At 32.1% G+C, this 71,867-nt stretch overlaps 4 protein-coding genes and 3 long non-coding RNA genes across 15 annotated transcripts; 4 read left to right on the top strand and 3 right to left on the bottom strand.

The window, feature by feature from the left end:
• The first annotated feature begins 3,050 nt into the window (after nt 1–3,050).
• Nucleotides 3,051–7,021, top strand: LOC115952438. Its single transcript, XR_004083408.1, has 4 exons — nt 3,051–3,163; nt 3,481–3,562; nt 3,668–3,749; nt 6,821–7,021. It is a non-coding gene; the product is annotated as an uncharacterized LOC115952438 (long non-coding RNA).
• Nucleotides 7,022–8,873: 1,852 nt separating this feature from the next.
• Nucleotides 8,874–14,967, bottom strand: LOC115952877 (vacuolar cation/proton exchanger 3-like). Its single transcript, XM_031070207.1, has 12 exons — nt 14,634–14,967; nt 13,136–13,203; nt 12,963–12,991; nt 11,511–11,707; nt 11,009–11,221; nt 10,483–10,611; nt 10,225–10,341; nt 10,076–10,129; nt 9,855–9,971; nt 9,415–9,505; nt 9,243–9,316; nt 8,874–9,146 (listed from the first exon to the last, which is right to left on the bottom strand). Exons 1-11 carry the CDS (start codon nt 14,904–14,906, stop codon nt 9,246–9,248), a joined length of 1,359 nt encoding a protein of 452 aa, XP_030926067.1. The 5' UTR covers nt 14,907–14,967; the 3' UTR covers nt 8,874–9,146; nt 9,243–9,245.
• A 9,837-nt stretch (nt 14,968–24,804) lies between these two features.
• LOC115952878 (vacuolar cation/proton exchanger 3-like) lies at nt 24,805–31,768 on the bottom strand. The gene is made up of 12 exons (XM_031070208.1): nt 31,330–31,768; nt 29,829–29,896; nt 29,655–29,683; nt 28,080–28,276; nt 27,529–27,741; nt 26,571–26,699; nt 26,320–26,436; nt 26,171–26,224; nt 25,950–26,066; nt 25,517–25,607; nt 25,357–25,415; nt 24,805–25,261 (listed from the first exon to the last, which is right to left on the bottom strand). Exons 1-11 carry the CDS (start codon nt 31,600–31,602, stop codon nt 25,360–25,362), a joined length of 1,344 nt encoding a protein of 447 aa, XP_030926068.1. The 5' UTR covers nt 31,603–31,768; the 3' UTR covers nt 24,805–25,261; nt 25,357–25,359.
• A 3,365-nt stretch (nt 31,769–35,133) lies between these two features.
• Nucleotides 35,134–37,662, top strand: LOC115954167. The gene is made up of 2 exons (XR_004083832.1): nt 35,134–35,180; nt 37,393–37,662. It is a non-coding gene; the product is annotated as an uncharacterized LOC115954167 (long non-coding RNA).
• Nucleotides 37,663–44,135: 6,473 nt separating this feature from the next.
• On the top strand, nt 44,136–48,581 carry LOC115952671 (rop guanine nucleotide exchange factor 1-like). Of its 3 annotated transcripts, XM_031069862.1 has the most exons (4): nt 44,136–44,364; nt 44,451–44,684; nt 44,824–45,047; nt 48,395–48,581. In XM_031069862.1, exons 2-4 carry the CDS (start codon nt 44,678–44,680, stop codon nt 48,416–48,418), a joined length of 255 nt encoding a protein of 84 aa, XP_030925722.1. In that variant the 5' UTR covers nt 44,136–44,364; nt 44,451–44,677; the 3' UTR covers nt 48,419–48,581. The 3 variants fall into 3 exon arrangements, 2 of the variants coding, with proteins under 2 accessions (XP_030925722.1, XP_030925721.1); XR_004083510.1 differs by lacking the exon at nt 48,395–48,581 and having other exon boundaries at nt 44,451–44,494; nt 44,622–45,262; XM_031069861.1 differs by lacking the exon at nt 48,395–48,581 and having other exon boundaries at nt 44,451–44,494; nt 44,824–45,262.
• Nucleotides 48,582–50,568: 1,987 nt separating this feature from the next.
• Nucleotides 50,569–54,841, top strand: LOC115952599. 5 transcript variants are annotated; one of them, XR_004083477.1, is made up of 7 exons: nt 50,569–51,108; nt 51,723–52,189; nt 52,304–52,398; nt 52,518–52,707; nt 53,034–53,120; nt 53,303–53,838; nt 54,060–54,841. It is a non-coding gene; the product is annotated as an uncharacterized LOC115952599 (long non-coding RNA). The 5 variants fall into 5 exon arrangements; XR_004083478.1 differs by lacking the exon at nt 50,569–51,108 and having other exon boundaries at nt 51,168–51,796; nt 52,088–52,189; XR_004083476.1 differs by lacking the exon at nt 50,569–51,108 and having other exon boundaries at nt 51,168–52,189.
• Nucleotides 54,842–57,987: 3,146 nt separating this feature from the next.
• On the bottom strand, nt 57,988–62,022 carry LOC115954300 (EEF1A lysine methyltransferase 3). 3 transcript variants are annotated; one of them, XM_031072218.1, is made up of 7 exons: nt 61,852–62,021; nt 61,690–61,751; nt 61,076–61,209; nt 59,956–60,101; nt 59,624–59,695; nt 58,706–58,810; nt 57,988–58,613 (listed from the first exon to the last, which is right to left on the bottom strand). In XM_031072218.1, exons 1-7 carry the CDS (start codon nt 61,910–61,912, stop codon nt 58,438–58,440), a joined length of 756 nt encoding a protein of 251 aa, XP_030928078.1. In that variant the 5' UTR covers nt 61,913–62,021; the 3' UTR covers nt 57,988–58,437. The 3 variants fall into 3 exon arrangements, with proteins under 3 accessions (XP_030928078.1, XP_030928077.1, XP_030928079.1); XM_031072217.1 differs by having other exon boundaries at nt 57,988–58,616; nt 61,852–62,019; XM_031072219.1 differs by lacking the exon at nt 58,706–58,810 and having other exon boundaries at nt 57,988–58,616; nt 61,852–62,022.
• Nucleotides 62,023–71,867: the final 9,845 nt, after the last annotated feature.

Raw genomic sequence — 71,867 nt, 5'->3', positions numbered from 1 at the left:
TGGACATGTGTTGTGTACTTGTATGGCTACGTTCTCTCAATTTGACCATCCAATTGGTCTCAAATTTCACCAACACTAATATGTCACTATACTCTTCAATACCAATGATCAAGGTTTGAATATGTATTTCACCAAGTCTAGTGGTCTCGAGACCATCTATTAAGTTTGATCAGGTTTGACCAACTTTAACTAAACTTTGACCGCGCCTTTCTCTGAATCCAATCGTCTGATTATGACCATAATTTACTAAAATTAACTATTCATTACACTCTTCAAATCTAACGGTTAGATTTCAAATCTAAGCATGGTGCGTAATGGACATGTGTTGTGTACTTGTATGGCTATGTTCTTTCAATTTGACCATTCAATTGGTCTCAAATTTCACTAACACTAATATTCCACTGTACTATTCAATACCAATGATCAAAGTTTGAATATGAATTTCACCAAGTCCAGTGGTCTTGGGACTATCTATTAAGTTTGACCACGTTTGACCAACTTTAAGTAAACTTTGACGGCATCTTTCTTTAAATCCAACCGTTTGATTGTGACCATAATTTAGCAAAATTAATCTTTCATTACACTCTTCAAATCCAACAGTTAGATTTCAAATCTAAGTATGGCGCGTGATGGACATGTGCTGTGTACCTGTATGGCTATGTTTTTTCAATCTGACAATCCAATTGGTCTCAAATTTCACCAATACCAATATGTCACCATACCCTTCAATACCAATGATCAAGGTTTAAATACGTATTTCACCAAGTCTAGTGGTCTCGGGACTATTTTTTAAGTTTGACCAGGTTTGACCAACTTTAACTAAACTTTGGCCGCGCTTTTTCTAAATTCAACCGTTTGATTGTGACCATAATTTACTAAAATTAACCATTCATTACACACTTCAAATTTGACGGTTAGATTTCAAATCTTAGTATAGCGCATGATGGACTTGTGTTGTGTACTTGTATGACTATGTTCTCTCAATTTGATCATCCAATTGGTCTCAAATTTCACCAACACTAATATGTCACTGTACTCTTCAATACTAATGATCAAGGTTTGAATATGAATTTTACAAAGTCCAATGGTCTCGAGACCATTTATTAAGTTTGACCTAATTTGACCAATTTTAACTAAACTTTGATTGCACATTTTTCTAAATCCAACCATTTGATTGTGACTATAATTTACTAGAATTAACCATTCATTATACTCTTCAAATCCAACGGTTAGATTTCAAATCCAAGTATAGTGCGTGATGGACATGTGTTGTGTATCTGTATGGCTATGTTTTCTCAATTTGGCCATCTAATTGGTCTCAAATTTCACTAACACCAATACGTCGCCATACTCTTTAATCCAATGACCAAGATTTGAATATGAATTGGCACTTGATGGTCACATGCCATGTGGCCCCATGAATTCATTAGCTCCATTCTGATAATCCTTCCATTTGATTAAAATTATGTTCCCCAAAGTACTTCCTTTAAAGGTATGTATTCCCCTGGATCACAAATGGGTGTGAAAGGAGGGTTAGTCCAATGTAATTCCTTTGAAGGTATGTTTTCCCTTGGATCACACATGGGTGTGAAAGGAGGGTTAGTTCAACGTAATTCCTTTAAAATAATATTTTCCACAAAAAATTACCAATTTTCAAAAATTCATTTTTAAATGCAAGATTAGTAGGTGCTCCCTTGGATCAAACATGAGATTTTCAATTTATCTTTACATTAACTCTTGCTAATCATGGGTTTTTCAAATGGTTTTCAAACTAAAGCTAATTTGTTTCCTTTAAAATCAAAATCATCAATATCTAAACACATGTATTATTCTTGATGCATGTAAGATATCATGGGACATATGCACCCAAGACTAGGCAAGTATATTCTAAAATGACGAAAATACTCCCAAAACAACTAGAATGACCAAAATACCCTTTGAAACCTCTAAAATGACCCAATCACCCTTAAAATATCTAAAATTACCAAAATATCTGAAATTTCTAAAATGGCCAAGATACTCTTTAACCTCTAAAATGACCAAAAATTTCATTGTAGAGGATTTAGGGTTATTTTGGTCATTTTACCAATTTCAAAGTATTTCTGTCATTTTAGAGGCTCTAGTGTATCTTTTTTCTCATTCTAGAGGATTTGAGGGCATTTTTGTGATTTTGGAGTATATTAATAATCATTTTAGAGGTTTTTGGTCATTTAAGTAGTTTTCATGGTATTTTTGGTCATTTTAGAGGTTTCTGGGTGTTTTGGTTATTTTATAAGTTTTGAGGGTATTATGGTCATTCAAATGGTTTCGGGTGTATTTTAGTCATTTTGAGGTTTCAAGATATTTTTTGTTATTTTAGAGGTTTTATGGTATTTTTACTCATTTCAAAGGTTTTGGGGATATTTTGATCATTTTAGAGATTTTGGAGTTATTTTAGTAAAGTTTTAGGTTATGGATATTTTGGTCATTCTAGTGATTAATGTTAAAAATAAAATAAAAAACTGTCCAACCTATCCAGGTGGATTGGGTTGAACCCCTGCGATGGATTGATTTAGGTTGCATTTTTTTTTTTAACCCAACCATAATGGGTCAGATTGAAAAAATTCCTCAACCCGAACCACATACCTATCTTTAAGTGATAAAAGAAAATTAACATTTTTTTTAGAGAAATGATATGTCCACAATATTTTCACAATTTTTTTTACAACAAATCCTAAATGGTGGGTTGTTATTGTTGGAGCAAAAAAATAATCTTAGTGTTAGGTTCAAATTTGAACCAATAACAACTAATCATCTATGATTTGTTTTAAAAATATTGTAAAAAATATTGTGGACGTAGCACCTTTTTTTTTTTAATAGATTTTTTATATAAAAATTGGTCATTAAAATAAAAGAAAAAAAAAGAAATCCCTTTTCATTTTTTTTGAAAAAGAGTCTCTTTTTCAATATTGGAGGGAGAGTTTCCCGCTCCAATATTGTAATTGTGGTGGTCTACAAATTGAATTGAAATCCCATGATCCCATTTTTTTCTCAGTCTAGTACCTATCACTAACACACTCTATCTCTTGCTGAATGGTTGAACCTATACACTATACAGAGTTCGAACCCATTGCTAGCCCACTGCAAGTTTGCCACTGATCGTCTCTCCTCTACCACTGGCCAGGTATTTTTTTCTCTCAATTGCTCTCTGATTCATATTTTGTTTGTTCTTTCATAAAGTTAAAATGAGAAAGTAAAAACAAAAAACATCTAAAAAAGGCTGGAGCTGTACCTGACACCTTTGATCCCACAATTTTTCGCTTGAGAAGCACATTTTTTGTTTCCTTCTCAAGTTCAAGAACAATAACAACAAGTCATTGCATTAAGCAGTTGCAAACACCATTAGTTCCTGTGTTTTCTTTCCTTTACTTCTTTACTTGCATTATTTACAAAGCTATTTTCTGTGTAACATTTAAAGTTTTGATCCAACCGTCCAAATAGATACAGTATTACCTCCAAGGCTTCAATGCTCCACACTTGTATGGTCAAAAGCAAAGCAAGTCTACTGGTGTAGATTTTCCAGGTAATATTTTCTTCTCATCTTTTTACTGATTTGACTTTTCTTCTTATATATTTATTTGTTATTAAAATATACTATTACTAGTACTATATTTAGATTTTGTATCAGTTGTGTTAGGTTACCTCCAAGGCCCCAATGCTCCGCGTGTATGGTTAAAAGCAAAGCAAGTGTATTGGTGTAGAGTTTCTAGGTACATTTTCTTCTCATATTTTTACTGATTTGACTTTTCTTCTCATATATTTATTTGTTATTAAAATATACTATTACTAGTACTATATTTAGATTTTTGTAAGAGTTGTGTTAGGGTCATCAAATATTGCACAATTTTGTACCATAATTTGCTACGTGACGAGTTGTGACTAGTGAAAAAGTATTTGTGGGTTATGTGGAGACACACCTTCACCAATTATAACTCACCATGTGGCAAATTGTGACACAAAATTGTACCATTTTATGTGATTCTAGCATTTTCCTTTTTGTAGTGCAAATTGGTTGTTTCTTATTAGATTCTTATTGAAATTTGAGTGACTGTTTGTCTAATTTATTTTGAAAATTTAGGTCTATAGGCAAATTAAAAACTATTGACTCATTCTTTTTCTCAAATTTGTCTTCTCTTTATTGTTTAATTTAATAAATACATATTTTTAGCACACATTGAATTATAAAATATTTAACTTATATATTGAATTACATTTACATTACCATTTGAAACTATTATACATAATAGGAATATAATTGATATATATATATATATATATAATTATTTTTTGTTTGCTCCTTCAAAAATAAATTCCTAACTCCGCCATTGGCATTAAGATTCGGCGATGGTGGCCTTACTTGTTTAATTAATTAATTTAATCTTAGTTTAGCTTATTTTTTAAATGATTATTTAATCTTAGTTTGTAAGGATATTGTTGTCAAACCCTCTAAGAAAGTACTTTTGTTTCGTATAGCAGTAGCACTAGACTTTATATGGATGCTTTTTTTATTTTATTTTATTTTTATTTACTGAGAATATGGTCACTGTAGGGGCACAATTTTAGTAGCCCAATCCTTGTCGGTCAAGTCTTGGCCCAAAAAGTCTCACACAATGAGTTTCTTTGTAGAGTATGGGCTAAAGAACTTGGTTTCAGTTAGTTTAAACGGTTTGTTGCATGGGTTAAGGAAATATAGAAACAAGAACGAAAATGGCACCGTGAAGAGAGGTCCCGCACAAATGATAAGGCTAAAAACTTGATTAATGGACACAGATCAATACAGTAAGACCTGTCTACCGTATTCCCTCCTCCTTTTTCTCCGTCCCCTCTCTTGGGGGACTTTTACATATTATATAGGCCCTTTTCAATCATCTGGGCTTTACACTTGTTGATCATCTGTCCCATCAGACACCTCTATCAATTCTTTGTGAGTTGCGGTAGCTAAGGTAGCACTGTTCAGGGGTCTTCTCTTCATTAATGCGGCCAAGAGAGTAGTTGTAATGCATTTAATGTGGTGGTGGCAGCCTTTGCTGAGATATTTCGGGTTTTCTTCCTTTTTACGTATTTGGAAGATAGACTATAGTGCCTTGGATGCACCTTGATCCGGATTTTGCAGTATCCGAGGAGAAATTACTCCTCGGACATGTTCTCTTTGCCCCAGTGAGCCTAAATAAGGATTGCTTGGGCCACGATATCTCCTCGGACGGGCCTAGGGCCCAGCCAGCCTATTATTTTGGGCCGGTCCCCACAGTCACATACCTTTTTTTTTTTGTTAGATTGATTTTTTTGGATCCTGGGACTTTTAATATTACTATTTTCTTTTTGTTACTAGTAAAATGAAAGTTTCTCCTAGATAGGTTATTGTCTTTCTGTTTTAGGGGGAGTAGAAGAAAAAATTAGTTTTTTATTTTTATTTTTATTTTTTAATTGACAAGAAATAACTAAGTTATAAAATAAAAACTATTTTATGTTCTTACAAATATGTTTGTTTTATTTTTAGATGAAAAACACAATTTTTTTTAATTTTTTTTTATTTTATAATATCATTACCTTGCTAGCTAGGCTACATTCTAGAATTTAGATCATCACAGCTACATGTTTTCTTCTTATGTGTTGTTATTACTTATTTGAGTATTGAGTAATAAATGTCACATATGGAGAAAAATATTATTTTCCCTCTTTGTATGAATTCTTAAAAATTTCCAATTGTCTTTCATGTATGTCTTACCATGTACTAAACATGATACTTCGTGCACTTCAGAAAATAAGTATCCACATCATGTCTCATCCAAACTCAAGAAGTTGAAACAGGGCTCATGGGGTAGGGTTGAAAATGGGTGATATTATAATACCGTTTTGAATGATTGACTTATCAAATTATTATTTGAATATTTGATTTGCAGTGATGGTTAGTCCTAACTTTTGGAGTTGGATTGTATTTTCTGGTCCTTAGCTATATAGTTTCTTTATGTAGTTGCAAAGTTGTTTTGTCAGGGTAACCATGGAAACACAAACACCTCATTTCTTTGTCTTCTATCTTCTAAGGAATTTTGTACTCTATAGCTTATTTCTACCTTTGTCTTAAAAAAAATAACACTTAATTAAGTTCTCATTGTGAATGAATTCAACATAGATAATTGAAATTGAATGAAAACATGTCATGTTGATGATAAGCTTGTTTACAATGTAGGTTCGGAAAAGACAATTTATCAACAAAAAAAAAAAAAAAGAAAAAAAAAGAAAAAAGGAAAAGACAATTTTACAATTTTTTTCATAGAAAAACTTATTTATGCTTCGTCTAGATTTTCAATTCTCTTTCTGTGTTCATCAATTCATCTTGATTTAGCTATCCATGAATTTATAACTCCCAAAATATTTGTGTAAGCTTTCCAACTTAATTAGTGAAGTGCAAGTGATGAAAATGTTAATGGCTGTATAATTATGCTTGAGTTATATATATGTATGGAGATAATAAAATAAGTAAAGGTATAGATTTTGTGTTAGTCTTGTTAAAAATGAGTGATGATAGAAGTTTTGTTATTTTGTCCCACTGTTTTCATTTCATGCTACACTAGCTACTTTTTTATAATAATTAATACATAATACACTACTTATTAACTTATAAGCCTCTATAAAGCAAGAAGTTTACTTACTTATATCCACATCTATGGTATTTTAGAAAAATATAAATGTTAAAATTTTACTTGAATGATAAAACTATTTAGTAAGTATTTTTGTCATCTATTTTAGTGACCTTTACATTGGTTTATACTCTTTGTTTCAGGTTAAAATGTCGCATGCCTTGGGTTATAGTTTTATAGATGATGTCGAGGGGAGATATATTTTATTGCAACAAGTTTTAGCTTGGCAACATATCTTCATGAGGAATATGTTATTATTTGATTAGTATTTGAGAGAATAGATTGGAACTTAAATTATGTTATATGATATTGAACTTGGGTATTGTTTTTCCTTATTAGTAGTTATTGATTGAGCAGTTATTATGCTTATATGTGTATTTGTGATTGAAAACTTGTGATGTGTGGGGTTGTGGTTTATTTTTTTCCATCAGGTACCCATGTAAAATTCAAAATGTAAATTTTATAAAAAAATCCAAAAAAATGTAAAAATATTTTATCATATCATTAGTGACGACAAACAATATCATCGCTAATATGCAATTTTTAGTGATGACATGTTTGTGGTCACTAATATATCATTATTTGTGACGACAGCAAGCATCGTCGCTAGTAATGACATGTTAGCGACAACAAAAATGTCATCGTTAGTAATAATCTACTAGTGATGACAAAAAAATTCGTCACTACTAATGAGCTAGTAGTGACGACATTTCGTCTCGGGTTCTCGAGTTATTTATGACGATAATTGTCACTATTAGTGATGACTTTGTTGTCGTTAATAGTATTGTATTTGCGACGACATTAATATCGTCACGAAAAAAAATTTTTGTTACCATTTTCGTTTAACGAAAGTTAGCGACGACATTTTTCGTCACCAATATAATTAACGACGATATTTAAAGCATTAGCGACGACTATATGCTGTCGCTAAAGACCAAATTTCTTGTAGTACATGGTGCAGATTGATAATAATTTAAAATTCTTAAATTCACCTTAATGAGTGATAAATGAGAGAAGACAAGAAATAAATGAAAGAATGGAAGAATTAAGTGACCAGGTAGGAAAAAAGGGGTCTGGATCTATTGCAATATGCAATTGCCACTTTGGTTGTGAGATGTAAAAGTTAAGACGATGAATTTTTGTTGACATTTTACCTTTTTATTATCTTTTTAACTATTTTATCATAATTACTTTTACATCTCATACCAAGCAATAATTACATAGTACAAATGTGCAATAGCCATAGCTATTTTATTGAATCTAAATCCAGAATAAGGTATCTTGCGTATGTTGTTAAATGAGAAGATTTAATTCCAGACCTACTAAATGCAAGAAAGAAAGTAATTGTATGTATATTGGAAACTATTGGAAAGTAATGTCCTTCGCTTTTTTCACACCTTTGTCAACCTGTGCGCCACTATATATATATGATAATTTGTTGCTCCTTTTTATTTCACTTTATTTATTTGTTGAATGATATATTTGTCTAATGTTGTTAAACTTATTTGTGGTCTTGGATTTACTACTAAATATGCCATTTTGGGCATTAATTGAAGAGTATATTTATTTAATCTTATTAAACATATTTGTTTAGCCTTGCTAACAACAAGCTCTCTTGTTTCTTCATCTCCCTTTATTTGTCTTAAAGCCTAATTATTTTCATTAAAGAATACTCAATTTCCAATATTTTTCTACTTCACTCACCCATTATATTGGAGTATGTTATTATTTATGGGGAAACACAAAAATATCAACCAATAGAAAATATATTGACCTAAGTACCAATCTCGACTACCCCAAAGAACTCAAGTCTAATTGTTGACTTATCAAAATACAACATATGTTCCAATAAAAGAAATCCCAACCTCTATATATATATATATATATATATATATATATATGTATATATATATGTGTGTGTGTGTGTGCGCGCGCGCCGTGTGTGCACGAGAGCAAGAAATTGGCTAAGGCGAGGTTCAAAGGAAGTGATACCACTATATGTTTTATTGAATTGAGTTGAAATTGAAATGACACTAAAATATAAGTATTCATTGCCTAGAAACCCAAAACTACTAGTTGGTATAAATATTTGAAACACAAAATTTAATTACAAATCCAAATTAAACAACAACAATAACAATTTCCATTCATCTATTATTATTGCACTACAAGAGAAAAGCAAACCCAAACCCTTGCCATATGCCCCCAGTACTCTTTTGGCATTTATATCAAACAAAACACAAAAACATTCTGAGAGATCTATACGAGACCATGTATGTTTTAGTTGGTCTTCATCAAGCTTCTCAACTTTAGAGGCATGACAACTTCCGTCGACAAGAAAAACCTATATAGTTGGTTTTCCGGCTGGCAAGTCCAATCAAAATTTAAGAACTAACAAATTTGTTGCACCTGTTGAAGTTTCAATGGAGGAATACTTATCTGAGCAATGACCCTTTAAGGCACATAAGCCTGCAGTAAAATTGTTCTATTAAATTTGATACAAAAAAATATGTATAAGGATGTGACATGTAAATAAATTCATGTACTTAAAGAAATTGAGCAGACCTATTAAGTGCTTAAGAATCCTTCTGTAGTCATTTGAAGTCCCGAGTTGACGATGTTTGCTTGGCCTAGAGTTTCTAAAAAGAAACATTTAGATATTAATTAGACTTAACCATAGATGCATAGCGTAGCATAGATAATATATCCTAGAAACAATAATGTTGTAAGTACTTACGAAGTGGTTTTTTGGATACAAAGAAGCATGCTGCAATAACAATGTAGCACAAGAGGAGAACCAATCCCTTCATGTAGTGAGAAGTCCCATCCTATAAAATCAACAGTGAAAAAGTTCAAAGCAATGGAACAAACATGATATTGATAGAGATGGGTCTCTTTGTTTTTGACAGATGATATTGAATTAGAATAATAGTTAAAAAATTAAACTCAACCTTTTCTATTAGTTTAACTTTCTAGAACTAGTGATGGTTCCTCATGCCTAGGGCTAAATAGCGTTAGAATAATAATTAAACAATTAGCTTTGCCCCTTTCTATTAACTTTTTTTAAACACCTTTTTTGTTAACTTATGATTTAGAGACAAACGATGGTTTATCATGTTCAAAACTATTGTCTCCAAATGCACTTAGAGAAAGCTTTTGAGACATGAATATTCTCACCTGAAGTGTGAAGGCTGTAGCAATTATTGATAAAGCAAGAGAGGTGGTCTCAAGGATGTTGAAATCAAGATCCATGTGAATTCCCATAATCCAAGCTACAACCACGCATAATGGGACCTGAGTATTTAGACGATATAAATTTAGCATCACCATTTAACTAAGTTCAAAAAGAAAGCTTTATCAGGACAGCCATTCCAGCAATGTAGGTTTTAAGTTCTCACCACAAACATTGCAATCTGAGTCGCAGACCCTAAGGCAACACCTAAAGATATATCCTGCATTTGTGTGCAAAAAAATCTCACTTAGAATCTTATAATTTCCAAACTTGGTGCCACAACTAAAATGGTAGAAAGGCCATTATATTATTCACCAACTTGTTCTTGAAAGCAAATATGACTGCCCCAGCATGTTCTGCTGCATTTCCAACAATTGGTAGCAAGATTATGCTGAGGAAGCTGACTGACAAGCCCCAAGAATCTGACGCATCCTGAAAGGAATTGAAATCTTTGTGAATACCTTGATAGATAAATCTCTTCAAGTACAATGCATGAAATAGGTACATTCCATTTGATAATTCTCAACCACACATGCACTATGAAAATGGATTTTTTATTTTTATAATTTTTACCTCAATTGTGGCCACCACATATTCAGACAACAGAGCTATGACTATAGTCATCCCGACCAACCAAACAAATCCACTCCAGAATCCTATCACTGGCACTTCTTCCTCATCCTCTGCACCATCTTCTGATTCCTGATGGGTTGCACCATAGATATTTAGCTATGTTAGCATATATTGGTATTAGGGAATGATTGACCAAAAAATTCTTTAGCCCCTCAAAATAAAAAATAACACTAAAACTGATTTTTTTTCTTTTTAAATTTTATAATTAAGGCATATCATTAGCCTGCTAGAGAGAAATCAATTTGTAATACAAGTTGCAAAATGATAAATCATCAGGGCAAGGAGTCTGCTTGCACCTTAAATGTTTTTTTCTTTACTTCTAACAGTTACACTGTTGTTGTTGTTTTTTTTAAATGTTTGTAAGCTAATTTCAAAGTAATAATGTTTTGATTTAAGAGAAATTAAGTTATCAATAATTGAAATAGCTAGATACAAAAACAATGATAAGTGTGTTTTTACTATCTACCTCCTGAGCTTCAAATAATTGGCGATGTGTCCACAATTGGAAGACTAGGTAGGCAGTGTATGCAAGAAGCATGACAATGCTATTGACTCTCGACAACTGGATTGTTGGTACCACAGTGAGTTCAGGCAAGGCCCCAGAATGCCGAAACAAAGTAGGCAGCGAGTGGCACAACAATGCTAGCAGCAACAGGAGTGAGTTCACATCAGCTTGTCTCTGTAATGCCATACGGTCAAGCAAAAATCAATTCACCATCAACTTGACCCATTTGGAGGACATATACATGAGCTATGTCAATAATTTTACACTTTTTACTATATGTCATCATCAATCACCAAAAAAATACCAATATTTATTTATTATATTGTTAAAATGATGCTAATCATATATTTATTTAATTTTTTTGAGGGAAAAATCATATATTTATTGGTAGTGAATTGACAATAATTTTAGAATTTCTCATATATATGTTAGAAAAGGTTTTTTTTTTTTTTTAATAACTCACTCTGTCGTATTTTTGTTCCCTTCTAAGGTTGGCAATGCCACCACAGAAGAGAGATGTCCCTAGAACCAGAAGAAGGTTGGAAAGAATGGAGCCCAAGAGAGAGTACTTGACTAGGGCTATTTTATGTTTGCTTAGAGCAAATATTGCAATAATGAGCTCCGTAGCATTCCCACATGTAGCATTTAGAAGCCCTCCCACTGCAAAATCACATGATAAACTAGTTAATAACTTAAATGTTTGGAATTGTGAACTTCTTAATATTGAATATTGATGTGCAAGTGTCCCTTTAGTATACCTTTATTAATTAATGAGGGAATATGCCATTTGATTCAATGATAGTGTTTTGTTGTAATTGTAAACTTAATTTTTAATTATTTGTTAGATAAAAAAAAAGCATTTTTATAACACATTTAGCTTGTGTCTAGTGTATAGAAGCACTAGATACGACATAGGCACAACACATGTTTTAAAATGGTCATTTATTGGTCCCATATCATGTCTAGTTCACTAAAGTACTAAACAGAAGTCTTACCTTATTAAAATTAGACAAAACTTTGACATAATTATTTAGATGTTGTAATTTAGCAGGTTTTGATTAAATTTTATCATATGTCTATATTAATTTAATTTAATTTTTTTATAAAAACAATTAAATTCAATCATACAATTTAGTAATTAATGCAAATTGCAATCACGAATTTAAATTTAATTGGGGTTAGTATAATTGATAAGGGTCAATGAAATATAGATAATAATCCCATTTTGATTTATACTTGAAATTAGTTGAAAACCTAAAATACCACACCTAATTAGGAATTGTAGCTCTACCCAAGTTTGATCTGTCGAGTATAATTTAATGCAGACACTTTATAGCTAGAATCTTCACTGAAAAGTTTGCTATTACTCATGTACAAAGGACAAGACAGAACCATGATGAAGTGTCCGCGGACTGGATAGTGATATCTCAACCATGCATAGCAGCGAGGTTAAATGAGATTTTCAACGTTTTGCTTCCAGGAGTTACAAAGACTTTTCCAGTAAAATTTAACACATTATATATTTGGACAATAGTGATTAGTGCGTGAAGCCATGAGCATCGAAATGATCGAATCCGGTTTGGTCTTTGGAAAACCATCAAAACCAAGCCAACAGTAATTTAGGTTTTTTGACCCTAATGAAAAAAAAAAAACCCCATCTCTTTCAATGTATTTATGGTTTTCAGACTCTCAGAATGTGCTGCACCAATAGTTAATTTCTGCCTTAAACTTTGTTCTATAAAAGAACCAAATTAAAGCTTGAACACTGCTCGAACATGATTGGGAAAACTGGAAAAGTTTTGGTTACATTTAAACAAATTCATGAGGAACCATAATTATATAACATTTTATTGTAGCCTATTGTCATGTGTGTGTGTGTGTATATATTAAAAAGAAATATATTTCATGCTCATACCTGTAGGACCGGTGTAGTAAGCAATTTGTCTGATTGCAAAATAGAGAAAACGAAAATTAGTATGGATCTCAGATACATACCAAATTGCACGTATATATATATATATATTTATAGATGATGAACAATGAATAATAGATTAATAGACAACTATATACAAGAATATTCTGCCTTACTCTGTCAGGAAGCTGACACGTTCAGCAAGTGGAGTGAGGCCAAGTAAGCTCAATGCGAACACCCATGGCTGTTTGCAATAAAATCAGAAAGGACCCATTGTAAGAATGTAGAAAATGAATAAGAAAGTAATTGTTTCCAGGGCCTGTTGAGCTGTTTTCAGTTTTCTTGCAGAGAATTGATTGCAGGTGTGTATATATATATATATATATATATTTATTACTCAGCCCCATCACCAAAGTATAAAATAGACTAGAATTATTTCATACCAATCATCATCATCATCATTATTATTATAATATAGATGGATTTGAACTTATATAGTGGTTGTTATGTAGTAATTACTCTTTATTATATCATACCAAAACACTAATGGATTTCATTTCTATGTAGGCTAAATTCAAACCTAGATCAATCTCTCTTATCTGAGAATAAGAAATTTTACCCATTAAGCTAAAATTCACATTCCTTACCAATTAGGGAGGGCAACAGAATAGGTTAGGATTAGATTGATTTGATATGTTCATCCTTGCCCTATTACCTCCTATTCGAGAAGGGGAAAACTCACACAAGGCAAGTGAAAATATTCTCATCCTTAATAAGGCAACTTCAGCATTAATGAGATAGAGATATAAGAGAAAAAGAGAAACGGAGTATTTTGTGAAATGGTAATAAAATATTATAAATAGATAAATTATGGATATGATACACACATAAAATTAAATTATATAAATAAATAATTTAAATATATAGAGTATTGACATTCAGTGCAAGGCAAGTAGAACCCGCCCTCCCCTTGTCACCTCTTTTGGGTGAAAGAAACCCACATGTCGTAAGACTAGTCAAGTGGGCCACGGCGAAGCAAGAAATGTTTTTCAAGGTAGGCCAAGCTTATAAATATATCAATCAATCAATCAATTTATGACAAAATTAAATAATGGGTGTTGCTTTTATATGCCTTAACATATACAATACAAAATAAGTAATATAATAGTGACATAAAGTAAATAAATGATTTTTTGTTGTTGTTTGTTTTGGGATAAAAAGTTTAGTATATTTTCTTCTAATAAAAAAAAAAAAAAATCCCTTCTTCTTAAAAAAAAAAAAAACCTACATTCCTAATTCAATGAAAAAGCATTTGTTTGTCGGGGAAAAAAATATAAAAAACAGATTACTTTTATATATACATAATTAAAATTATTATTATTAATAAAATAAAGAGAGAGGGGATGAAATTGAAAGCATCAGGACCTCAGCACCCCCCTCCCTCTGTCGTTAATTGAGTGGGTGGGAAATTTTTGTCATCCCTACAATTATTAATATTGAAAGAACATATATTTTGTTTTGTAGGCATAAAATGATGGTGGGATATATAATCGATAATTGTCAATGAAATATGCCCACTTTGATTGATAAAATATTATAGTTCCTTCAGTTCCTGTAAGTTTTCACTGTTACATAGAAAACCCTAGTAAGTTAAGAATTATAACAAGAACTTACTCTTCCAAAACCATAAATCTCAGCTGCAATGGCTAGTGGGATGGCTGGAAATAGCACAGAAAGCTTAGTTCCCAGAATAACCTCTTGAAGATTTGCCAACAATTGTCTAAGGCAAGTTATGGGAACTTTTGAGACAAGTTTGAGGTCGGACTTTTTGCGAATAGATGAGGATGACATGTAATGGTGGGTACGACCGTGCCTCATCTCCTTGCTCAAGGTTTTGACGTTTCCATTTTCCAAAAGCCATGGTTCTTGGTGAGAGTTTGAAGCCATTTCTGTGACACGACAGAAATATTGCACTATAGCTAACAAAACTTCGATTTTCTAAGTACACTTCTATGTTCTATGTCTATATGTGTTATGAGAGACAGCTACTGTTATAAATAGGTGAGGACTAAGCTTTACATAGAAGGTTTGGGATGCACCTTCCTCGAAGTTTCTTATTGTCTTTAATGGTAAGCTAGCGGATTCTCATACCATATAAGGGAAATGAATGGAATGGATTAGAATTAGACATAAGAATAAAAAAATGAAAATGAATAGAAGTATAGAACGAAATTAAGCATTTATCTCTCATTCATTTAGACGTTTGAAAGGGAAAGAATGGAATAGAATATTGCAAATTTATTTTTTCTTGATTTTACTAACATAACTTTTTTTTTTTTTTTTTTTTTCGTAAAAATAAATTATAAAAAATCTTAAAAATTAACGGAGTTTCCTATATGTAATAGTCTTTTTTAAGTAAGTATGAAATTAGTAGATTGTTTTTGGTTAACAAGTCGGAAATAATCTTATTATTTGGTGCTACATGATGTTTGAGATAGCGTGGCTTCAATATTCAAATGGCAAGGTTATGTTTTATGCTTGTGTCTATGTTAAAAATTCCTAATTAGGTGCCACATAATAATGGCATTTGTATTTGGACATGTGACACCTTTGTTGTGATGGTTACTCCACAAGTATAAGTACTTGTGGAGTGTAGGGGGCAAGAGTTGGGATTCAAGACGGTGATTCTTATTGATAAAATAATGTATATCTATACGGGATAGTTATTTATATATATAATAATAGGTAAAACTGAGTAAAAATCCAATTAGATTTCAAATTGGAATTAAATTTGAGTCTAATTTTATGCCATGTGTCCCATCTAATCTAAATTTTTAAAATTTTGTACCAAGTGAGTTAATTCAATATAAAAATTGGATTTCAATTAGAGTTTAATTTTGTACCATTTGTCCCATCTAATCTAAGTTTTTAAAATTTTTGTGTCAAATGAGTTAATTTAGTGTAAAAAATGAGGAGTCTAATATAAGTAAACCATAAAAATATAATTTTTGAATGATTTTATATTTATGAGCCTTTTTTTTGTATAACTAAAAACAATTCAAGTTTATAAGTCATATATATATATATTAATAGGCAAAGTTAAGAGAAAATCCAATTAAATTCTAAACTAGAATCTAATTTTGCGCCATGTGACTCATCTAATTTTTAAATTTGTGTTTCAAGTGAATTATTAGGTGCAAAAATTAAAGAGTCCAAATTCAATTAGATTCTAAATTGAATTTTAATTGAAGTTCAATTTTGCGCATGTGTTCCATCTAATATTTTAATTTTTGCGGCAAGTAAATTATTGAATACAAAATCAGAAGAGTCTAGATCTAATTAGATTCTAAATTATATATATGTAATTATGATTTGTTTTTAAATGTATCTATGCATATACACGAGATTAAACACTAATTTGATGAATACAATAGTATTAAAGATTAAGTTTTCAAGTTAAGACTAGAGAACCAAAAAAAAAAGAATCAAAAGGAAAGTCAATTTTTCTTTGAGAAGAAAAAGGAAAATCAATTGTATTCAGTATTCTACAATCATTATTATATAAACATATACATTTTTTAGCCTAATATTTAAAAGGATTTGACTTACCTCCAGTACTTTTTTAACTGCACATCTCCAGTTGTTTTGAATATATAATAACAAGTGATAATACGTTTTAATCTTCATATTTTATTTAGTTAGTAAGTGATGTGACAGTCACATTAATGAACACAAAGCCAGAAACTGTAAAAATGCGACTAAAATGGCAAAATACCTATTTCTCACAAACTTTCCAGCAAAATACCCACTGTCTGAAACTATTTAGGAATATGCCCCTGTTTTGAAATTCGATATTCTAAAAATCGAGTTTCAAATGTAAAACTTGATTTTTGGATAATCGAGTTATAGCGAAATGAAACTTAAAAAAAAAAAAAAAAAAATTCCATTTCGCTATAACTCGATTGTCCAAAAATCAAGTTTTACATTAAAACTTGATTTTCTAAAAATCAAGTTTCAAAATAAAGGCATTTTCCTAAATAGTTTAAGATATAAAGCATTTTGCTGGAAAGTTTGTGAGAAAGGAGTAAAATCCCATTTTGGCCATAAAAAGGCAGATACTAGGTTTCACTAAGTGAAGTTAATATTATGAATCTGGTGCCATAACTTGTGGCACAACTTGGGTGAGTTGTGGCCAGTAGCGGCTCTAGAAATTTTTTCTAGAGTAGTAATTAAGAAATTTAAATTATACAATATTTAATAAAAAGATAGTTATATCTTATTATCAATATTACAAGTTATATCTCTTTTCAAATTTTTGTTAAATAGTTTTTTTTTTTTTTGTAAAGGTCCAATATATTGTTAAAAGGACTAAAGTTTGACTACAAACTTATCGTAGCCTAAGACTACAACTTTCACTAAATAAATTAATATGACTACATATTTTGAAAATCTAATCGTTAAATTGTATGTTTTTTTATGTTCTTTTTTTTTGGGTAAAAGACGATGCATTAAAACAGCTAAACAACTACAACAAGAACAGGACACATCTTGTTGAATGACACACCATTATAATCATCCTCAAAAGCATTACAAATGTCCACAGGAGGACTACTAAAGGAAATAAAATCTACATCTTGGATAGCACCCATCCTAGCTAGCAAATCTGCACACCTATTGGCTTGGCGGTAACAATGGTTAAAGCAAATACGATGAAAGCAAGCTGTCAAGCATCTACAATCATCCAATAGAGGGGAAATGGCATTGTTAACATAAGCAGCATTCTTAAAAACCTCCATCACAGCTTGAGCATCCAATTCAACAACCAGAGAATCAATGTTTAAGTTATAGCAGAGCAGCAGGCCCTCTTTAAGACCCCATAGTTCTGCAATGAAACTATTAGTTGAGCCAATATGTCTAGTAAAGCCCCCAACCCAATTGCCGTACTCATCCCTCACCAAACCTTCACATCCAACTCTGTCCGATCCACCAACGCAAGACCCATCAGTATTGAGCTTCTTCCAACTTGCTGGGGGTCTCTCCCATCTAATAGCCCTTAAGGCTTTATGACTTGGGTTTCTAGGAGAATGAACACAGTAGAAGAATTCCAAAGATTGGTTCATAATCTCCTTAGACAAATTTTGGTTTTGTCCTTTCCTATTGAAGACAAAAATGTTTCAACTTTTCCAAATACACCGCATAGCAAAAGAAAAGATAGATTTCCAAGGGAGGTTACCCCGATCAGAGTTGAAGTTTGTTTTCCCATTGAAAGTAATCCATTCTTGGAGATTGCTCGTCCAAAATTCCTGGTTGGATATGCTCACTCCTAGCTGAGTCCACACAACTTTGACCCAAGCACAATCTCTCATGGCATAAATGATCGACTCAGGCTCTCTTTGACATATAGGACATAGATCATCAACCACTACCCCTCTTTTAGTAAGGCACACCTTTACACCTATGCTATTGTGTGTATACAACCACAGGAAGGTCTTAATTCTTGGCAGCGTTTGAAGCTTCCAAATCCAATCATAGTTGAAGGGAGGGGCTGATTCCTCCTTTGTCGCAATAGAGTAGGCACTTCTAAGATAAAAAATTCCCCTTGGATTGCCTGCCCATGCTAGCTTGTCTTGACTTCTACTAGTGAAGGGAATGGGTGTTGCTTGAATTAAGGATTTGACCTGAGAGGGAAAATCAAAAGGTAACCAATCCCAATCCCGACCCCTATTTGAAAGAATATCACCCACCTTTCACTTATCAGCTCCTTGGGTTAAAGGTCCTTAGATCATGTAGCGAAGTGCACCTTTACCCGTCCAATTTTCCCACCAAAAACTGACCTTACTGTCTCTTCCAATTGTCCACATACTGCCCTCATTGAAAGTCACCCTTCCCTTCTTCATTCCTTTCCAAATCTGCGAACACAGGAGTCTATCTGCATTGGTAGAATTTACTTCTGTGGTTACAATATTTCTGCCTTAGAACTTTAGCCCATACGGCTTCTTTCTCTACATGTAGCCTCCAATTGAGTTTAGCTAGCAAGGCAGTGTTTCTACCCTTGGCGGTTTGCAACCCAAGCCCACCTTCCTTCTTCAATTTCGCTACCTTTTGCCACCCAACCCAATGGATTTTTTTGGACGATTCCGATGACCCCCAAAGAAAGTTTCTATTCACTCGGTCTATTCCCTCAAGGATTTTGTTCGGAATATAAGTGCATTGCATAACATACACAGGAATAGCAGCTGAAGAAGCTTGAATTAAGACTGCCTGACCAGCCAAAAAGAGTAAGTTAGCTTTCCACCCAGCTAACTTGGTTTTCACCCTATCGAGGATGAAATTAAAATCTTAAGCTGAAGATCCAGGATGTTTAATAGGAATTCCAAGGTACTTTCCAAAGGAAGGGGTGGAGGCAAAGCCAAGAATATCACAAAAGGATTCCTTAGCATCCCTATCCACATTTGGCGAGAAATAAACTCTTGATTTAGCATCATTGACAGACTGGCCTGATAAACTGCAAAATTCATCAAGTACATCCCTAATAGCCGAACAATTGGTGTGGTCAGCTTTGGCAAACAATACCAAATCATCTGCAAAAAATAAGTGTGAAAATGTCGACCCATTGTTCGAAGCCTTCACGGGCTGCCAGAGCTTAGCATTACACTTCTCCTCAATGAGATGCCCAAGAAACTCCATACAAAGAATGAATAAATAAGGCGAAAGTAGGTTACCTTGCCTAATCCCTCTAGACGGATATATCGGATCAAGTGCTTCACCATTGAACAAAATAGACGTAGAGACCGTGGATATACAACTCATAATAGTATCAATCAAATTAGATGGTAAATTGGCCTTAATTAGCATATCCCTTATGAAACTCCATTCGAGCTTATCGTACGCCTTTTCTAGATCAATCTTTAAGGCCATGTATCCCACCCTTCCTTTCTTCTTACTGATGGTATGAACTACTTCCTGCACTATGATCGCATTATCAATGCCCTTTCTTCCAAGCACAAAGGCCGTTTGAAGAGGAGAGATAAGTTTGTCCAAGTACGGTCTAAGTCTGGCAACAATAATCTTTGTCACAATCTTGTATACTGTGTTGCACAAGCTAATAGGTATATAGTTGCTCAACGTCTCAGGACTTTGAATCTTTGGAATTAAGGCAATAAGAGTTCGGTTCAAATATTCCGGTACAGTCCTCTTTGTAAAAATCTTTTTGATCACATCAATCACCGATTTGCCCACAATCAACCAAAACCTGTGAAAGAATCCAGCATGCAATCCATTTGGACCCGGAGCTTTAAAAGCTTTCAAGGACCATAGGGTAGATTTTATCTCTTCCTAAGAAGCAATCCCACCAATACTTTCTTTCTCTTCATCAGATAACCTAGCCTGCCATTGGGATACAACAGGTGCAGCCCAAGAGCCCGATGTAAAAGAAGAGGTGTAAATACTATTGAAACCACTCCTAAACAACTCCTTAACAGCACTTTCTTCATGTATCCACTCCCCCATATGATTCTTAATGGCTAAGATCTGATTCGTCTTCCTTCGAACAAGTGTAGACACATGATAGAAATTAGTGTTTCGGTTACCTTGAATCATCCAATTAACCTGGGACTTTAAAGCCCAAAGCTCCTCTTCTTGATTAAGCACTCGATCTAACTCCTTAAGAAGCTCATTCTCCAAATTAACCAGGAAAACAGAAGGTTTCATTGATAAGGCCCGCTGAATACCATTGATCCTAGCCAACAGATTCTTTTTCCTTGTAAAAATATTCCCAAAGTGGGAACCATTCCACCTTATTGCTGCTTGAGTAAACCTATTCACTGCATCCCATAAGGTGGGAGAGTCTCTCCAAGCATGATTCACAATAGATGGGAAGGATGGCTCTGACAGCCAATATGTAAAATTTCATGTTAATCGGATGTTATTTACTATTTGATTCATAATAATTTTAGACTACAAAAACTCGAAAATTAAACATTTGATTGATGACATAAGTTATTTATCCTTAATCTTCTTGAAGTTTTGTAAGTATGGAGGATATAAAAAAAAAATGTAATCTAATTATGGAATTGTTAAAATTGATGTCCAATAAAAAAAATATTGAGTGGAGTTGTTGCCTTAATTTACAACCAAATTTGTTACTAAACTTTGTCCAAAGTTTAATTATATTGTGTAAAGACTCAAATTGGATTGGATCCAATATAGGATTGAGTTTTAGCCCAAAAAACCCAAATAATAAATTTGTAGAGCGTGGATGAAAGAACTAGATCTACTCCGGAAGAAAAATGATAAAATTTGCTAATTTAAGGTTATTAAACACAAGTAAGATAAGAAAGTCTGTCCTCGGAGTGGCCTGAGGAGTTTATATTATATTGTCTTGTTGATAAACAAAGTTACAAGAGTTCACAGTCTTATTGCAAAAATTGCTTGATTTTTTCTCCGATCCCTTTTTTAGTCCATCTTTCCATGCTATATACTACAATCTTGGTATTATTCCTACCATACACGTGTAGGTTAGATTCTGAGAACTCCTTCTTGTCCCATCCAACACCTCTCAGAAACATCAACTAGTAGCTGTAAGACTGCTTGACCACTGTTCAGGTATCACCTCTACATTAATGCGGCCAGAGAGTTAGTTGAGAGGCATTTAATGTGGAGGTAGCAACCTTTTGGAGATATTTGTTGTCCTTCCCCTTTATTACCCCTTGTCCAACGTTCAACTCTTAGTTGTAATGTAACTTTGTAGAAAGTTTATAATGATATGACACTCTTACTGACCTCGGACCCTTGTTTCCAAGATGGCTTTTCTCCTCGGACATTCGTTGGACTTATCTCATGTTATCTTTACTTTTCTCTTTATCCCGTTCCCCTTATAATCTTATCTGACCATCCTCAGATCAGCTAATGTCCTCGGATTGGGCCATAGGCCCAGTTAGTACAGTCTTAACAGTACCTTCTGATTAAGTAGCCCTCACATATTGGATCTAAAAAAAATTTAGGGTGGTCACATTTTTTTTTTTAAGGTAAAAAAATCATTTTTTTTAAAATTATATATATAAAATAATGATTTTTTTTTCTAGGCCAGGTGGTCCTATGACCACCTTGACTCTAACATGGAGCCGCCAGTGGTTGTGGCACAAGTTGTGACACAAGAACTACTCTAATATTATTCTCCAAATGAGATGATTGTGACTACCGAATATATACTTCATTTTGTAATTAATGAACCAAGAAAAAATTGTGAATCACACGAACTATTCCATTTTTGTTAGCTAACTCCAAGTTCTGAAGTTGACAGGGTATTTAATTTTGTACACAAAAACATCATGTGGCATCAAAGAGAGTTCACAATCTTTTAGGTCTATTATGCTGTTTTACGTATCGTACCATATTGTTTGTATGTTAATGTCACTTTTCTTATTGTGTGAATCTGTGATGCCTAATTTGAGCATTTAACAGTGATAGAAATTTGAGCAAGTTTTACATTAATTAATTAACATTAAAACATAGTAGAAGGGTATGTCTAAGCTATGTTGTCTGAGCTATGTTCTGAGAGTTGTATAAATATTTTTATTAGAATCCCTTATTTGATCTTGGTTCTTTTTATTTTATTTTTATTTTTAACTTTATTTATGTTTTGGGAGAAGAGAGATATAAAAGAGTTGTAAAAATACATTTTTACCTATTTTTAACGGAGATGGGTTACGGAGCCTTTAATAGAGAAATCTCAGATAGACAAAGTATTAAATTTTAAACCATAGGTGGACAAAGTAAAAACAGACTTAACTATATGTGAGTTTACTATATGCTAATGAGTGCTCTTAGGACATTAGTTAACAATCCATTTTAGAAAAATTTTGACATCACTTTTATGGAAAATGAAAAAAATTGTCAAAATATTAATTTTTTTTTCCTTTTCCCATAAAAATTTTCTTTAACTAGATTGTTAACCAATGTCCTTAGAAGGGCACTTATTAGCATTCGGTCCCTGTCTTGGGTTTCACAAAAAACAGGGGCTGGACCAAATGGACTGAACTGACCCAAGACCAAATGAACTGAACTGGATAAATGAAACTCAAGAGAAAAAGAAACGCCAATGCCGTCACTGATTTGAGAAAAAGAAGTCTTGCAAATGGGTTGGAGTGTTCGCAAGTCCACGAGTCTATGTTAGGTGTGCTATGCAAAAAACTAAAAATGCACTGGGAAGACACTTACCAATTATTATACTTGTTGAACAAAAACTATCGCCCATGACTTCAAATCTATATTTAATGTTGATTTGTAACAAATAATGCCTATTGTCGTGACTCTTGAGTTCTCAAATTTAGCAGCTTCACAAAGTAGTCATTCCTTTTCTGGCAACAAATCAAACAAAATCGACTAAATCAAATTGCCCTAATTAGTACAAGACAGTGCCAACTCAACCTGCTATAAACTTCACTATCCAATACACTTGCTTATGCTGTTACCCACTATTGCAAACAAATTCCTTCTTTTGAATGAATTTATAACACCTTAGGTTGACATGTAAAGCATAAGCTAAATAACCCATTTTTATCTTCTTATTCTTGTTAAATAAATGTGAGTCATGTGCAGACTAATAATAATTTAAAATTCTTAAATTCACCTTAATGAGCGAAAAATGAGAGAAGACAAGCAATAAATGAGAGAATGGAGGAATTAAGTGATGAGGTAGGAAAAAAGGGGTTTGGATCTATTGCAATATACAATTACCACCCTGAGATGTAAAAGTTAAAGATGGAGATTTTTTTTTTTTTTTGACCTTTTACCTTTTTATTACCTTTTTAACTTTTTTACCATATTTACTTTTACATCTTGTTCCTCCCCCCCCAAAAAAAAAAAAAAAAAACCCAATTACATCTCATACCAAGCAATAATTGCATCACACAAATGTACAATAGCGTATTTGATCTAAATTCAGAATAAGGTATCTCACGCATGTTGTTAATGAGAAGATTTAATTCTAGACCTATTAAATGCAAGAAAGAAACTTATCCCAAAAAAAAAAAAAAAATGCAAGAAAGAAGGTAATTGTATGTATATTGGAAACTAATGGAGGGTGAGGGTCAGTTAATGTCCTTTGCTTTTTTCATACCTTTGTCAACGTGTGCACCACTACAATAATTTGTTGTTCCTTTTTATTTCACTTTATTCATTTATTGCATGATATCTTTGTCTAATGTTTTTTTTGGTTAAAAAACATGATATCTTTGTCTGATGTTGTTAAACTTATTTGTGGTCTTGGATTTACTACTAAATATGCCATTTTGGGCGACTATATTTATTTAATCTTATTAAACATATTTGTTTACCCTTGCTAACAATAAGCTCACTTGTTTCTTCATCTCCCCTTGTATGTCTTAAAGCCTAATTATTTTCATTAAAGAATATACAATTCCCAATATTTTTCTACTTCACTCACCCATTATATTGGAGTATTTTATTTTTTACGGGGAAACACAACAATATCAACCGATAGACAAAACATTGACTTGAGTACAAATCTCGACTACCCCAAAGAACTCCGGTCTAATTATTGACTAATTAAAATACAACATGTGTTTCAACAAAAGAAATCCCAACACCTATCACTAGAATCCACTACCAAACTTTATTAATTATTTAAAATTGCCCAATGATAACTGCTTTAGAATTGCCCAATAGTTTATTAACAAATGCTCTTATGGCTCTTGTTAACTTTTCCTTATATATATGTGTGTGTTTGTGTGTGAACACGCGAGTGCGCATGAGAAATTGACTAAGGCGGGTTGAGAGGAAGTGATAACACTATATATTTTATCGAATTGAGTTGAAATTGAAATGACACTAAAATATAAGTACTCATTCCCTGGAAAGCCAAAACTACTAGTTGGTATAAATATTTGAAACACAAAATTTAATTGCAAATCCAAACAACAGCAACAACAATTTCCATTCATCTACTATTATTGCACTACAAGAGAAAAGCAAACCCAAACCCTTGCCATATGCCACCAGTACTCTTTTGGCATTTATATCAAACAAAGCACAAAAACATTCTGAGCGATCTATACGATACCATGTATGTTTTAGCCGGTCTTCATCAAGCTTCAATGGTATCCACATAAAATCCATCTCAACTTTAGAGGCATGACAACTTCCGTTGACAAGAAAAACCCGAACAGTTGGTTTTCCGGCTAGCGAGTCCAATCAAAATTGAACTAACAAATCTGTTGCATCTGTTGAAGTTTCAATGGAGGAATACTTATCTGAGCAGTGACCCCTTAAGGCAAATAAGCCTGCAGTAAAATTGTTCTATTAAATTTGATACAAAAAGTATGTATAAGGATGTGACGTGTAAATAAATTCATGTACTTAAAGAAATTAAGCATACCTGTTAAGCGCTTAAGACTCCTTCTGTAGTCATCTGAAGTCCTGAGTTGACGATGTTTCCTGAGTGAAAGAAATTTAGATATTAATTGGACTTAATCATAAATGGACATAGCGTAGCATAGATAATATATCCTAGAAACAATAATGTTGTAAGTACTTACGAAGTGGTGTTTTGGATACAAAGAAGCATGCTGCAATAACAATGTAGCACAAGAGGAGAACCAGTCCTTTCATGTAGTGAGATGTCCCATCCTATAAAATCAATAGTGAAAAATTTCAAAATAATGGAACAAATAATTAAATTCAACATTTTCTATTACTTTCATGCCTAGTGCTAAAGACGGGTCTTTTTGTCTAAGACGGAGATACTATTTTAGAATAATAGTTAAATAATTAAATTCAACATTTTCTATTACTTTCATACCTAGTGTTAAAAAAAGAATTAAATAATTAACTTTACCGCTTTCTATTAACTTTTTTCTAAACACCTTTTTTGTTAACTTGAGATATAGGGACAAGCAATAGTTTATAATGTTCAAAACTATTGTCTCCAAATGTACTAAGAGGAAGCTTTTGAGACATGAATATTCTCACCTGAAGTGTGAAGGCTGTAACGATTATTGATAATGCAAGAGAGGTGGTCTCAAGGGTGTTGAAATCAAGATCCATGTGAATTCCCATAATCCAAGCTACAACCACGCATAATGGGACCTGAGTATTTATACGATATAAATTTAGCATCACCATTTAGCTAAGTTCACAAAGAAAGCTTTGTCAGGACAGCCATTCCAGCAATATAGGTTTTAAATTCTCACCACAAACAGTGCAATTTGAGTCGCAGACCCTAAGGCAACACCTAATGATATATCCTGCATTTGTGTGCAAAAAAATCTCACTTAGAATCTTATAATTTCCAAACTTAGTGCCACAATTAAAATGGTAGAAAGGCCATTATATTACTCACCAACTTGTTCTTGAAAGCAAATATGACCGCCCCAGCATGTTCTGCTGCATTTCCAACAATTGGTAGCAAGATTATGCTGAGGAAGCCGACTGACAAGCCCCAAGAATCTGATGCATCCTGAAAGGAATTGAAATCCTTGTGAATACCTTGATAGATAAATCTCTTTAAGTACAATGCATGAAATAGTTACATTCCATTTGATAATTCTCAACCACACAAGCCTATGAAAATGGCTTTTTTTTCATTTTTACCTCAATTGTAGCCACCACATATTCAGACAACACAGCTATGAATATAGTCATCCCGACCAACCAAACAAATCCACTCCAGAATCCTATCACAGGCACTTCTTCCTCACCCTCTGCACCATCTTCTGATTCCTGATGGGTTGCACCATAGATATTTAATTAGCTATGTTAGCATATATTGATATCAGGGAATGATTGACCAAAGAATTCTTTAGCCCCTCAAAATAAAAATAACACTAAAATTGATTTTTTATTATTTTAAATATTATTATTAAGGCATATCATTAGCCTGCTTGAGAGAAATCAATTTGTAATACAATTTGCAACATGATAAATCATTAGGGCAAGGAGTCTGCTTGCACCTTAAATGTTTTTATCTTTACTTTTAACAGTTACACTATTTTTTTTTTTTTTAAAGTTTGTAAGCTACCTTCAAAGTAATTATGTTTTGATTTAAGAGAATTTAACTTTATCAATTATTGAAATAGCTAGATACAAAAACAATGATAAGTGTGTTTTTAAAATATTGATAAGGCAACAAAACTTAAACCGCTAATTTATTAATGAATGAATCAAGATTTTATGAATTCAAGTTAGAGTTAGCATTAGAACTGTAGAGAATCTAATACATGTAGTAGAATGAGAACTTTTTTTTTTATAGGTAAATAAACCAAGAATCTTATCTTTTTCTTTAATTATGGAGAAAAGAAATATCACATGACTGGACTTATTTCTTTTTATTAGTATGAGACATTTCATCGCAAGAGTGTTTATTTTTTATTTATTATTTATTTTGGGTTGGGTAAATAGGGGAAAGGGAGACCTGGGGTTTCAATTATATAGATACCACAAAAATGTCGGCACCATTGGATTATTTACTGCTCGAACCCCACCACAAGAGACTATTACAAATGAGATCACTATTGTGAATTTAAAAAATAGAGAAAATTAAATTATGTACCTCCTGAGCTTCAAATAATTGGCGGTGTGTCCACAGTTGGAAGACTATGTAGGCAGTGTATGCAAGAAGCATGACAATGCTACTGGCTCTCGACAACTGGATTGTTGGTACCACAGTGAATTCAGGCAAGGCCCCAGAATGCCGAAACAAAGTAGGCAGCAAGTGGCACAACAATGCTAGCAGCAACAGGAGTGAGTTCACATCAGCTTGTCTCTGTTATGTCATAAGGTCAAGCAAACATCAATTCACCATCAACTTTGACCCATTTGGAGGACATATACATGAGCTATGTCAATAATTTTATACTTTTTTACTATATATCATCTATCACAAAAAAATATAATATTTATTTATTATATTGTACATATGATACTAATCATATATTTATTTGTTGTAAAATTGTCAATAATTTTACACTTTTTATTATATGTCATCAATCACCAAAAAAAAAAAATTTATTATATTTTTAAAATGATACTAATCATATATTTATTGGTAGTAAATTGACAATTACTTTATGTTATAAAAGGTTTTTTTAACTAATAACTCACTCTGTCGTATTTTTGTTCCCTCCTAAGGTTGGCAATGCCACCACAGAAGAGAGATGTCCCTAGAACCAGAAGAAGGTTGGAAAGAATGGAGCCCAAGAGAGAGTACTTGACTAGGGCTATTTTATGATCGCTTAGAGCAAATATTGCAATAATGAGCTCCGTAGCATTCCCACATGTAGCATTTAGAAGCCCTCCCACTGCAAAATCACATAATAAACTACTTAATAACTTAAAATTTTGGAATTGTAAATTTCTTATTCTTACAATTTTTTTTTTTTGATACAACTTCTTATTCTTACTATTGAATATTGATGTGCAAGTGTCCTTTAGTATACCCTTATTAATTAATGAGAGAATATGCCATTTGATTCAATGATTTTTTTTTTTTTTTTTTTTTTTTTTTTTTTTTTTTGTAATTGTAAACTTAATTCTTAATTATTTGTTAGACTAAACAAAATCAATTTTTAACGCATTTAGTTTGTGTCTTGTGTATAGGAGTACTAGATACAACATAGGCACAACACGTTTTAAAATGGTCATGTATTGGTTCCATATCATGTCCAGTTCACAAAAGCAATAAACAGAAGTCTTACCTTATTAAAAATTGACAAACTTAGACATAATTATTTATGTATTGTAATTTAAGTTTTGATTAAATTTTACCATATGTCTATATTGACTAATTAATTAATGTTATACAAACAATATTATTTTTTTCTAAAAACAATTAATTTCAACCATACAATTTAGTAATTAATGCAAATTGCAATCACTAACTTAAATTTAATTGGAGGTAATATAATTGATAAGTGTAAATGAAATATAGATAATAATCCCACTTTGATTTATACTTGAAATTGTTTCTCAAAAAAAAAAAAAAGATTTATACTTGAAATTAGTTGAAAACCTTAGATATATACCACACCTAATTAGGAATTGTAGCTCTCTCTAAGTTTGATCTCTCAAATAGAATTTGATGCTGACACTATATAGCTAGAATCTTCACTGAAAATTTTGCTATTACTTATGTACAAAGGACAAGACGGAACTATAAAGTCTCCTTCGACTCGATAGTGATATCTCAACCATGCATAAAAGCGAGGTTAAATGAGGTTTTCAACGTTTTGCTTCCAGGAGTTGCACAGACTTTTTCAGTAAAATTTAACAAATTATATATTTGAATAGTAGTGATTAGTGCAGACGCGTGAAGCTATGAGCATCGAAATGATCGAATCCGGTTTGGTCTTTGGAAAACCATCAAAACCAAGCCAACAATAATTTAGGTTTTTTGAACCTATTAAAAAAAAAAAAACCATCTCTTTCAATGTATTTATGGTTTTCAGACTCACAGAATGTGCTGCACCAATAGTTAATTTCTGCCTTAAACTTTGTTCTATAAAAGAACCAAATTAAAGCTTGAACACTGCTCGAACATGATTGGGAAAACTGGAAAAGTTTTGGTTACATTTAAACAAATTCATGAGGAACCATATTTATATAACATTTTATTGTAGCCTATTGTCATGAGTGTGTGTATATATATATATTAAAAAGAAATATATTTCATGCTCATACCTGTAGGACCGGTGTAGTAAGCAATTTGTCTGATTGCAAAATAGAGAAAACGAAAATTAGTATTGATCTCAGATACATACCAAATTGCACGTATATATATATATATATATAGATGATGAACAATGAATAATAGATTAATAGACAACTATATACAATTTGAATATTCTGCCTTACTCTGTCAGGAAGCTGACACGTTCAGCAAGTGGAGTGAGGCCAAGTAAGCTCAATGCGAACACCCATGGCTGTTTGCAATAAAATCAGAAAGGACCCATTATAAGAATATAGAAAATGAATAAGAAAGTAATTGTTTCCAGGGCCTGTTGAGCTGTTTTCAGTTTTCTTGCAGAGAATTGATTGCAGATGTGTTAATATATATATTTATATATATATATATATATAATACTCAGCCCCATCACCAAAGTATAAAATAGACTAGAATTATTTCATACCAATCATCATCATCATTATTATTATAATATAGATGGATTTAAACTTATATATATAGTGGTTGTTATGTAGTAATTACTCTTTGTTATATCATACCAAAACACTAATGGATTTCATTTTTGTGTAGGCTGAATTCAAACCTAGATCAATCTCTCTTATTTGAGAATAAGAAATTTTACCCATTAAGCTAAAATTCACATTCCATACCAATTAGGGAGGTCAACGGAATAGGTTAGGGTTAGATTAATTTTAGATATTCATCCTTGCCCTATTACCTCCTCTTCGAGAAGGGGAAAACTCACACAAGGCAAGTGGAAATATTCTCATCATTAATAAGGCAACTTCAACATTAATGAGATAGAGATATAAGAGAAAAAGAGAAATGGAGTGTTTTGTGGAATGGTAATAAAATATTATAAAGAGATAAATTATGAATATGATACTCATAAAATTAAATTATATGTATAAATAATTTAAATATATAGAGTATTGACATTTAGTGCAAGGCAAGTAGAACCCGCCCTCCCCTTGTCACCTCTTTTGGGTGAAAGAAACCTACACGGCGTAAAACTAGTCAAGCGGGCTATGGCGAAGCAAGAAATGTTTTTCATGGTAGGCCAAGCTTATAAATATATCAATCAATCAATTTATGATAAAATTAAATAATGGGTGTTGCTTTTATATGCCTTAACATATATAATACAAAAAAAGAAATATAATAGTGACATAAAGTAAATAAATGATTTTTTGTTGTTGTTTGTTTTGGGATAAAAAGTTTAGTATATTTTCTTCTAATAAAAAAAAAATCCCTTCTTCTAAAAAAAAAAAAAAAAAAAATCCCTACATTCCTAATTCAATGAAAAAGCATTTGTTTGTCGGGGAAAAAAATACAAAACAGATTACTTTTATATATACATAATTAAAATTATTATTATTAATAAAATAAAGAGGGAGGGGATGAAATTGAAAGCATCGGGACCTCAGCTCCCCCCCTCCCTCTGCCATTAATTGAGTGGGGTGGGAAATTTTTATATCCCTACAATTATTAATATTGAAAGAACATATATTTTGTTTGTAGGCATAAAATGATGGTGGGATATATAATCGATAATTGTCAATGAAATTTGCCCACTTTGATTGATAAAATATCATAGTTCCTTCAGTTCCTGTTAGTTTTCACTGTTACATAGAAAACCCTAGTAAGTTAAGAATTAAAACAAGAACTTACTCTTCCAAAACCATAAATCTCAGCTGCAATGGCTAGTGGGATGGCTGGAAATAGCACAGAAAGCTTAGTTCCCAGAATAACCTCTTGAAGATTTGCCAACAATTGTCTAAGGCAAGTTATGGGAACTTTTGAGACAAGTTTGAGGTCGGACTTTTTGCGGAGAGATGAGGATGACATGTTGTGGTGGGTACGGCCATGCCTCATCTCCTTGCTCAAGGTTTTGACGTTTCCATTTTCCAAAAGCCATGGTTCTTGGTGAGAGTTTGAAGCCATTTCTGTGACACGACAGAAATATTGCACTATAGCTAACAAGACTTCGATTTTCTAAGTATACTTCTATGTTCTATGTCTATATGTGTTATGAGAGAAAGCTACTGTTATAAATAGGTGGGGATAAGCTTTACATTGAAGGTTTGGGATGCACCTTCCTCGAAGTTTCTTATTTTCTTTAATGGTAATCTAGCGGATTCTAATACCCCATATATATATATATATAGATGGGTTCAAGTTACACCTTTTCTACACCATTGATTTTTATTGATTTTTATTAGATCCAAAGGTAGAAAAACACTCATGTCAAATCATTATTATTCCTAGAAATTAGTAATAAATTACATTTACTTTCCAGCTTTTATCTTAAATAATAACAATAATAAATGAAAATCTGTCATCATCATATCTCTCTTCCTTAATCTTCATCTCTCTCTCATAAGCACTAATGGCTTCCTACCTCCAACGTCTCTCTCTCTCTCTACAATAATAATAATAATAATAATAATGAATAGCAACTGGTACCTATCCTAAGGCCTTTTTTCGTCCAAGGCCCACAATCTTGAGAGATAGAATACGAATATATGTTAAGCATCCTTTCTTATAGTCTTTTGATGAAACTGATAGCAGGTTTATGGCCTTAATGTTGAGGCTAAGATATGGAGCCTATTTGAAAATCTATTGTTAGTACCTTGAATGAATCTGTTGAGGTTAATGCTTTTGAAGTTAATTTGAAAATACAATTGAAGCATGACAATTGCAGAATGAATAGAAGTATAGAAGTATAGAATGAATAGAAGTATAGAATGATAAGGATAAAAAAAATGGAAATGAATTGAAGTATAGAATGATAATGAATTGAATGGATTAGAATTAGACATAAGGATAAAAAAAATGGAAATGAATAGAAGTAAGAATGAAATTAAGCATTTATCTCTCTTTTGTTTAGATGTTTGAAAGGGAAAGAAATGAATAGAATATTGCAAATTTCTTTTTTCCTGGTTTTACTGAAACAACTTTTTTTTTTTTTTGGGGTAAAAATAAAATATAAAAAATCTTAGAAATTGACGGAGTTTCCCATGTGTAATAGTCTTTTTAAGTAAGTATGAAACTAGTAGATTGTTTTTGGTTAACAAATAAAAAATAATCTTAATATTTGGTGCTACATGATGTTTGAGATAGTGTGGCTTCAATATTAATTCAAATGGCAAGGTTTTGTTATATGCTTGTGTTTATGTTAAAAAGTTCCTAATTATTTTTTTTTGAAGGCTAAAAAGTTCCTAATTAGGTTCCACATAATAATAGCATTTATACCTGGACATATGACAACTGTACTAATTATAACTGTCCATAAGAATATCCTTTTGGACCTTCTATTCATGATTTTTTGAATTATTGTAGTTAACTGGAAAAGGAGAAAATTTATTTAAAGATAGTAATGATCCTTATTGATAAAATTTATTTAGGGCACGTTTGGTATATTGTAATGATTATTTTATGAAAATAGGAATAAGTATTATAAGGAATACATTAAGTTGGAATATAATAAGTATTACTATTTATTAGTTTGGTGACCATTTAGGAATAGAATTTTGAATATACATCCACAATGTAGTAAACTATAAAAAGACGGTGTAATTAAATTATTTTTAAGTCAAATTTCCTAAAATACACTTATTTTAGGGTGTTCAAAATAGTGCTAATAATTAATAATAAGGAAAATTTATTTTCTTTCCTTTTGAAGATGTGGCAATTAATGGCTTTTTAGGAAATTTTTTTAAAAAGTTATTACATAAGGTAAAAGAATAGATATTCAGTACTTTTGATAAGGAATAATTATTCCTCATTTTGAAGAATAGCTATTCATAAGGAATAACTATTCATTGTACTAAAAATATAACCAAACAACTGAATAGTTATGTTATAGGAATATCTATTACATTATAGTGTCTATTACAATCTACCAAACATGCCTTTAATTTTTATTAATACAACAGTAATAATGGTTAAGTTTTCAAGTTTACACTAGAGAAAAAAAAAATTGAAAGGAAAATCAATTGTATTCAGTATTATGCAATCACTATAATATAAACATATATATATTTTCAACCTAATATTTAAAATTCTACCGGTAGTTATATATAAGGTACATATTAGATATATTCCTATTAGAGATAATATCTTCCAAATATACATTTTAATGAAGCTGCCAACTATCTAATTATATGAAAGTGAGTTAATTTTTGTAAAATAGCGTGGTTTTCCAAATTAATACAAAGAAGGGGATTACGGTATGTGATTTGAAAAAAAAAAGAAAAAAGAAAAGCAAAGTCAGCTGTAAAAAAAAACTATAAAATATTATTTTCGGGTGATGCTAAATTTGAGTACGGAGCAGTCAAACTCTTTTCAACAAGACCGTCAGTCAATTCAACAGTCAAAAAGATCAAATAATTGAGTTTGAGTTTTCACTATAACAAATTATTCTTCTCCTTCTTCTTTTTTCTTGAAAATTTTTACAAAATTTTATATGCGAGTCACGTACATAAAATAAAATTCATGTTTATATAATTAAAAAAAAAAAAGTAGTACACAGCTTTACAGAATAATTTCTCGAACATTTATATTTCTGTAAACAAAAAACACCTATAGTCGCATTAATGAACACAAAGCCAAAAACTGTAAAAAGGCTGATACTAGGTTTCACCAAGTGAAGTAATTAATATTATTCTCCAAATGAGAAGATTGTGACAACCAAACATATGCTTCGTTTTGTAATTAATGAACCAAGAAAAAATTGTGAATCACACAAAAACTATTCCATTTTTGTTAGCTAACTCTCCAAGTTCTGAAGTTGACAGGGTATTAAATTTTGTACACAAAAACATCATGTGGTATCAAAGAGTTTTCACAATCTTTTAGATCTAGTATGCTGTTTTACGTATCGTACGCATATATTGTTTGTATTTTAATTTCACTTTTCTTGTTGTGTGAATCTGTGATGCCTAAACTGAGCATTTGACAGTGATAGAAATTTGAGCAAGCTTTGCATTAATTAATTTAATTGACACTAAAACATAGTAGAAGGGTATGTAAGGTACAACTCACCGTACTGGAAGTAGGAAGCTTCGTGGAAACTTCTCAACCCCGTACAACTGTGCAAAGTTAAGACGGTTACGGTGGCAAAAATCTTATGATTCTTACTTATCCAGTTATCCTAAAATGCTCGAAAGCATGACTAATGAAAACATTGATAAGGACAAGAATAATGAAGAATTCCATGCAATGCAATGTTGTTTAAAAGGAACAAGGACACGTGTTATTGTGTAAGAGGAATTAATTAATTAACTATTTTTGCTTAGAAGATTAGCATCATTGTTTTTCCCTAGCAAATGGCTGTGTTCTAAAGCTACTAAGTGCCAAGGTAAGGAAGGTAGAAAGAAGTTTCTCTGCACAGTAAAAGTAGATGAAGCAAAAGCTTTTTTAGTGTATATAAATTGCCACTCCAAATTGCATGCTTTGTTGATATGAATTTCTGCAACACAAAGTTTATTAGTTTCTGAAGGTTGGTGCTTACGACTATGGTAGGTATTGGATGAGTTTTTGGTGTTATATTTTTCTTTAAATTGCCATAAAAGCAACCATATATATATATATATATATATATATATGTATGTGTGTGTATTTCATACACGTAACCCCACCCAATCTTTTTGGAGTCTGTTGGTTTAGTTATGTATAAGACTTTGTTTGTGTATCTGTATTTCCACATTGTTGAATTTGTAAAACAACCCCAAGTATTTCAAAAATTATGTTGTTATAGGCTTATAATTATGTGCTAGCTAGTTTATTACCATGCATGGATATCGGGCTCCTCAATTCTCTTTTAAAGTAATCAAATATGCCTTATATAATGTTAGTATCCTTATCTCTTGTTAAGATCCAGAGCTTTACAATTTAGTGACACTGTTTGGTTATTCCTTATAGTAGAACTTATGTTTAATTCCTCCCATCCTATTGTTTTAAGCCAAAAAAGACAAACCCCTTATTCTGAAATCAGTATTTTCAAAACATTAGAGCATTTACATTAAAGATGTGAAAAATGTTAAATCCTAATTTTAGTTCTCATCTCTTTAAAATATCATTCACATTAAGCATGTTATTCTTAAAATATTTGACATCTTTACTACAGTGAAGTGTCATCTTTGACACTCTACTCTAACAAGTTGCTAGAGTTTTTTATTATTATTTTTTCTTTTTCTCTCTCTCTCACTCTCTCGTGCTGTGCCTCTCTCCACTGCTTTCTCTCTCACTTGATTAAAATAAATAATATTTTAATGAAGTGGTAAAAAAAAAAACTTTGATGTTAGGAGTATTATAAAGTGAATTATGAAAATAAATAAAGTAGTGTTTTGAGATGCTAAATGCTATATTTTTTGACATGTTTGATAAGACTGCTTTAAGTAAGACTATCTACCATGACATCTTATTTCTAAATCAACCACTCCAAAAATTTAGGGATAAGATTATTTACCATAATCTCTCTTAGACTTTGTAAAAGTAAAAATTTTGTATATTGAGTACTGCACTACATTTTTAAATTCCTAGGGTCATAAAACCTTAGTCTAGCTAACTGATTTTTTCTTAAAATTTTTAACCAAAAAAACATGTTCATATTCATTTGATCTGTTGGCCAAATTTTTGATTTTTGATTTTTTTCAGTTTTTACCTATATCATTTCATCATCAGTTACTCTTTGGTTTCGTATTTGAATTGGATTCAGTTCACCTAGTGGCAAATGCTAGTTGATGAAACATGCTCGGTGCAATTTTGTTGGTATTCATCTTGTTAGGTCGATGATATTTCTGTTGGGAAATACTATTTGGTGGGTATAAATCATTTTAATTCTGCCATAGATGAGTCATCAAGGCATGTGGGATGGGGTCAAAAATTTGGGTAGGCAAAAGAAAACATAGCATTTGTTCTCTTCCATTAAAAGAATCTGCCAATTTGTGTGGGTCTATGATATATGAGAGACTGATAGCCACATACTGAGTGCAATAATAGCTGCTTCATATCACATTATTGCTTCAGTCCAAAAAGCCCACTTCGATACATATTAGTCCCATCCCAATCTAGATTAACATCAAGCCTGAGCATCCACGTTCAAAATATTTTAACTCATCTGCATGGGTCATGTGTTAGTGAATAGTGAGCTTCCACGAAGCTTCGTCTTTCATATCATACATATCCGGAAATCTGTACGAATTATTGTCATATATCATTTAACTTCCATAACTGACAAACGGACATGCAAAGTATCTTTTTTGCAAGATTTTGTGGTGTATATTTACTTCAGCATTAGTACATGGGACACGTTAAACACGTGTCCGCTGCCTAATGTGAACACAAGCTCTTTCTTATATAAAATTACATGTTGGGTAATTTTTTAAAATGTTATGCTATTTAATATGATCATAAATCAATACTACTGTTTATTTATAAAATATTTAAGATTTTAAGATTTTTTGCATTTTAACATGAGTTTATGAGTTTATAAATTGAATAATAAATATAGTTAAAACAAGATTTGATTTATGTGTTAAGAAAAATGAAAACTTTTGTGCAACGATGATTTTTAAAATGAATGAAAAGTTATACTTAGCTAGATATGTAACTCAGTCATAATCCTGTATTACAATCAAAATAGGCCAAAATATAAATTACACCATTTAATTTTATTCAAAAAAATCATTTTAGTCCTTTTTAAATTTGAAGTCGGTCTTTTTTCTGTAGTGTAGGAAAGGGTACGTGGCAGCTGCAATTTCGGCGAAATTTCCTTTTAGTATGGTGTTGAACAAAAGTCACAAAAAACGGCGCAGTGATGCCGTAGTTTTTTGTCCGTGGGTGTCGATAATGTTTATTTCTTCTGGAACCTCTAGATATTTTTACCTACAGTTTGTTATGACATGGTTGATACGTACCAATTTATTAAAGCTCATGAAATCATACAGGATGTACTTGGTGGTTCAGGAATTATAATTCATAAAAGTTCAATCGGGTGGATCTTGTCGTGTGTTCGAGAAGTTCATTGTTCCTAATTAGGCAATCTTTTACTTTCTACATATACTTCAAGCCAACTTTTTGGTCAGTCTATCTGTAGTTCTCTACATGCATGTTGCACAAAAAAAAAGGTTCAGTTGCTTTTCGAAAGATATATGAAAAGCAAACTGAAAATGGTAAGGTGGCAAACAAATTAAAGAAGAAACTTAACTGGAAGCAGCGGACAAAAAATGTGATACGATTTGATTCATTGTGCTAGCTAGTTATCGATTTACTTTAGAAGGTCGGAGTTAGCAAAACTAATAAAAGTCATGCCTGAAACGTTAGGGATATGTAGAACTAAGATTTCAAGTTAAGAGATGAGCTAGAGTATAAACAAAACTGGTCGCTAATCCGTGCGATACACGAAAAATTATTGACTTTGAAAAAAAATGAAAAAATATTTAACTTTTATACTTTTCCATAGTTTAGAAGTGTTGTTTAACTTTGAACGTTATTGAGTTGTAAGTGCATAGTTATCAAAATCTACAAAATAATTTACAATTTTTAAATTAATAAAGCAAAACTCCCCATAGTTAAATATACACACACACTCAAAACTAATATAAACTACAAATATATAAACAAAGACCATGATATGAGGAACACACACCAAGTTTCAAATTTGAGTAGAAATAACAATATAGACAAATCAAAATACGGAACAATATCAAAATTATAATACCTAAATCCATTATCTTTTAAGTTGAATCCAAAAAAATAATTAATTGAAATTAATCCAAACAAATAATTAATCAACCAAAAATCATAACTTTTAATAAGAAAACAAAAAGTCACATGTACCTAAATAAAAACCATTTAAGGTGAAGAATTAAAATTAACCTACTGAGATGCAAATACCAAAAAACCCAAGACTTAAAACTTCAAAATTTATAAAATCTCCAAATTCTACTTCAAAACTAAACCAAATTCAACAAATTTATATATAACATACCAAATAAAAATTTATTGTTCCCTAGACTGGAAGATATAGGTTGCAATTTTGATTTTTCTCCAAAAAAATAAAGATGCTTCATCTACCGTGTACAATAAAAAAAAAAAAAAAGTAGAAATTTCAACCCAAAAACCAAACCAATGAAAACAATGTCAATATAAATATGGAGATTAACCCAAATACTCAAAAGAAAATCAATTCTAAACATAACAAAAGAACAAAATAGAAAGAAAATCTCAGGCACATATGAAAGCAAATAAAAAATTCGACATAAAAGATAAAATTCATTAATAACAAAAAAAAAAAAAAATCAACATAAAATTAATTAATCAAAGAAGAAAGTTGAATCAGATTGCTTGCGTTTTTATTTATTTATTTATTACATTAGTCTCTGTTTTTTTTTTAAAAAAAAAAAAATATTCTAAAGTAAAATTAAGTTTAGGGTTTTAAGGTGGTAACTGCTAAGGTTTTGAGAAGGGAAAAGAGACTCCTAATAGGAGTCTTTTTTTTTTTTTTTTTTGTCTTTCTAAAGTGAAGTTAAATTTAGGATTTTGCGGTGGTAATTGTTATGACTTTGAGGAGAGGAAAGAGAGTCCTAACCAGAGTCTCTCTTTTTCTCTCTTTTTCTTAATCTAACATGAGTCTTTTTCTTTTCTCTTGGATTTTTGAATCAGTGGCTCAGACGCAGTGGAACCTTCCAATAGTGAGCTGGTAAGGAAACTTGATTTTGTGAAATAAAATTTTGAGATTATAATGGCTAGTAGGGAATGATTACTTGAAGAATTAGGGAAGTACTGCCTTGTTGAGTTTTGGGTACTCTCTTCCTATTTTAATTTTATATTGTGTGGGAATTGATCCTGCTGGAAGGGGGTTTATCATTTACTTGTGTAGATGGATAGGGATAGAGGACAACACACATTTCTGCGCCTAGGCTAAGAGCTTGCACCGGTGAGGGGGCTAATCTTAGTTTTAGGCTTTTAGCCCATTGTGAGATGAGATTTTATTTTATTTTATTTATATAAATAAATATATATATATATATATATATAAATTACCAACTTTTGAGTTTGAGTTTAAGTTGTACTTATTAGAGAAATAGTGTTTCATTCCTTGTTAAGTTTTGATTAAACAAAAATAATTTTGTTTTAAAAAAATGATAATGATGAGTTTGAGTTTAAGTTGGACTTGTTAAAGAGATAAAATTTCACTTATTGTTAAGTTTGGACTAAACAAAAATAATTATATTTAAATAAAATGATAATTTTATTTAAATATTGTGTTGAAGTAGAAAATTGTGAAAGTTTTAGAAGCTTCGATTTTATATATTTATATATTTATATATATATATATATATATATATAGATGATGGTGATGATGATGATGATAATAAATTTAAATTAATAAACACCCATATTTCAAGTTAAGAGGAACTGAAGTATAAACAAAATAATAATAATAATAACAACTACAAATAAGTATCCATAAGGCATATAATTATGTTTTGTGTTGAAGATTTACATGTGTTTGGACTAGACAAGGTATGGGTTGGATTAATGATTTTAGAGGGGAGGGGTCAAGCTACTTGGAAGAGAATTCTAAATATATACATACACTATTTTTTTTTTTTTTTTTTTTCATAAGGCCAGGGGGGTCCGGGACTCCGGGTCCCATTGGGCCTCTTCCTTGGTTTGTCCCACTAAATACAAAATAAAAATCTAATTAATGTCTTGCTAAAATGACAAACAATAATTATGGAATAAAAACTATAAGGCTTTGTTTGGTTTGGGGGTGAAAAATTGGAGAAATAGAAAATGGGGAGGAGATAGAAAAGTAGGAAAGTATGCACACTACAAGAAAAATGCCTATTAGCGACCAAGAATTTTTGACGGACCCAAAAAGTCCTCTAAAAAAATCTTATTTGTGATAGCAAAACAAAGCTTTTGCAAATACTTGGTAAAATGTAAAATATTTGTGACCAACAAGAAAAGCTATCGCAATTATGTGTTATAACCGTCACAAATACTAATATTTTGGAGGAAAATTTTCCCTCCATATTATTTACAAGGGACAATTAAAAATCTCTCGCAAAAAGTGTATTATTTGTGACGGTTAAAAAAAAGCCGTCACTAATACTAACTTATTTACGAGGGCTAGGATTGACCTTCACAAATAATCATTAAAATGTCAAAAATTTTGGAAGGAAATATTCCCACCAAATTATTTCTGAGGGATAATAAAAATCCCTTGCAAAAATTTTATTTTTTGTGTGAGTTAAAAATAAACTTTTACTAATACTAAATTATTTGCGAGGGCCATGATTGACCTTCGCAAAAAATCATAAAAATATTAATTTTTTTTGAAGATAAAAGTTATTCTAAAATTCAAAGAAAAATAAAAATAAAAAGAAACATATAAACATATAGAACTTTGTATTCTTTAGATGAACCTTTTGTTTACAATCTAAAAAAAAACATTTTATACATATCCTATATAAGAAATGTCTGTCTTTATTTTCTAAACAATTGTACCCATAAAAAAATGATTGCAGTTTCAACTTCAAAATGGTAGCTTAAAATTCAAAAAGTTTAGCCTCTCTCTCTCTCTCTCTCAAAGGTGAATAAAAATTTCTTCCCATTAAAATAATACATAAAAGATGAGTTTATAGATTAAATAATAAATTACATCTGATTGGCATAAAAATTGGCATGCATGTTAAGAATATATAGAACATGTAATCCAATAGTTAGATTTTCAAAATATTAATTCAATAATAAGTAATTGGGTGATGTAACATTTTTTAGAGTTACATTACGTATAACTTGAATCCAACTCTATATTTCTTAATTCGATGTGAATTTTGACAAATCTACCGTTAGATTACATTATCTTCATATATTTTTCATGCTTATAAAATTTCAAGGTGATAAAATATTAATTTCCGTGTCATTAATCAATTGTTTAAATTCAAGTTTTTATAGTCTAAAATAATGCATAAAAGATGAATTTGTAGATCAGATGGTAAATTACATCCGATAGGCATGAAAATTGGCATGCATGTTAAAAACATATAGAACATGTAATTCAATTGTTGGATTTTCAAAATATGAATTTAATAATAAGTTATTGGGTGGTGTAATAGTTTTTAGAATTGAGTTAGGTTTAACTTGAACCCAATCCTATATTTCTTAATTAGATGTGAATTTTGACAAATTTACCGTGAGATTACATTATCTTCATATATTTTTCAGCTTACAAATTTTCAAGGTGATCAAAGATTAATAGCCATGTCATCAATTAATTGTCTAGATTCAAGTTTTAGTAGTTTAAAATAATGCATAAAATATGAGTTTATAGATCAAATGGTAAATTACATCCGATTGGTATGAAAATTAGCATGCATGTTAAGAACATATAGAACATGTAATCTAATGGTTGGATTTTCAAAATATGAATTCAATAATAAGTTATTAGATGGTGTAAACATTTTTTAGAATTACGTCAAGTGTAACTCGAACCCAACCCTATATTTCTTAATTCGATGTCAATTTTGACAAATCTACCATTAGATTACATTATCTTCATATATTTTTCAAGCTTATAAAATTTCAAGGTGATCAAAGATTAATAACCATGTCATCAATCAATTGTTTAAATTCAAGTTTTTGTAGTTTAAAATAATGTATAAAAGATGAGTTTATAGATCAAATGGTAAATTACATCTGATTGGCATAAAAATTGACAAGCATGTTAAGACCATATAGAACATGTAATGCAATGGTTGGATTTTCAAAATATGAATTTAATAATAAGTTATTGAGTGGTTTAACATTTTTTTGAGTTACATCAGATGTAACTTGAACCCAATCTTATATTTCTTAATTCGATGAGATCAAGGTATATTTACCTATTCACTCTACGATAGTTTTGATAGTTTGATGCAAATCAATATATGCATGTAGTTGGTTTCTAGAATGCATTATTTTAGTACTTACAATTATTATTATTTTTTTGTTTTTAGCCAAAGTGCTTACGCTTGTCAACCATGCAAATAAAGCTGACTCAAAATCTTTTGCATTACACTTGTAAATCATGCAGCAAATTCTATCCTTCCAGCCTAATTCCCTTCAATTAGTCTCACATTTATATTTATAATGGAATATTTTTCTTTTACAATTATCAATTTATTAGTATAGTTTGATACTAATCAATACTTCTTGTTGGTTTCTAGAATATGTAACGTCAATATCATCCAAAATATCATTTGTTAATTTATTTTTTTGGCTTATATCCTTGACGATCATGAAAGTATATACTCTACAGCAATGGTGATAGCTTCACACTAATCAATACATCTATTTGGTTTCTAGCTAGAATATATCATAGTCAATGTCATCCAAAAGTTGAATTTATTACTTACTTATTTCTGGCCTGATCTTTGGTGCTTACACTTGACAATCATGCAAAAACGGTGGCAACTGAAACCGATATAAAATTTTCCGCACTCTTGATTCTTTTTTATTTTATAAGATGCCTTTTAATTTATAAGGTTAAAATTTTTAAAATTGAAGGTTGTTTGTTTTATTTTCTGTGGGTCATTATGAAATCTATTGTTTTACTATTTTATAATATGCCCTTTAATTTATAAGATTAAAATTTTAAAAGTCAGAACTTTATGTCTAGAAGTTGTTTTATTTGTTGTCGCTCATTTTCCCATTTGGATAAACACTAAGAATATATAGGATCAATTAAGCCAAAAAAAAAAAAAAGAGAGAGAAAATATATAGGATTGTTCTAATTGCAATATTCCAAGTTTTCCCCCCAAATTTTTTCCCTCTCACTCTTTCCCTCTCACAAAATTTCCCCAAATTTTTTTCCCCTCAGTCTTTCACTTAGGCCTTATTTGGGAGGAGGGAATGGAATGAAATAGAAAGAAATGAAAAGAATAATTTTAGAATATTTTTCCCTTCTCTTGTTTGGGAGTTTTAATGAAAGGAATGTAAAACTCATTCCCTTATTTGGAAGTTTAAGTGGGAGGGAATGGAATGGGTAGGAGGGAACACTCATTCCTCTCTATTCCCTTAAAACCTCAAATTTTCATTCCCCCCAAAATTGAGAGGAATAGGAGGCAATAGAATTAGATTTAATTATTATTTTTTTTTATTAAAACTCCAAAAATACCCCTATATATTCAACCCTTTATTTTAAAATAGGGGTTTAATAGTAATATTGTCATAAAATGATTCCATTCCATTCCCTCCATGTTGCTCCCAAATAAGATTATTTACATTCCATTCATTTTGATTCATTTCCATTCATTTATTTTAAAACATCTAATCAAGGTTACTTAATTCAATTTCATTTCATTCCATTCTTTTCCATTCCTTTCCTTTACTTAAATACATTCCATTCCATTCCATTCATTTCCATTCTCTTATGATCATTCCATTTCATTCCATTCCACTCTTTTATGAACTCCCAAACGGAGCCTTTGGGATTTCATGAGCTCTCTTCTTCTTATTCTCACTCTCTCATGGTAATCTCTCTTTCTCCCCCCACTCATCTTCTCTCTTTTCCCCCTCCATTGGACCCATCTACCACCGCCACCCATTGCACAGCCACCTATCTGCCACCGCCACCCACTGTACAACCACCCTTTGCCGTTGATGCTGGCCATCGTCGCCACTATTGTCGACCTCCAATCTCGCCATTAGGTACAGCTTTTGTTCTCCCTCGTTGCTGCTTCTTTTGCTCTTGTTGTAATTATTTTGTCTATCTTATTTTTGTGGATTTATCATAGGAAGTTCTCACACAAATCCCACAAAAGAAGTGCTCAGAGCTCAGGTACATCCTTTTGCCTTATTCTTCTTTTACTTAACCATTTGTGATGTTTAATTAATTTGCATCAATTTTTTGAGATGGTCTGACTCTGAGATTCTTTGTTTTGTTTTGTTGGGTTTTAAATTTTAAGTTATCGAGAAGGGACTTGCCTTAGTTCCATTTCTTAGTAAATTCAGCTCCATTAAAATGGTTGGTAAGAAAGGATCTGTTCCATTGATTGAGTATAAGCTACTAGAAAAAGCAACTGTTATATAATTTTAGATTTGAATTTTTATGTTAGATATAAAAAGAATTAATAATAATAATGAAAATTTTAAGGGTTGGTTAAGTAGGCACATGTGGATCATGTGGTGGGAGGCCTCCGATTAGGCAGGAAGAAAAGTGGTGGTTGCCTTGTCCCAATGTACCACAGGATGGATTGTCAGAGGATGCCAGGAAGAGCTTGCAGCAGCGCAGGGATTGTGCAAATCAGATATTGAAGGCGGCTTTGGCAATTAATGGTAGTGTGCTGGTTGAGATGGAGATCCCCAGTGCTTACTTGGATACCTTGCCCAAGGTATAGGTTTCTATTTCTATGCCGATTGACTTATGGTGTTAAGCATGACAGTATGACACAGTTGAAGACTAAAGATGCTATCACATGGTCATTAGTTTTCTTGCTATGTTATATTATTGGTTGAAATAGTAGCAAACTAAAGGAGATTTAGGTGCTTGTAGACATGTGGTCTTAGAAGAATGCTTATCCTAGATGGGGATCATTTCATTTTGATAGGCCAAAATCGTATTGATCCCTTGTGATGAATTAACCAATTAATTTAACTAAGTGAATTAATTAAGCTAATTAACATGCAAATGCGTGGTAGTACAAATAAATCACCAAAAAACTAATTATACAGCGGAAAATAAATAACATGGTGATTTGTTTATGAATGGAGAAAGTCTAATGGCAAAAACCCCACTGGGTGATTTTCAGGTCACCACTCTCGAAATTCCACTATTATCACAATAAGCGGTTACAAGTAAAGGAATCCCAAGTATCTTATCAACTTACAGTTGAACCCTTACCCCAATACCCAATTGGACTTGTTCTATAGTGACAGTGCCTCCTTTCAATGCACGGCTCCCAAGTACGTGACTAAATAATTGCGCGGATCTCAGTACGCGACTTCAGTCACCAACTAAAAAGGTTGTTGATCGCAAAATTCTTTAGTTCATCCACACGGTGAAGATCAAGAAGATGCTTGGTCACAAAACCCTACGGTGCACATACACAGCAACTTCTTCAAGAGAAAGAGATGAACTAGGGTAAGAACTTCGTCTCTGGTCACAATTTGCTTGAACAGAGTTTGCTCAATACTTGTGCAACTTGTGAACTCTTTGACAGCCCTTAAAACAATCCTTTTATATGTCTAGGGTTAGGAGAAAAGAAGGCCCAAAAACACATCTACGGATCCCAAGAAAAATAGATCAGAAATTCTGTTTTTGTAAACCTTAATAGATAGAAGCTGTCGAGCATTTGTCGAGCTAGCTATTAACCCACGGGGCTGAAACAACTTCTTGAACCTCGACATATGCTAGCTGTCGAGCTTTAGTAACTTTGCACTTTCAGCTTGTTTTCTTGGACAAACTTGAATGCTTCAACACTTAATCTTGAAACATGGTTTCTTGAAGTATTTAAACACATCCTAAATCTATCCAAATACAAGTAAAGTCCATTTTGTCAAAGGATAAGCCAATTACATAAAATAGTGACACATATTTCTAACAAGTGAATCACATATGTCCTAAAAATCTCCCCCTTTGGCAATCTGTGACAAATAGGGGTGATGTTACGTTCACACCAGGGTGGTCCTAGGACCACCCTAACCTGAAAAAAAAAATTTATATATAATATTTTAAAATTTTTTATTTGCCTACTCTTAAAAAAAAATTAGGAACACCCTCAGAAAAAATTAGGAATACCCTTAGATTTTTTATTGCTAAAAATTTTGAACTAAAATCTGTAAAAAAAATAAATAAATAAAAAATTGTAACAAAGCAAGCTCACCCAAGGAAAAAAAAGCCCAACATCAATCCTAAATAACAGCCCAACATCAATCCTAAATAACAAATGGTAAAGCAAACCCAACCTAAAAAAAAAAAAAAAAAAAAAAAACCCAACCTAAAGAAAAACCCAACAGATTGTAAAGCAAACCCACGAATTCTTTTAAAAAAAAAAAAAAAATACAAACCAAAACCCAATACGCTCAGTCGATTTTATCAAATGGTAAACCAACAACTGATATCAGAAACCTTACCTAAAGAAAAACCCTTATCGGCACAAGCAAAATGAACCAGAAGCATTAAACCTGAAGCACATCGGCGCAAGCGTGACGACGCCTCAAGTCCTTCCACCTTCCTCGCGCGAGCACAGCCACATCGGGCATCAGAGATCGGTCCGATTCAATCAACGCTTGGCCTCGACCCTCGAGTCCTTCTGCCTTCCTTGCCTCACGTGCTGTTGCCACGGCGCCGCTCCTCAGGCCTCCCTTAAGGTATTTCAGTTCTTTACACTCTTTTTCTCTCTTACATCTTTGCCTCATTGGGTTTGTTGTGGTTTGAGACTCTCTCTCTCTCTCTATCTGATTCTCTCTTTCTCTTTGAACTTAAATTCAATAAATTGGCTTTACAGCTTCAGCTTTACTTTATAAATTATAACTTTATTAAAGTTGCCCTTGTTTTAACTTTATTGCGTTGGTGAGTTTGTCTTTTAGTATATTGTAATTTGTGAATTTATATTGTCTCTTGTAGTGACTCTTGTCTATTGGTGAGTTTGTCTTTTAGTGAATTATGATTTGTTAATTTATCTAATTGGCTCTTGTAATGACTCTTGGTACCCACTAGGGGGTTAGTCTAATTGACCAAATACAGAAAAAATTAAATTATGTTACCCACTAGGCAACGGGTTGAGCTGCATATGGGATGTATATTACTGCACAGTGAGGTGTTTGCTACTAGTTAGTAAAGAAAAATAATGAAGTAACTAAATTATAATAATTAATAATTTAATTAACCAATACATTATAAAAGAAAAACAAATTAAATTATGTTAGGTTAAACAATAATTAATAATTTTATTAATATTTCAAATAAACTTATAGTTAATTGTTTATTCTTTTGCCAGAATTATGAACAAATATTTGATAAGAAAATCATGTACCCAATAATTTTATAGATTGTGTAATTTATACTTTTTAAGGAACACCTTAAGAAAAATTCCTGGAACGACCACTGTCTTAGTGCTCTTTCTGTCAATGAGGCAAAAATTTGCAAAGTATATAGGTGTTTACGGCAACAATCTTGTAATTGTTTGTCATTGTTTCCTAGAGTATTTCTTAATTCTAACATCACATTCTAAACTGGAATCAGTCAGTTTCTAATGGAATATATTTACTGGAATAGTGATGACGTAGCTGAGCTGCGAACAAATGTCTTGCCAAATATATATTCTGAAGCTTGTTTAAATCTGTGTCTTGAGATGGACATTAAGGCTATTGATCTTTGGACCGCAATTCAGAAAAAGGATGGGTGGGCAACTGACTGCTTCACATAAGTTTGCTTACATGTGCTGTAGCCTGTCGGATTTTTTTTTTTTTTTTTTTCAGTGTAGATAAAATATTAAGCCTCAATATATAACATTAATAGAAGTAGTAAAAAAAGACTTGTTTCTTAAGCAAATGATAGAGAGTATGATTGTGGATAAAATAGAATGGCTAAAAGGAATAAATATTATTGACCTTGACTTATTTGTTGAGGATATATAGCTGAGCCCAAAATTTTAAGACTAAAACTTAGTTGTTATTTTTGTATATAAAACAATGCAATCTTCAATTATTCTTTGACCCCTTTGGGATTTCTATCCAGGGATGGAATTCATTTATCTTCTGAGGGGAGCAAGATAGTGGTGAAGGAGATATTGAAGGTTTTTAGAGAGGCCGATTGGGAACCAAGTCTACACTGGAAGTCATTGCCAACTGAATTTGAACAGGTTTTTGAACCCAAATATTTGATGAGAAGACCTTATCCAACATCTTCAACGCCTGCTTCCTTAGACAAATGAAACAGGAATAGGTCCTAAATATATTGAATTGATTTTTTTTTTTTCCATAGCAAATATATGTTTGCACTTTGTAGTTCGAAACTTTAAGATTGGTATTGCTAAAATTAAAGATTAAATTGGTTGCAATCGTGTTCTTTCTTTTCTAATGTGTCGTATGTCTTTTTTTTTACATAGGAAAATGTTGGAGAAAATGGGCAAATGCTCCTTTCAAAAAAAAAATCTAGCATTTTGCCCTATTTCCCAAACTAATTAGAGAAATGCCCTTCTTTTGAAACTCAATTTTCTCAAAATCGAGTTATAAAAAAAAAAAAAAATTATGGCGCCCTATAGTGGCATTTTAAGGAGTTTATAGTGACGTTTTAAAGAGCCTATAGTGGCATTTTGTAATCCGATCTCCATGAAGTCGAGTTACATGCAATTTTTTTTTTCTTTTTTTTACCTATAACTCAACTTCATGGAGATCGGATTACAAAACACCACTATAAGTCCTTAAAACGTCATTATAGGCTCTTCATGGAGATCGGATTACAAAACACCACTATAAGTTCTTAAAACGTCACTATAGACTCCTTAAAAACGTCACTATAGAACTTAACTCGATTTTGAGAAAATCTAGTTTCAAAAGAGGGGTATTTCCCTAATTAATTTGGAAAAGAGAGCAAAATGCTAGATTGTTTTTTTGAAAGGAGCAAAAGCCAATTCTTTCTGGAAAATGTTATTTGCATAGTATACACCCTCTATTTAAAATTTTGATTTTGAATTAAAAGTTTCTATCTACTTTTATCTAAAAATAATAAAAAGAAACCAAGAAACCACCCCGCACATGCAAAATTATAGAAGATCACATTTAAAATTAAACAATTCCAACATATTGAGTATGATTATATGTGTAAAAGCATCTACCATACCTGAAATATTAAAATTAGTAGATATAATAATTGGCTGCAATTATAATGTAAGAGTAGTATGCACAAAAAATATGCAAAAAGAATTATCCCAAATGAAGTACAAGTACCTACTTGATACGACTACAAGTTTGGCTGGTTCAAAGCTGCATTCATGTGAGTTGTGCTCAAAGCTCTTTAATTATTCTAGTGAGGTTAACAAATACTTTTTTTGTTAAAAACACAAAAAAATACCCTCAGATAATTTTTTTTTTTTTCAGCTTACCAAACATGTTTCCAATTCTAAAAAATCAATAACAATAATACTGTTTGTTGTTTCAATTTTTAAAAAACGAAACTATACTATTAATCCCTAAAGTTTACTTACTAAGTGCTATTAGTCTCTTAAGTTAGAAGTGAGCACTATGGACCTTTTAATTAAGTTTAAAAAAATGAGCACAATTGGCCCTTTTGTTAATAACCATTAGTCTAATGCCTACATAGCCAACAGAACTATGACATGTCAAATTTTTAAGTGACGTGGCAACAAATTTGATATTAAAAATCAAATCACAAAATTTGACTCATTAAAAAAATCCATCTACCCATTACTAACCCATTTTAAGTGACCTATTAATAGACATATATTCCCAATTTGAAACCTCATTATTTGAAGAGAGAGATAAGAGAGAAATCCCATCAACCTTTCACCTTTTCAACAAAACCATCCCGCCTTTAGCCCACATATTTTCCAAATCGAAAGGGCCCTGTTGCACATTGCACAACACTGCATTCCAATAAAATAGAGTGATTATCTGACAATATCTTAATTAGACACCTTTGAGCAATCACAGAAAGATGCTCCTTTAAGAGTGGAGTAAGCAAAAATTTGTTAATATGAGAATGAGAATGGATATTGGACCACATAAAATCTCCACCCTCCAAAAGCAAATCCACTAGCCCTCGAGAGAAAATGAAATTAAAGAACTCTTGCACTACTAAGGTGGTCAAATTTTCCCCAATTCATTCACTAGGAAAGCGAACCACCTTGAACTCAAACCCCCCACCCCCAAAACACACACACACACACACACACACAAACACACACGAAGGTGCTTCTCACCAACTGAACACCCAATCCAGTTCTTCCCAAATTAATATCCTATCAGAATCACGATTGGGCCCATAATCCACATATGATATACCCTAGAAAACGCCCATTCAAAACCTGAAGACACAATTACCAAATGACAAGACAAAGATTAATTCTCTGCAACCCTTTGTCTCTACATTACCTTTATTAGACTTTCTTGGACTAGGAAAAAGACTCTCATCCTCATGGGTGTCATTTGGACCTTTAGCTGCTGATGTAGTGGCCTGTGATTTAGTTTGACAAGTTGAGCCTAGTTAAATTGGTCCAACGTTGTCTGCCCTAGCATTAAGTGAATCTGTATTTTCAAACTCAATCCCCAGCCCATTTTAATTACTATCAGATTAAGGCCCAACCTCTAATTCAGAAATATCTGACACTGTGCTGGTGGCTATTTGCCAAGGGGGTTTTACAACTTTGCCCTTCGATTCTGGCGTTACCAGACCGTTAAAGCCCCGACAACTCTACATCTGCTGACCCTCTAGTATAACTACTGAACTTTTATATTTTCTTATTCTTCTTAGTGCAATTTTTTTTTTCTAGTGCTATTTGATTACTATCCTTAGTTGAGAAAAAAGAAAAAAAGAAGAAGAAGAATGATGGGCTGATTTTATAAGATTTGCATTGTATTGCAGGATTTTGCAATGGCAATCTAGGATGCATGGATACTTCATTTAGGGGTGTAGTCATGTACCATGTTGTACTTGCTGTTTGATGTTATAGTTTCCATTTAGGGGTGTAGCCATGTACCATGTTGTACTTGCCGTTTGATGTTATAGTTTTTTAAAAATTGATGTGTCATTGCATTGTACTCATGTCTGTATCATGGCAATGCCCTAAGCTTTCTTTCTTTTTGGTAACGTATTTTATATTTTGGTATTATCTTAGCATTTACCAAGATATTGTGTTTTTTTGTAATGTGTAATGTGCAATTGGTTTTAGTGCGTTTTTGTTGAGTTTGCAGCATCTATGTGTTTGTTAAAATGTCTGGTGGACTTTAATTTTGTATTGGCTTTGCGTTTGCAAAAATTCTTTTATGATCAATTGAACTAGACACCTATAGGTTTTGATCTCTTTCTTTTTCTTCTGTTCAAATAGGAGGCACAGCAAGTGATACAGTGAGCTCAATTCGTGTTAGGGTTTGAATTCTGTTAGCAGAGAGTACTAGACAGGTTTGGCGATGGAGAAGCATCGTTGTAATATTGGATCTTGTAGATAATATGGCAACCCAAACTCTCTTTTGAGCAGAAGCAGAAATTTTTACTTTAAAACACCTTTTAGTCACTGTATTCGCATATGAGTTTGCAATTTGGGAGTATTGATTAATTACTGGTCAACTGTATTGATATGTTTCTTATGGCATTTTTCTAGATGATGCATTTGTATTTTATTTGTATTTTCTTTTTTTAAATTTTTAAGGCTTTGATATTGGACTTGTATAAAAATGTTTGCTTGCTTTGTAGGGTTTGGCGTTGTTGGCACACAAGAAGCTCATTGTGGAGAAGCTTGCGGGAGAGGAGACTGAACAGAAAGTCAAAGGGGAGGCCAAGAAGGAAAAACACTGGGTAAGTCAATCTTAAAACCAAATGTTATGACAAGCATATGTCTTGTTTGTAATTGTTATCTTCACGTATCATATGTCAGTGGTTGCTTTTGAGTTTTTAAAAATGTTAATTTAGGTGGCAGAAAAGGGGTTGTCCGCATCAAGGGGCATGTAAAACCTGCGAATTATTTGGATTCACATGAGAAGTTTTTGATTGGGTTATGTAAAAAGGTTGAATCTTACCATCCAGCGATTTAATCCTTGGGAATTTAGGTGATGCAAATTTAGCCCATTGTGCTTTTTGGTCCTAAATTTTTTTTTTTTTTTTTTTTCCTTTATTTGTGAAGCAGGATTGAAATGTTGAGAGCTAAACAGATCAGGCTCGTACAAGAAGAAGAAAGAAATGGAAGAGCAACAAAAAATTGAAAGGGATAAGAGAGAGCATAGGACGAACCGTGAAGGCACAAAACTTTTGCTTTCTGAAAAGTGTCAATACAAGTATACAACAAGAAAAATCAGCCTAAAGCTCAAGACAAACAGGTATTATGTAAACTAGCTTGTAACCCCATACAATGCATGAGATTTTTATTTAAATAAAATTTTAAATACTTTTTATTTAATCTTAAAGGAATGATCAAAAGTATAACATAAATTATTGTGAAAATATATCTTGATATGATATATTAATGTTAAAGTGCTAAAAAAAAGGAAAAAAAAAACCCGTATTTAAAGGGATTCTGATACGAAGCTTAAACTAAAATAACCTAAGCTGACTATCATAATACAAAAACATGCAACTGAGATTATATATTAATTTGAAGAAGGAAATAAGACTTGCAACGATGAGTTTTTTTTATCATTTTCAGACCTCTTTCCCACCTTCATTGAAGCTGCATCAGATGAAATCATCACCTGAACTAAACATGCTCACACATTCACCACAGAACACAGAGGTAAGATTCTGTGATGCACCAATTAGTTAAGCCTTTTGAAAGGTTTTTTTTTTTTTTTTTTTTTTAAACTTCAAATATTTATTTGTTTTCCTTTTGTTTCAATGTATAAAACAAATCATAATTGGTTAGCTCATATGTAAATAAGAGAAGTGTTACACTAATGATAATGGCTGTGATGATAGAGTTAGCGGTGGTGGAGGTCATTGCAGTGGTAGCAGCATGGTTTGAAAGAGGTTTAAGGTGGAGAACTGTAGAATTATGTGTTTAACAAAAAAAAGTGTAGACGATATGGCTCAAAAGATTTCATGAATCTCAAGAATAATAACTATGCCAACAAAGAGAACAGTGCTATTTGGGCAAGTATACTGAGAGCTCGTGATTTGGTTGTAAATAGTGGAGTTAAAGGTTCATTGAAGCTTATAATCCCTTTTTTTCTGCTCGCCAACTTGGCTTTGTGCAACTGATTCCTCTCCCACCTATTTTCACTGGCAATGTGCCTTGGCATGAGAGAGCAACTGTAAAAATGGATGAGATCAATGTTTTGAACTCCAAAGATGAAGCTCAAACAGAATCTTTTAAATTGAAATTGTTCTGGAGGTGGTCTGAATCCTCTAAACCATTTGAGGAATGGTGGGACATTTACTTGTCCTATTTCAACACCCCTGAAGCACTTCAAGGTTGTTGGATACCTGGCCCAAGTGTTTAAGGATCATTTCAGGTATATTTTCTTTGATGTTATCAGAAATAATATACTTTTAACAGGGATTGAGTTACATCTCAGGAACCCACAATGGATCCCTCCATAGATGTTGAACTTGATACCTTATGTAGTATAACAATTGTTGGTTCCAATTCAGAATGTCTTCTTTCTTTGTCAAGCTATTATTAAATCTTCTCACAAGTTTACATTTTTCTCTAACCAATTTTATCCTTTTTTAGGATTTGGCTTCAATGAATCTGACAGAAAAAGATGAAGGAAAAAGAGTGCAAGAAACTGAAGAACAAGGGGATGATGAAGACATATTTGCCAAGGCTCGTGCTGTACTTGATAATCTTGAAACAAGCGTACCTTCAGCATCATCAAATGTGGATTTCGTCATGCTGAATGAGACCTTACTGTGCATTTGCTCTTATGTGGTCAATTCTGTAGATGAAGTTCTCCTAGATGATGTTGCTCAAGGTTGATTCTATGAACTTTGTCAATCCATACTCCCCTACATGCATAAAGAAGATAGGATTGAAGGTCCAATTCTTTCTATGTTCATGGACCAATATGAGAGCTCTATCAAAGACCTTTCTCAGATCAGAAATAAAAGAAACATAATTGAAGCTCTTAATCATATCATTTCTCACACTCCAAATCCTAGAGCAGCATTCAAAATTCAAGTAGCTGATGCTTTGCAACATTTGACCACTACATCAAATAAATTGATGCAAGCAGAACAAGAACGATGCGAGGCTCAAGCCAAAGTCAATAGATGTGTTCAGAAAAAGAATGAGGCTAAAGCATTTGTGGATGGACTGCTCCAACAAAATGAAGAAGTGTCAAGACGTTTTGAGTCTCTTTCTAGATCTGAAGAAGAAACAAAGAACCTGACTATTGAAGTAGTTTTTACTGAAGAGAAAATTAGAAATAACTGGTCACTGATTCGCAGTATATTAGATAATTTTCAATTTGAGGAATAAACTCTTCTTAGTGTGCATTTGTCTCTAGCTTAAAAAGCCAGCTTATTTTACCATTCAGCTTATTTTTGCTATCATTTATGGGCTCTACTGCACTTTTTTTTACTATTTATGAGTCCCATTATACTGTTTTAGTTAATTTTTATCTTTATCTACAGTACTTTCAGTAAAAAGTTTTCAGTTTCAACAAAATAAGTAGATCCCAAACAGACCATTAGTTTGTATTTCTTTTCTTTGACTTAATTTTGAAAAGCTAGCTTGTATAACTTTTAACTGTTTGGCAGTTTTTGCCTTTATAAATATGTTTTGTAAGATTTCTATATGCTCGCATTGTATCTGAACTTCTCAATCCTATTACAAATGCTAGTTTTGACCATTTATTTGGCCTTTAATATTTCTAATGTGAATAAGCCAATTCATTCCACGAAATTTCCTTTTAGTATGGGGCTAAGGTTTTTATTTATTTATTTATTTTAAAAGTGTGGAAATAAACAGAAAAAACGGCTCAATGATCCCATACATTTTTGCCTACAACAAGCTGTGGGTGTTGGTGTTTCTTTCTTCAGGAACCTGTAGATATTACCTACAGTTTGTTATGATATGGTTGATACGTGCCAATTTATTGAAGCTCATGAAAACATACAGGATGTACTTGGTGGTTCAGAACTTAATTAATAAAAGTTCATTCAGGTGGATCTTGTCGTGTGTTCGAGAAGTTCATAGCTCCTAAATAGGCAATCTTTCACTTTCTACGTATACTTCAAGCCAACTTTTTGGTGAATCTATAGTTCTCTATATGCATGTTGCACAAGAAAAAGTTAAGTTGCTTTTCGAAAGATATATGAAAAGCAAACTGAAAATGGTAATTGGCAAACAAAAGAAGAAACTTTAACATTTGAAAAGATTAAGTAATTTGAGTTTTTATTTTTATTTTTTATAAATATGATGTGGCAGTACAGTTGGCAGTTAATGTGGTATGAAAATTAATTTTACAGACTTTTTTTTTTTTGAAACAACAACATAGACTAAATTGACATGACATTGAAAAAGTTCGGACCAAATTGACCCAATCAAAAGGTAGAGATCATTTGACACATGTTGTAAAGGATAGGGACTACCTTTTAATTTACACAAAATAGCACCCAAAACTTTACAGTGAAGACAGCCTATAAAATTGCTCTTGGCCTCAAAAATCAATCCCAAGGTGAGCACTCACAAGCACAGCAAAATGGCAGACTTTGGAAGAAGGTGTGGAAACTGAATGTGCCCCCCAAGGTCCGAACCCTTCTGTGGAGAGCTTGTTCAAATATCCTGCGCACAAAAGACAACTGCAGCGCCGTAAGGTGAAGGTCAATGCGAGGTGTGAAATCTGCTCCCAACACTTAGAGACGCCTTGTCATTTGCTGTGGGAGTGCCCCTTTGCTAGGAATGTCTGGTCCATGGCAAGTAGACGAATTCAGAAGTGTTCGAACAGTGTATCAGACTTCTTCGAATTGTTTCGAACTATGATAACCAGGCTGAACCAGCAGGACCTTGAGACTTGGGCAGTTATCGTGTGGGCTCTATGGAATACACGGAACAAATTTTACTTCGAAAAGACTCAACTTCAGCCAAGGCAGTGCCAGTGCTTTGGGTCTCTTAACAGATTAGCAGCACCTCATGGCAGCACAAACAGCTTGAGTATACTCTGTTCTAGTGTGTCTTTTCACTGCTGCATTTTTTTCTTACTCGTGGCCTCTGTTTTATTGAGAACTAACCTGTGCTTTATTTTTCGGGGTCCACTGTGTATGCTATATAGTCCAGCTTGTAATATTTTGCTATCTCAATAAAGCTTTCTATCTTTGATCTCAATATATATATATATATATATATATATATATAACCCTAAGACAAGACAACACAACACATGCACCAACTCCTTAATGTTAAGGTGGCTTGGTGGGCAATTTGTTTTCCCAAAGAAAGGGGTGGTTTTGGACCTTTTGGCATTAGAAATGGAGTTAATTGGAATAGGAAGCAATCTTGAGGCATCTATGGCATCCTTTGGCTTTTGCTAAGGTTGGGTCTTTATGGGTGGCTTGGATCAAATTTATAATCGGGGTGGAAGTTAAATTTTGGATCAGAGATGAAACAACCTAATGAGTGTGTCCACAATGAGTCCGATCCAATCTACACATACATAAATTCCCGTAACTACCAATGTGAAATTCTATAAATAGGGTTTGAGTGTCCAGTGTGTAGAGAGAGTGCATGTGTATATGAGAGAGAATAAAAGCTATTTCTCTTTCTCTCTTTCTATATCTACTCTCGGTGAAGGACATTCGTATCAACTAATGCAAAAATTTATGTTTATTTTAACATAAAAACTTATTTTCTCTATTTTACATTTCAAAACGCTACATATCATATTATCTATTTTACACTACATTTCATTAAAATATCAAATTTTCTTGATTTTTTTAATTGTCTCTCTTTCTTCAATATATATATATATATATATATACAAAATGAATAATGTCAATGTAAATTTATACAATTATTATTGCAAACATATATTTTTACACAACTTTACATGGCTTGATGTGGATGAATTTTGGGTTTGATTGGTTAAAATATAGTACCTTTTCTATTATAAAAACACTAATGCGAGTGCTGCTCTTAGGCAATAAATTTGTGCATATTACTCTAGTAGCTAACAGCCTAACACCACCATGAGCAAAGACATGAAATGCATTATTAATGGTATGATACGAGAATTGAATCAAATCCTACCTGTTTAATTGTTTATACACGTTTTATGACACTCGAATCTTATTTTCCCTAATGGGCCTGGAACCAACAAGCCCAATTAATCTTGGCACAAGAATACTCTTTGATATGGTAGTGCTAAAGTTTAAGAACTTTGAATAATGACTCGTGGAAATTTGCTCTTGCTTGATGTGATTACTCACATTCAACAAGTTACTTGAGGTGTAGATTGACTGATTTGAAAAAGTACCCCATTCTGTGTTTTGATTTTTCTTCTAGTACTGCCATGTTATGTTAAGTGTTTTTTCTTAGCATTGTGAGTAGTTTTTATGTTGCTGGTTTGAGTGGGTGCAGCTTGCTGCCTTGTCTCGTGTTCTGCTTGCAGGTCTCATCTGGTTTGAATAAAATTCTAATTCATAAATAAATAAATAAAATGGACAAAAACAAAACTTACTAGCCATCAGACAGTTTCTTGTCCCCATCAACAATTCTCTCTCACACACATAAGAAAACGTTACAAGATTTATGTGGCCTTAATGATGGTTAATCTTTGCCGAAACAGTGGCAAGGTCGTTCATACAAAATGAAGCCGAAAAATTCTAACAAAAATATCAATCATCCAGGAAACTAAGATAATAACAACACTACATATTACCTGTTGCGCTCAGGGAATGCAAAAACTCTCCCGTGGGATCTTCTACTTGCATAATTGAGGGAAAAAAATATTTCTAGTGAAAATTCTCAAGAGAAACATGAGTTCAAATTTCTGCCGTAGCCTAGTCTGACGAAGGATTCTCTGGTTAATGGACTATGGCTCTGATCTAGACCTCTATCAACTTGGTTCAATTGCAATTTCTCATCTGAGAATCAGCTTCTACCACTAACTTTATATTGTCTCCAAAACAGCTGAATGCCTAGGCTTGATGCAATACACACGGGATCCAATATGCTCGGCTTCAAGACCAGCATCAGCACAACCAGTGAAGAATAGGGACTCGTCTTCCTTCCCAATTCTGCGTCTCCAGCTCATTAAAAATGCTGGCCGGGGCAACCTGACCTCTGCTGCTGCCAGTAAGAGGCATTAAAATATCAGCAAGAATATTAATTTCATTCTCTATTACATATAAGCACAGAGTTTGTTATTACTATACTACCATTCGGTTCAATATCCAGTGGTGGAACTGCTTTGTTATCCTTGGGCTTGTAACTTTTGAGAAGAAAGGAAAGAGTCTTGATCAGGTTTGCATACTGTTTCACATCTACAGGCACACAAAAACATATTAAGACCTACTTTTTTTTCCTTTTCCTTTTCTAAAGAGGGCTTTTGTCTTTGGGGTTGGGGGATACAAAACTACGAATATGTAATTTCCGGGCTAGTGAGGACATCAACTTAGCAGCCATGGAGAATACATGTCATTCAGGTGGTATGATAACAAACTCCTTCTCTAGAGATGGACATCATTACTTATTTCACCAGACAAACCTCATCTGTTTTCATTGCACATAATCTAATACTCACAAAACCAAAGGGTCATATATTGTGCATATATTTAACATCTTACCAAAATTTCACAAGTCCATACAGAACGACCATCATAATTTTTGCTTCTTTTGATGTGAAACTAATTACTTCAAAGGAGGGGGTGAGATACAACTGGAGATCTGTCCTAAAATTATCTATGTAATCATGGGAGAGAGGGTGGATGGGTTCTCACCAAAAAAGCCATAAAGTATCCAACTATTAATCACTCTAAAAAAAAGATTAACAATGCCATGATAAACATGACAAACCGCAAAAGACTATCCATTTGGCAACAACTGACAGTAGTATTGCCAGTTTTTGACACCAAGAGTGACTGTGACATTAACACAGACAGTATCTCAAAGAACTCGAATGCTCCTGCTTTACCCTTTAGCCCTTTTAGGACATTCCACAGAACTCCTAGCTAAGTATGACGATTTTTTTGGTCACTTAGCTTATGATATTTGTTGTACTTTAGACTATTAATGCAAACTCCACCCCCCAAAAAAAAGAGTTAAGTCAGACAGAATCTAATAGATCATAAGCTTACACAACAAGATATCACTAGCAATAATCAAGTCCCAGTCTGGGTCAGCGGCTGGAAAGGTGTCTCCCCATGTATCTGAAAACATAAGCATGGGCTGGATTAACGACATTTAATCAAAAACCACATCAATTATTAAAATTGAATAACAGTGAAAGAGAAAATCAATAAAATTATTTTCCAGAGTTAAGCCAAATAAAAAGAACCCAAAGTTATATTTCTCCAACTAATAACATCTGAATGCCACATTCTATGCAATGATTGCTTTAAGAATTGCTTCTCCTCAGTAGTTAACAACATAAGGATCACACAACTAAGTGAGCATAGAGGAGACTCACGCTTTAGGTGAGGAAGGACAGGAGTAATCCCATTAGCCCTGCAGTTATGAGCTATGTTCTCCTCAATTTCCTGATCATCATAATCTGATGTTGTGATGTCCACACAAAACAACTTTCGGAGATATATGGCCAAAGCACCAGTGCCACTGCCATTGAAAAGAACATATAAAATCAAAAGCCTAAAAATACTAGAAACCAACTTTACTCAGTGATACCCAGAACTTACTAAAATTGTGAACTAATTAAGAAAAATCAGGTACAAGGCTTTTAAGTGGAAGCAATACTTAACAAGTATCAGAAAGCTTAAAACAAGGCATATTAACTCTGGATATAGCATATTAGGTTTACACCTAGAACCACTGCCTCAAAGGATTCAAACCTCAAAAGGAGTCACTAATAAAGCAATAAACTCAAACATAAGCACAAAAGTGTGGGGTCTTGAAATATATTGGTGCAATTGCAAATAAACAACAAAGCAAGATTTTAATGCAAATACAAAAATAAATCACCATCAACAGGAGTACAAAACCACGGTGCTAAAGCATCACAACCCAAGGAAAGCATTAGTCACATCTACATCAAACCCCAAAAGAATTAGTCAAGTTACAATTAGGGATCTTCTCAAGGGCTTCTATTCCTAAGATCCATATAGTAGAGATGTGAGACACAACAGACGCTCGCACAACACATGCTTATATTATCCAATCCAATCAAAATCTACACAACATCAATATCACAATTTCCCCCCCTTAAGATCCTTAACGTCCTCATTACTGTATGTGCTGTGCTACAACACCCCCAAGCCACACAGCATTACTAGGTTAAGTCTATTATCATTTGTCACAACTTGAGTTAAGTGCTAGCCAAACCTACGCTATACCCCAAAAAACTAGTTAAGTTACAATCAGGCCTCCACGCAATCTCTTATATATACAATATCCACCTAGTAAATACCCAATGTGCGACTTAGCACACACCTGCACAACAGACACTCATACAATCCAATCTAATCAAAATCCACCCAATCTAAGGTATCATGTAAAGATTGCTAAGAAGAAATGAATACAGCATGGAATTTTCTGATACTAGTAATGAACAAGTGAACAGCTAATAGACATACCTGCCCAATTCAATGCATCGCCGCCCTTCTATTGATGAACGGTGCTGAACTAACCATTCTGCAAAAGCAAATGTCCCTGGCCAGAGTAAATTGGCATTCAGCTGATGAAATGAAAATTCCCGGATGAGCAATTCCTACAATACAAGGCAACACACGTGGATAGGTGTAAACAACAGGATACCAGACCAAACATTGTTAAAACATAGGCCGAGGAACTGAGGCTCAAACCACATCCTATCTCGATTCAGTGCAACAGTACAATTTGCTATTATTCCTTTTCTGTATGCTATATAAAGGTCTACCAGGTTCAGTTTTCAACATATACAACACAATAAAGATACTCATTCTTTTCAAACATTAAGGAAACAGAAACAACTATATTGGGAATAGTTAAGGCCACCAATAGTAATTCATCTGCAAATTTTATGAAGCATACAAAATGAAAAGATTACCAATACTTCAAAGTAAAAACTAGCAACAGATTCTACAGGTTCTTAAGGAAAAAAACATAACCCATTTCATACTTTTTATTGTCCAGTTTGTCTTGCAAATTACATAAGTTTAGTTTTGCAGTTCACATATATGTATGTAAAAAATAAAAGGATAAGGTATACCATTCCAGGGAATTCATGACTCCTCTCGACGTAGCTTTGCTGGGTCTCTGTCGTTTCATCAGCTGAAAGGAAAAGGGAACAGTTAGTTTTATATTTGAATATAAATCTGGAAAACCAGCAGAGCTGTAACACTAAATTGTGAGAGAGAGAGAGAGAGAGTACGAGAAGAAGAGTCATCGTCTTCAGGAAAGAGAGAAGATGGTGAGAATAAAGCTATGTCCATTATCTCCCTTTTCCTTTTCTTCTGCTACACAAAATCTAGAGAGGTGTGGTGTGGTGCGGAGTGGTGTGGTGCTGAACCTAAACGCCTCGGCGTGTGCACAATGTCATTCAACGACGTGCCGTTCACTATTCCTCTGGAAAATGTATATAATATATATATATATATATATATTTTTTTTTTTTTTTTGGTCAACGGAAAATTTTATCAAAATATAACTTTTTTTTTGGTTGAGAAATTGGTTTCTACAAAAATTTTCTAAAAAACAACTCTATTTTATTTTTAAGGATTCTACTAAACATAAAAGAATGAGATAAATTTTTAAAAAAATACTACCAAATATAGGAAAATAAGATAGTTTTTCAAAAAATACTTTTTGGAAAATAACTTATTTTCTCTTTGTTTCAAGATTAATATTTTACGGAAAATAAAATATTTTCCAAAAAGCATTCTAGAAAATTATTTTATTTTCATATGTTTGGTAGAAACCTTAAAATAAATTAAAAAACTATCTATTGACTTTTTATTTATTTATTTATTTAGTTTCATGTGAAATAGAGATGTTTTTCCAAAAAAAATAGTGGAAGTTAAAAAATAGTTTTCTTTTAACTATTTTTTTTTAAAGTACCAAATAATATAAGAAAATAAGGAAAACTATATTCATATAAAAATTTTCACTGAAACAAATGGGACTCAAATCAAACAGAGCACATATATAATTTGAAGGTAAAAGTAAACTGATATTTATTAAAGAGATCTATAGAATTGTAGCTTGTGATGTTTATAGTTGAGAGTTGAGACCAATTTGTTAGACTGACCAAACCAGGCAGTTTGACTCGATTAACTAGAAACCATCCCAAAGGCCGGTTTTTTGGGTTATGGTTCAGCCTATGTACTTTTTTTTTAATTGCTGAAATCAGTTAGCACCAGGATTCAAACCTTGCTTCTCTAGGCTGATATGCATTTCCACGCATGTTAACCATTAGGCTAAGCTATGGATAATTATTATATGCACACACAACTAATGAATTAAATTTACTAAAAAATTAAATAACACATTATAGTTTGAAATTGGTTAAACCCTAATCCGACCTTAAAATCTATAAACATGTCCCTCTTACGGATCTTTGAACGGTTTGGGTTTCAAAATTATGGTTGAGACCTTATCTCAGAATTCTTGAATTATTATAAAAAATAAAAAAAAAAATTAAGGATAAATATGTATTTGGTCCTTATTTTTTACACTATATTTTAATTTGATCCTTAACATTTCAATTATGTCAATTTAGTCTCTAACCTTTCAATGTTGTATCAATTTAGTTCCTACTGTTATCTCTTGGGTGGAAATTGTTGATGTAGCTAACAGCTAAAATAAAAAATTAGTTTCCGTTGATGTGGTAATAAACTAATTTTTTATTTTATTCGTTTACCACGTTAACAATTTCCATCCAAGAAATAATGGCAAAGATAAATTGACAAAACATTGAAATGATAGAGAACAAATTGACACAATTAAAAGGTTAGGAATCAAATTGAAATATAGTGTCAAGAATAGGGACTAAATACATAATTTACCCAAAAATTAATAATATTGTTAGGGGTAATTACATTCCCCTCCCTTGGGGTTAAGGAAATGACACTCCACCCGAAATTTCCAAAATTATATTATTTTATAATTAAAATTAATTGTTTTAAACTATTAAATAAAATGTATTTTAAAATATTAGTTTGAATCTTTCTTTTTTCCTTTTTTCAATGGGTTATGAAGATGTTTGTCATTGCAAATGTTTTGGTGCATGATATATTTTATATATATTTTTCTTTCTAAATTAATCAGTTATTTTTTTACTAACCATGATTAAACTTATAAAGAGATTCTTATAAAAATTTAGAATATTTCACTACTAATATAAACTGTAGGGACACGATTATTAACGACCCAAGAATAATATTGGGCTCGTAGGTAAAGTGCCCGAACAATATAATTTGTAGAGTGTGGGTTTGAAAGGCTGGACCTTGGTCACCGAACAGCGGTTGGGTCATGATTTTCATGGAAGCTTATACGAGTGTGGGCTTGGCTTGAAGAGCTAGGCCTTACATCGATGCAACTTGTAGGGTTTAAGTCCTCGGACAGTATCCTTCCCCTTCTCCCCTTTTGTAGGATTTTTTCCTCTTTTTCCCCGGGGGTCCCCTTCCCCTTTGGCTTTCTTTCCCTTTTATACTAGTGTTTACTTCCCGTTTAGTGTCCACGTGTAAGTCTTGCTTTTCTGGGGTATAGACTCATCCTATCAATCCAAACATCAGAGTGGTTGGGGGTGGTTGGGAAAAGTTAAATGGCATGGTCTGGGGAATGGGCCTGTCAGATGCAGGGTTCCGTACTACGGTGTTGGCAGCTTTCTCCCTTGTACTGCCCCTGTACTGAGTTTGTCCTTTTCTTCAGGCGTTTGTGGGGTGTCGAGCGTGAGATCATCCTCGGCCACATCCTTGGGCCTTTTTGGGGCTTTCATCATGCGTCCTCGGCAATAGGGCTCCTCAGCCTGGGCTTTGGGCCCTGAATGTAAAGTGGGCTGGGACCTTAAATTTCCCGGCCCCACATAAACATAAGGGGATTCTAAAATATATAAATATATATATATATATATATATATATATAAATTGGGGGTGTTAATTTCTTCAAACCTTAAAGGATGGGAGTGTTTTTTCCCTTCAAGTTTTAAGTGGAGTGTCATTTCCTTAAATCTTAAGGGATGAAAATATAATAATCTCATATTGTTATTATCTTATTGTTTAATAGAGCCAACCATATTAATCTGATTAGGAAGCCTAATTTACTACATCTAGAAATAGAATATTGATTTTTTATTTTTATTTTTTGCTAATCTAGAATATTGACTTTTTGTAACTATGTGGTGTTTAGTCTAAAATTATTTTTAGGAAAAATTACAGTAAACCCACATATGGTTTGATCCGTTTTCACTTTGCTTACCTGTAATTTAAAATTTAACACTTTGCCCACTTGTTTTTAGCTCTATTTGGTCTCTGTTATCCACCTTTGGCCTTTCCGTTAAAAAACAACTTCTACCATCAAAACATAACATAACATAACACGAATAAAAAAGTTAGGGTTTGAATTTTTTGAAAGAGCTTGGGTTATGGGGTTTTCAAAAATAATCAAGACTTAGATACTTAACCCAAAAAAAAAAATAGAGAGATTAATAAGAGAAGAAAGACTTAGCCCTGTACGTGATCAGGCCAAATAACCAAGGCAAAAGTGTATAAAAAAAAAGTGTGAGGAAATAATTCAAAACGAGAGAGAGAGAGAGAGAGAGAATATGATACTACCTATTCCCAATTTTGTCAAGAAGCTATGGTATGCTTGGAATCTCCAGAGCTGTATTCTCTTAAGCCTCTGGCTGCAGGCAATTTTAGTTCTATTTGCATTCCTCAGAAAACGGACCATAAGAAAACTGTTACACAGGCTCATATGGTTTGTACTTGCTTGCAGACTGGATTGCACCTGTTGCCATTGGACTAATCTCCAAAAGCGAAGGTGTTGGTTGTAATAAAAAGGACTTAATGGCATTCTGGGCATTGTTTCTTTTGTTGCATCTTGGTGGCCCTGATACCCTCACTTCTTTTGCTCTTGAGTCTTGAGGATAATGAGTTCGGGCTTAGGCACTTGGCTGGACTCATATTACAGGTTTTGGCAACTGCTTATATCTTCTATCAAACACTTCCTAACAAGCTTTGTGTTCCCACTATCATGGTGTTTCTTGTGGGAACTATCAAGTATGTAGAGCGAACACGTGCTCTCTTTCTTGCAAGCATGAACCAGTTTGGATGTTCAGTGTTGCCAAAGTTAGACCTCGGGTCAAACCACAGGTGGGTTTACTGTAATTTCCCCTTATTTTTAAAAGAGTATTATTTAATTCATTAAAAAAAAAGTAAAAATTTAGATTGGAATACACCTTTGACCCTTTTAATTTGGGTTATTTTTTTATGTCCACTTTTATATTGGTTCACCAATTACTAGAACTCGCACACTCAGTTAGTACAAGTTATATCATCTAGAGGATTTTGTTCCTATATTAATATCTAGATGATGTAACTTGTGGTGTGCCTTTGTGTTAGAACTCATTTCCCTTTTCCTTGTGTGTGTGTGTGTTTGTTTCCACAAAAAAAAAAAAAAATGATGTAACTTGTATTCACAAGTATATTAATTTATTTGCAAACTTAAGGTATGTTATGAAAATACGCCCACTAAATGTAAGATTAAAGAAGAGAGAAGAAAAATAAACACAAGGAATTTACATGGTTTGGCAATATGTCTACATCCACAATTGGCAATAGAGAAAGTTTTATTATAAAATAAGGAGATTACAATAGTAGTACAATAGCACTCTCACAAGACCCAAGCCCTAAATACACAGTTTGGCTCTCTCACACAAAGAATAGAGTACTCTATTGTATTTGCACCAGTCTTGTAGCATTACACTTTCTCACACGCAATACAATTCAAACAATAGTGGCACCCCCCCCCCCCAACACACACACACACACACACACACACACACACACACACACACATATATTACATAAGGTTGGCTAGTTCAATTCCTAAGGTTGGCTGGTAATATATGTAATAGTCGCTAACTCATGCTATGCACAGGAACCTACCTATTTGTTGTGAGGTAGACTAAAATAATTTTATTAAATCTTAAATTGATTAAGAAACTACACCATTGCATGATTTGCTCTTGTATGACTTCGATTTGTGTTATAATTTGATGAAGAAATCATTGCTTGAACGTTCAATAAAAAGAGGATTCATTGCTTAGAAATTATTAAAACAAAACAAAATATATATGACTAAACAATAGAAAAATATAAGAGAAAGATAGGTTACATTCAAAAAAATAATCCATGGCTATAACTATTGAAAGGAATTAAAAGATTTAGAGCCATAGATTATACACACACACACACACACATATATATATATGACTACACAACAGAGAAATATAAAAGAAAGATGCGTTACCATCAAAAGAATAATTCAGATGTTAAAACTTTTAAAAGGCCAAAAAATATTAAAGAATCATAAGATTTACTTTCTATAAATTTTTGAAACAAAACAAAATGTATATGATTGCACAATAAAGAAATATAAAAGAAAAATTGATTACCTTCAAAAGAATAATACATTGTATAGTCATTGAAATCTGCTAAACATGTTCAAATATTGCAAAAACTAACACAAATTTAGATGTTAAAACTTCCAAAATACCAAAACAGATATATAAGTTATTGAAACAATTCAAAAAATATATGACTGTTTAAAAGAGAAATATAAGAAAAAGAAAAAAAGTACATGTAGGGGCCATTTAATTAGGAGGTACTGTTAAGGCTGTACTAATTGGGCCTATGGCCCAATCATAGGACATTGGACCATCCAAGGATGTTCAGATGAAATTATAAGGGAAACGGAATAAAGAGAAGAGTAGAGATAATAAGAGATAAGTCCAACGAATGTCCGAAGAGAAAAGCCATCTCGGCAGCAAGTGTCCGAGGTCAGTAAGAGTGCCATATCATCATGGATCTTCTTCAAAGTTACATCACAACTAAGGGTTGGACATTGGACAAGGGGTAAGAAAAGAAAAGGGTAAACAAATATCTTCAAAAGCTGATACCTCCGCATTAAATGCCTTTCAACCAACTCTTTAGCTGCATTAATGTGGAAGTGATGCCTGAACAGTGATCAAACAGTCTTACAGCTACTGGTAGATGGTTCTGGGAGTTGCTGGATGGGACAGGAAAGAGTTCCCCGAATCTAACTTACACATGTGTGGTAGGGATGATACCAAGATTGTAGTATATAACATGGGAAGATGTACTAAAAATGGGGGATCGGGAAAAATCAAGTAATTTGAAAACAAGACTGCGAACTCTTGTATAATCTTATTGTTCAACAAGAAAATATAATAAAAACTCCTCGAGTTACTCCGAGGACAAATTTTCTCATCCTACTTGTGTCTAACAATCTTAAATTACCAAATTTAATCGTTTTTCTTCTGGAATAGATCTAGTTCTTTCATCCACGCTCTACAAATTTATTGTTTGGGCCGCTTGGGCTAGAACCCAATCCTATTTTTGGTCCAATCCAACTTCAGTCCTTACAGTACACAAACCTATATTTCGGTCGCTCATTTATTTTGCATACATTACATTACATCAAACTATATAGTTTTCAGGTTTCATTATCAAAAAAGAAAGAAAAGAAAAGGAAAAAAGAAAAGAAAAAACCACATCTTAATTATTGAGTGCATATTACAACACTGCGAAGCTTGAGGCATCACAAACAATTCCTAAACCATGCATATGATATATTTGACTCAAACATATATATTGCTGAAACATATATATTTCTTCTTATCTCAAGGGTAATGTGGTGTGTAAACAGGATATGGGAATGGGTAATAGTTGTATGGAGATGGAAATCACTTTTTAAAAAAATACATGAAAACCATAAAATAAAATAAAAATTTGACAAAGTAGAGGAGAAGAAAATAACAGAAAAGAAACTCATACCTCTACTTGGCTTTAAAAAAAAATTGGGGTTTGCACTGTTTTTATAGTATTCATAATTAACCTCGCAAATTTGGAGATAAATTATCAACGTTTGAGTTTGAGTTTAAGTTGGACTTGTTGGAGAGATAGAGTTTCATGCCTTATTAAGGTAATGTTTGGATAGAGCGTTGCGTTTCTGTGTTTTCCCCTTTTTTTCTTTTTTTTTTCCATGCGTTTTCACCCCCACAAGCGGCTACTGTTCATGTACTGTACATGAACAGTAGCCGCAACTTTTGACCAGTTTTCCGTGAACAGTGCATCCATGCATTGTTCACGGACCTACAAATTTCATTTTTTATCAATTTTTTCATTAAAAATGGGTCCCACGGCACTATTCACACATTTAAAAATTATTTTGCTCAGTGTTTTCAGTTTTCAGTTTCAGCAAAATAAGTTCTATCCAAACAGACCCTAAGTTTGGAGTTTAGCTATTGATGTGAAAGATTAGTCCTCCTTGGGTTGAAGTTGATATTGTTAATTAAAAAAAAAGTTAAATAATTTTGTTTTAAAAAAATAACTTTGTTTTAAATAAATGATGATGATGTGGCAAGTTCTGGAGAGGTCAAACTTTTTTTTTTTTTTAATTAGTCAGATATTTAATCAAACTCAAACTCCATGTTTTACATGATATATGCAAATTTAGAAAGTCTAACTCAAACTCCAATTAAAATATGTATGATGTTAGATAAATCCTAAGCCCATTCGTTACTTTGTTAAAAAAAAAAAAAAAAATTTATTTTATGGTTTTTCATGTATTTTTTTAACAATAATTTTCGTATATGAACTACCAAACTTTCTTTAGTTCTTTTTTACAAGATAAAAAAGCTTGCAATAATTGAAATTATTCTTTTGAATGTAACCTATCTTTCTTTTTTATTTCTCTATTGTTTAGTCATATATATTTTGTTTTATTTCAATAATTTCTAAGCAGTGAATTATCTGATTCTTTAATATTTTTTGGCATTTCAGAAGTTTTAATATTTGAATTTTTGAGTTATTTTTTTGCAGTATCTAAAATTGTCTGACAAATTTTTTGTAAGCTATTGCACTTTCAAGTAATGACTTCTTCATCAAATTATAACACAAATTAAAGTCATACAAGAGTAAATTATACAATGGTGTAATTACTTAATCAATTTAAGATTTTATAAAATTATTTTAGTTTACATCACAAATAGGTAGATTCCCGTGCATAGCACGGGTTGAAGTTGATATTGTTAATTAAAAAACAGTTAAATAATTTTGTTTTTTAAAAAACAACTTTGTTTTAAAAAAATGATAATGATGCGGCAAGTTTTGGAGAGGTCAAACTTTTTTTTTTTTTTAGTCAGATATTTAATCAAACTCAAACTCCATGTTTTACATGATATATGCAAATTCAGAAAATCTAACTCAAACTCAAATTAAAATGTGTATGATGTTAGATAAATCCTAAGCCCATCTGTTCACAGCCAAAATTTATCTATAACACAATAAATAATTTACGTGGTTTTCATAGATGTAAAAGCTTAATTTAAGATAAAGGAATAATGATGTGGGTTCCAACTAACTCAACTGGTAAAGTCTTTGATGGTTTAATAAGAGATCTGGGGTTTAATCCCCACCTATACCAAAAACTGGTAAAGTTCCTTTGGGAGAGTTTTTTTAAGAGTGATTTAAAAAATAATAATAATAATGCTAATGTGTAAAATTTTGGAGAAGTGGTTATATATATATATATATATACACACACACACACACTAGCATTATGCCCATGCAATGCACGGCTTAATCAATATTCATATGTAGATAATTTTATAATTAATTTACTTAAAATTAAGTAATAAAATAGAAAATAAAAATAAATGAGTATTCTTCTTTTAAGTTATATAATGAATGTGTATTGTGTGAGACTAAAATAACAACAACAACAACAACAACAATAATAATAATACCCAAAATGAGATGAATACAATTCATAAATTATTTTTTTGTGAAGTTAATTATATATTAATGACGGAGTTGGCTTCAAAAAAAAATCAACTAAACAAAATGATGGCGCTACAATCCATTTATTTTGGAGATAGGATTTTATTTACTCTTAAAAATAAAGGATTAGATGAAAAATTTGGATTGTAATCCAATTTATCAAGTTAGAAATTATAGAAGAAGAAGAAGAAGATAAAAACAAAAAAAAAAATTATATCTTTTTTTTTAATAAAAGAAAGTACAAAAATTTTCGTACAATGCATAGGGCTTAATCAAGAATTGCATGTAAACTGAAAAAAAGAAAATATTTCTTAGTTTCATTGAAATTAAATAATAAAATAGATAATAAAAATAAATTACTCTTTTACTTTTTTTTGGAAGTGAAGTACTCTTTTAGTTTAAGTTAAAACATTAAAAACCACAATATTCACACATATATAAATGAAAATGCCTAAGATTGAATATATAAATGCAATCCATAAATTAATTTAAAACATGGTTTAGTAAAAGATTCAATTAAAAAAATTATAATAAATTGTTTATCTATAAATCTAAAATCGAAAAAACTTATTTCATTTAAATATTTTACATGGTTCCAAAGAGATTTTATCTCTAACCTAATTAATTTCATTAAATTAGAGAATTAAAATTTTTCTGCTTACATCATTTAGTATTTTTTTTAGTAATATTTAAACTTAAGAAATAGTAAATAAATAGATTTATTTACTTAGTTAAATCATTATATATAATTAGATACAGTCTAAGAGAATTATATAAGTTTATTTATTTTAAGATCATTATTACATTTACATTTGGAAAAAATTGGTAATGATTAACACCTTGATGCTACCATTTAATGGTCCTCTTCCTAATCTTGTTCTTCCTCCTAATCATTGGACGTCTTGTTCTTCCTCCTAATCATTGGATCAAGATTGTGGTGATTGTGTTGCATTGTTTATATTGGGAACTACTTGAGTTCATTAAAAATAATAAAAATAAAAATAAAACTTGGCTTATTTGTATTCTTTTTCAAATTCAAATATTTTGTTTTTTTCTTTACCTCATCCTCACACCCAAAAAAAAAAAATAAAATAAAACAAAATAAAAGAAGGGTGGGTATATCTAACTCATATGGTGAAATCCTATATCTGAAAATTGGTTTAGAGAATCAAAGATTCAAAGGTTTTAGTGCTCATAATCTCACCACCACTATTCTCTGTCAAAGTATTCTTGTTCTTCGAGTTGATTACCATTTTGAGCCATTGCATTGCATTTTATAGATTTTTGTGATGGGCGAAGTTAATAAGTTTTTTTGTGGGGGTGAGATCACATAATGACAAGAGTACTAAATAGCTTAGTGTAT

Source organism: Quercus lobata, chromosome 7 (assembly GCF_001633185.2).
Source record: "Quercus lobata isolate SW786 chromosome 7, ValleyOak3.0 Primary Assembly, whole genome shotgun sequence".
Lineage (NCBI taxonomy): Eukaryota > Viridiplantae > Streptophyta > Magnoliopsida > Fagales > Fagaceae > Quercus > Quercus lobata.
This window is presented reverse-complemented; position numbering and strand designations above follow the sequence as displayed.

Bases quoted from the DNA above. Each gene is read 5' to 3' on its own strand.
- LOC115952877 (XM_031070207.1), bottom strand. From the start codon at position 14,906: ATGGCTTCAAACTCTCACCAAGAACCATGGCTTTTGGAAAATGGAAAC. The intron at 10,130-10,224 runs GTGAATAATATA...ACACAAATGCAG, and splicing joins TTGCTTTCAAGAACAAGTTG to GATATATCTTTAGGTGTTGC. The intron at 9,506-9,854 runs GTGAGAATATTC...TTGATTTTATAG, and splicing joins CTACAGCCTTCACACTTCAG to GATGGGACTTCTCACTACAT.
- LOC115952878 (XM_031070208.1), bottom strand. From the start codon at position 31,602: ATGGCTTCAAACTCTCACCAAGAACCATGGCTTTTGGAAAATGGAAAC. The intron at 26,067-26,170 runs GTGAGAATTTAA...ATAAATACTCAG, and splicing joins CTCAAATTGCACTGTTTGTG to GTCCCATTATGCGTGGTTGT. The intron at 25,608-25,949 runs GTGAGAATATTC...TTGATTTTATAG, and splicing joins TTACAGCCTTCACACTTCAG to GATGGGACATCTCACTACAT.
- LOC115952671 (XM_031069861.1), top strand. From the start codon at position 44,184: ATGGTAATCTCTCTTTCTCCCCCCACTCATCTTCTCTCTTTTCCCCCT. The intron at 44,365-44,450 runs GTACAGCTTTTG...GATTTATCATAG, and splicing joins ACCTCCAATCTCGCCATTAG to GAAGTTCTCACACAAATCCC. The intron at 44,495-44,823 runs GTACATCCTTTT...TTGGTTAAGTAG, and splicing joins AAGAAGTGCTCAGAGCTCAG to GCACATGTGGATCATGTGGT.
- LOC115954300 (XM_031072217.1), bottom strand. From the start codon at position 61,912: ATGGACATAGCTTTATTCTCACCATCTTCTCTCTTTCCTGAAGACGAT. The intron at 61,752-61,851 runs GTACTCTCTCTC...TTTTCCTTTCAG, and splicing joins AGACGATGACTCTTCTTCTC to CTGATGAAACGACAGAGACC. The intron at 60,102-61,075 runs GTATGTCTATTA...TTTCAATGGCAG, and splicing joins CGATGCATTGAATTGGGCAG to TGGCACTGGTGCTTTGGCCA.